General features: G+C 42.8%; 1 protein-coding gene across 4 annotated transcripts; it reads left to right on the plus strand.

The window, feature by feature from the left end:
- Nucleotides 1-12408: 12408 nt before the first annotated feature.
- On the plus strand, nucleotides 12409-59409 carry SPATA13 (spermatogenesis associated 13). Of its 4 annotated transcripts, XM_075714145.1 has the most exons (12): nucleotides 12409-13899; nucleotides 27860-28222; nucleotides 31380-31524; nucleotides 43530-43666; nucleotides 44077-44256; nucleotides 45336-45521; nucleotides 48262-48441; nucleotides 49137-49369; nucleotides 51721-51850; nucleotides 52419-52791; nucleotides 57796-57874; nucleotides 59235-59409. In XM_075714145.1, the coding sequence occupies exons 1-12, from the start codon at nucleotides 12502-12504 to the stop codon at nucleotides 59407-59409; spliced, it is 3579 nt and encodes a 1192-aa protein (XP_075570260.1). In that variant the 5' UTR covers nucleotides 12409-12501. The 4 variants fall into 4 exon arrangements, with proteins under 4 accessions (XP_075570260.1, XP_075570269.1, XP_075570277.1 ...); XM_075714154.1 differs by lacking the exons at nucleotides 12409-13899; nucleotides 27860-28222; nucleotides 31380-31524 and adding an exon at nucleotides 40277-40331; XM_075714162.1 differs by lacking the exons at nucleotides 12409-13899; nucleotides 27860-28222; nucleotides 31380-31524; nucleotides 45336-45521 and adding an exon at nucleotides 40277-40331.
- Nucleotides 59410-60948: the final 1539 nt, after the last annotated feature.

A 60948-nucleotide genomic window follows, 5' to 3' on the forward strand; every position in this document is an offset into this window, starting at 1 on the left:
CATTTAAATCTGGAATAATAAGCTCTCAAAAGCTTAGAGGTTCCAGTAAAATGAGATTTGGCTAAAAACTACATTTGGTTTCTACTAGTAACAGTGGTGAAGCTTTGGTGCCCTAAGCAATGAGAGAAGCAAGACTGGTGAGAGACTATGCTTCGTTAGGATATTGAATGATTTAGTAGAAGTTGCTATGTCTTATTGCAAACCTTAGGAAGGATTTCTTTCTCTGGAGAGCCTGAACTCCCTCCGTCCCCCTTTTCTCAGACTTCAGAACAATGAAAAATGCAATAGTAGATTTTGAAACATTTCCAAGTGTTTGTATGATGTATTTTGCTTAAGCGTTGGAAAATCAAGACGTAGGATATTGTGCATGGAGCAGGATGACTGTCGTTTCAGTGTTTCTCAGGCAGCAGTATCTGTGACTCTGAGGGCTGAACACTGAATGGGAGCTGTTTATCAGCTGAACGATAGCGGGATTTCTGATAAATCAAGCATCTTCTCTTGGCCTGGTACAGTGAAGTATAAAGCTGATACTACAGCCAGCTGAAATTGGCTTGTTATAAAGGTGCACCTCTGACTCCTTGGTTAAAACAAGTATTCTGGAATGTACTTGTCTGTGGCTCTTCAGGACTTTCAGAGTTAAAGCTTTCATGTAAATCTTGTCGCTGCTAGGAAAATTACCAGATGCTGACAGGGGGTGTCACCAGTGGCTCAGCTGAACATATGCTGCATATGGCTTGGCTGCAAGCGCCGGACCCTGCTGGTGCAGCGACTGGTGAAAACAAGTTTTAAACCAACTGATTTCAGCATAATACTAAAGGTTAGCCTCTACACAGTGTTTGTCCTGTCAAAGAGACTGAATAACTAATAGAGCATAGATTGGCCTGCCAAAATTTTTGCTGCATCAAAAAAGAGTTAGATGGTATCTTTACTGAGTTATTTTACAAATGGTATTTTCTGAGGTATAGAGCAATCCCAATGTCCTTGCACTGGGACTATATTGTGTTATTTTCGTGGTGAAGCCGGAATTGAAAATGAATCAGAGGTTGAATGTAAAGCAGACTAAAATCTCTGTTTACCTTAATGATTGATTTTAATCTCTGAATTTGACACAACAGCACTTCATAAGAAATTCAATTAACCGTTTTCTGAAGAAAGTACTTTTCTGCTTTTCCAGAGAACATACTTAAAAATTATTTCCTGTTTGGGACGTTGCCACAGAATTTGTGTTTCTTTGTGCCTCTTTTGCGAACCCGCTACAGACACCCACCCAGCACCACCACCCGCACACCCGCCTCACGCCCACACGTCCTGGCACCCTACGGCTTTGAAACACAACACATAGAGAATGAGCTGAGGGCAATTCCACGTTCCCCCAGCCCTTTCCAATTCACAGCACTCCTGGGCAGCTCCTAAGACAAATTTCAATTCTGGAGGTGTTTCAGGAGTCCCGTTGCTTGTGGAAGGAGGAGTTTCCACTCGCCTTCCTCCACTGTCCTCCCTGCCCTTGGATGCTTACTTCCACCTCCTGCCCTGCAAGAGCTCGGGTGCAGCCGGAGGAGCTGGTTCAACTCACAGTCTGGCAGCAAAAAGCAGAAGGGAGGTCCAGCATCTCTCCCTTTAGGTGGTGGCATGCTCTTAGGTTGGCTCAAGCCATCACTTCTGCCTTCAGCCGTAGAGACCAGGTAGATGAAGGAGAGGATGTGAAGAGCAGCAGGTGGTCTATGGGGAGTGGCAGCATCTCTGGGTCAGTGTGTGGTAACAGGAGAGAGCAAAGCAGCTGTTCCAGTCCTGGCACAGAAACAGAAAGTTTGTTGAATTACGTCATGAAAAGCGAGAGGTGGGAAGAGATCTGACTCAGGTATTTAGTATTGCTTAGACGAAAGACAGCCCTAGGACAGAATTGGTGCAAACTGCCTCCCTTTCATACTGGCACTGGAAACATGGCTCACATCTCCAGCTTAGTATTTTAATTACATACTCCAGTGTGTTGAGGGAATGGCTGCTAAGGTTTTTCTCGTTAAGATTTTCTTAACCTGAGATTTAACAAGGTCTTTTTAAAAAGGACAGTGTGACTGATGGAAACTGAAGTGTGCATTTTGCTGTCTGCAATGTTTAGGCAAAGACAGCTCACGAATGTAAATTAACTTTTGTAGTAAGGAAATGTGTAATCTTTCAGGTTCAAAGCTACCCTGTGCTCTTACAAGACATAAATTATTAGTCAGATCTGCAAACTCCAGTTTAGAAGATTAATGGACCATCATCAAAATAGGCAATTCAGTCTTGAAACAGGTACTTTAGTCTGAACTCTTTTAAAAAAAATGGAGTTTAGGGTTTGTCCTCTGCATGGGTAGATAATGGATTATTTTCTCGTGTGTACACTTTTTACAGCTCTCATCACCGTAAGCATCAAAGTGCCAGAGAGGCATTGATGGATTTGTCCTTGCAGGCCCATAGGTTATAAGGTACTACTCCTATCATCACTTATTTTACACATATGGCACTTACGCTGAGAAAAGTATGCTGAACTGCCAAGGTCAGAGAGAAACAAAATCCAGAATCCCTCTTCCCCAGCCTCAGTCATAAAGACATCTTTCCTGCCTTAGATAGGGGTTTCATTTTTTTTCAGATGATTTACCATTACTTTCAGGGCTGGTAAAATCCGGAGTTGTTTAACCTCTACTCATAGGAATATGGGTGTATGATCCATAAAGGTCTCTTGGGGCACTGGTTCCAGTCCCCCTTATTTCAGACAATTATGCCTAACTCCATCACAGGCTAATTAAGCCAGATTTTCTTCCACCCTGTTCTAATAGGAAGACAGTTGCACAATTCCAATGTTCTGATCTTAAACATTCTCCTGATTTCCCACCAAAATCTGACTACCTTGTGCAGCTGCAATATCTAATAGAGGCAGTCAATATGTATTATTTGTATTGCTTCCTAGAAACAATTACAATATTACAAATAACATCAGGCCGTAAGAGATTTCCTTGACTATCCTGCTGATAAAAGGTCTAATTTAGTATGTATGGCTGTTTCTAACAGGACCAGTAAGCTAGCCCAGAATGTATAAATTTGTATGTGTCTGATTCCATGTCCAGACAAATAAGTTTTCAAGGGAGCAGCATTGTATGTTTTCTGCATCTTTAAAATCAGGTAACTTCTCTTCCTGCCAAAATAGACAGTCGGTTTGCTTAAATTTGATCATCCATGTTTTAAAAAAATACTCTTGATTTTAGTGTTAAAGAAGAAGGTAGTTAGTTACTACAACACCAGAGAAAGAGAGGGATGACTATTAAAGGCTTATCATTGCTTTGAAGTTTTCAGGCAAGCTAAATTCAGAGCACATATTTTATTGAAAAGGCCCAGCACGTAAATGTTGTTGTAGCACTTCATTGCTATCCACTTTGTTCAAATCGATTTTTTCTAGCTTTTCCATTCCACAGGATTTTTGATAGAGTAAATTCAAACAAAAAGTACAAGTTATTGACAAACTAGAGGTAGAATTAGCAAGAAGATTTTTTTTTTTTTTCCTGAAAAAGAAACATGGTGGAGATGGTAATTCAACCTTCTGGCACGAGAAATGTGCCCATGAATGTTAATTTAGTTCAGACTGTAACAAAGAGAGCAAGTTTGTCATTGTAAAAAGAGACTAAACAAAGAAAAGTATTGATACTAATTGAAAAAAACCCTGTGTTGTTCTTGAAGCACATCAAGACTTCCTAGAAGCCTCAACTGATTAACAACAAAAACAACAAACCCTGATGCTTCCCCCCCAGATGCTACCTGTTTCTCCTTTTTTTAATCTTAGTGAGATATTCGCTGTTCTGACCTCATGAATGTATCAAAAGCTGTAATTGGTCAGGGCTTTTGCTGTGGCCAGCATGGAGTTAACTAAGGAGTGCAGCTGCACTATCACCAGTTGGGTATTTCTGTTGCATCACTCCGGGCCAATTATTCTACCGAGACCTGTTATTTTATTATAATAAGCATCAGAAGCAAGATTATCTTATATAACTAAGCATAATTTCTACTGATGTGGCATCATTCCTAATGAAGTCCACTACCTGCTTCACTTTTGAAGCATTTCCATCTTTTCTAATACCTAATGGACACGGTCCGTCTGCGGTGTCGATGCATCCCTGCTCACTTCAGCACAGCTGAATGATTTAAGCGAGGGTTGGGTGCTGCTCGTGCTTCCTCCTCGAGCCCAGGAAGAAATGCCATTGCTCAAAAATCATATAAACCCACGCACGGCCCCTCGCTATGGCTCACACACAAAACTGAATGAAGTATGCCAGCTCCTCGGCCCCTGGCCTGAGCGGTGCAAACACCCGCTGCAGGTGGTCCTCAGCCCTTGAACTCTTCAAGGCCCTTTTTCTATGTATTTTTTATTCCATTGACTTATTTTGGCCTCCTGGTTGCATAACAAGGCACCTTCATATCCTCAGGTAATTTTGGAAGGATGCAGTTTTGAATAGAGAGGACAAGATGGCAGGGTAATTAAGTGGGTGGGGAAGAAAGTTGATAAAGAGCTCTTAATAGTCACTTTTACATGCTATTATTTCGAGCCAAGAAAATAAATACAGAGTGGCTGTAGGGCCATCAGACGCTGCAGCGAGGGCTGTGACATAGGAAGGGATGGCAGACAGAGCAGAGAAGGAAGAGAAAGCAAATGGCTGCAAGGGGGACAATCCCAGCTCCTTTTCTGAGATCGCACCCTTTCCTCCCAACTAGTCCATATCACTTTAATGTACATCCATCTGACAGAAAATCTAATATAACTTTATTTCAAGAAAAAAAGAAAAAATATATATCTGGTATAGAAAAAATGACTTTTTGACTAATCTCTTTTTCTTATTATTTCTGTCTACTTTACATCTCCATGGTCCTTTTCCTTCCTACATCTTACACTTTGTGAGACACAAAATAAAGGTGGAATTCAGCCTTCCTAATTGGTAATGGGAAGTCTTCTTTATGTTTAAACACAATGATCTGTTTATTGGAAACTGCTCTTCTGTAGTACCAGCCATCTCTTCATGTCATGCTGTCTGAGTAATGCCTCTTGAGGATGGGGAGAAAAGAATGGCATCGCAGTTGGACCCTGTGGGGTTATAAATAGCATTCTAGCAGCCTGAAAGGCTGAAGCCATCATTAAGTTGCATGCAGCTGTAGTGGTGTAGGTGGGTGAGTAAGAGCAACTCGGAGATGGGATAATGGTAACCTGGTACACAAGGGTCATTTTTCATTGAAGGCGTCACTCCATCGGGCTATTGTGTTCTCCCTAAATTAGGTCTCAGTGTTTAACAGAGCTGAGCAAGCTCAGCAAAACAGCCTCGGCAAAGCACATTTGAAAGAAGATTAGAGGGAAAACCAGTTTGTTGTGTATTGTGATTTAGGCCAAATTGTGATAAACTTTTCTCACTTTGGTCAGTAATTTCCTTTATCAGCAGCAAAGTAAATGCAACAGCAACTAGCCTTTCGGAAGTAGCATACCAGCTTCCTACATAAAGGCAGTGATGACTTTCCCTGGGCAAATTAAACAGTTAATACAGCAATTTAACCCCAGCTGTCCTTTGAGTGTTTTCCTTAGCAGCAGGATTCATTTTCTGGAATAGATTTTTTTCAGTGCCAAGACAACAAAGGTCTTGAATTCGGAAAATCCCTTTCAATTTATTATTACTAATTTGGTTCCAGATACATTGGTACACAAATGGAAAATCCTACATTAATTTCACACAGTTTATATATAACACAGATGAAAACAATTAGCAGCCTATGTTAGTTTGAGCTTGCATACACAAACATACTACTCTTCCCTCATTTCTAAACTGAACAAACTTGAGATCTTGATCCTGCTCCCAGTGAAGTCCGTGACAGAGTTGCCTTTAGATTCAATAGAGATATGACTCAGCTTAATTCCCCCTGTGGGACCTGTCAATGTGTAAAGATTCCTTGGAGGTTAACTGCTTGCAGGAGAGTCTTTGCCTGGACTGTAAAAGGAAGGTGCAAATTGCAGAACTGGAGCATTAGCTATGTACTGCAGCCTGGAAAAGACACTGTCATTTAAAGCAAAGGGATCTCTTATTTCAGTAATCCTGCACCTTAATAATTCAATTTGGTCACTCATTAATTTAGAGTATGTCTTAGAGAGTCACTTCCTTTGCCATCTTGCCCAATAGCTGTTGAAGTAGGACAAAAGCTTTTATATTTTCCTGAAATTACTCATTTTCGCTCTTTTTTTTTGTACTCTCTTAGAAGAGGACCTTTTTTAAAAAAATCATTACTTTAAAATAGACTTTCAGAAAGTATTTATGAATACTTTAAACCATGAAAGAGATAATAGAGTTGTGGGAGTGGGAGAGAGGATTTCTAAACTAAGTAGAATCATTCTCATTTAGACTTTTCAGATTTAAATGAGTGCCTTTCTTATTGCATAAATGTGCCTTTTGCTATTCTGAGAAAGCTAAGAGATGAACCACTGCCTACTGAAGGCTGGGGGGGGGGGGGGAGGGGGCTGTTCCTTCATCATTAAGACTCAATATTATTTCTCCCATGTCACATTTTTTGTAATCCTTTCCCACCTGTATTACACTTGGAATAATCCTTCTCATTCCTTGTCACATGCGCATTAAACCTCTTTTAAATTACAGACTTAGAGCTTTTAAAACAAGCATTTCATTTTTGTTGCAGTAAGTGTGATGACCATTGTCAAATCACTATTAAAAATCTCATGCATATACCAATCTGGAATTTATTCTTGGAGTTCTTCTCTTCATAAATTACTGTACTTGGTCAACCGTAACATGTAATGCTGGCGCTGCCTCTCAGTTCACTGCAGCCTTTGTTACTCATCTGGAGTCAAAATACTAGCCTGTAAATAACACAGTATATACCTCGGTTTTTCAGAAATACCTATGCAAGTGCTATGAATTTGTTTTTATTTACATCTTCTCAAGCATCCTCAGTGGCAAATAGTATTAATCTACTCAAGAAACAAAAAAGCTGGAAAAACAGCCAGGAATGCCACTTCAAAAGCACCTTTTTTAAATCAGAAATTTGGATGACATTTTGCTTTTTTAGGATTGTAGAAAAACCTTTCTATATGAAGGACTAATTTGCTGAAACTTTGGTGCGTAACTTTGACAAAACACTATGGCTTGTTTCTCTTCAAATATTGTAAGAAACTGGAAAGCGTTCAAGTTTATAGTCAGAAGAGTGATTGGCCTTCTTTCTCATGGCAGTCCTGTTGATAAATTTTGCTTTTAGTAAACCTTGGCGTGAAGGCACCTGAATGCTATATACACTTCCCAGCCTTTAAAAAACTAATAATTCAGATTAAGAAAAGATTTGGGTAAGTATTGGTCTCCAGTACAGGAAGTTAATCCTGTTCTCAGACACACTCTTTAGTGTGCTGCATCCGTGCTTTGCTAAATAGTATGTGGATGTGGAAGGACAGACTCTGACTCTATGAAGCTGCAAGAGTTTGAAGAGAGTTTTAGCATACTACCAGTAGAAAAATCTACAACAAACACGTCTGGAAGATTAAAACTATAGTATTTACTTTTAGAAACTTGACAAATGTCTAATTGACTAAATACTGTTATCTCTGTAACTGCAATTTTCTAGGTATTTCCTTTATTAAATGTAATGACATTTAGCAAATACGACATACAATGATATTCTTACCTAAATTATCTAAAGTGAGCTTTACAGCATGACTTTCTAAGTAAATTCTTGCAAGCATGCTGTTATTCTGTCAATACCTTCTCATGTCATTTCTGTCTCCTCAAGCAGTTTTTAACCTGCTGATGAGCTTCAAATATATTTAAGAGAAGGGTTCAGATCTCAAAGTTACCAGAATTTCTTAAGTTTCAGAAACGCTGTTGGCTGGATAAAGGAGACACCCAAATTAGTGGCTCAGCTCAGCTCAGTTGTTCTTTCTGCTTTGTCTTTTTGTCCAGCTGGTAGATAGAGGACACAGGAGGAACTGGGGATTCCCTTCTCTGAGGGAGCTAGTGGATTAAAAAGGATATTAAAAATTAATGTGATGGATATAGCTGGTTTATTTATGGAAAGGAATGTGCAGGAACATAGGACCATATATCCATTGAAATTCAGGTTTGAATAGTGCTGTTAGAAGTTTTTAAGTGACCAGCACAGACCCCTAGAGATACCAGGGAGACTGTGAGATAAGTTTACAAGACCTGTGGAAGTCTTTTTAAAGGTAACTTCTGATACACTTCTTGTCTCATATAAATGAAATCATACTTCCTTTAATGGTGCTGCTAATGTCATTCTTTTGGCCATTTCAGCATCTTCACTGAGTCCCCCTTCAGAGACTTCCTTTTCCCATGGTCTGAAGCAGATAATTCTTGTCTGCACTGACTTTCCCCAGATAGTCCCAAGCTAACATAGAAGACAGCGATGGTCCATACGGATCCGCTCCATACTGTGTCAGCGTCTCCAGTCCTAATCTCCATTTCCTCTTTGCTTCCCATGCCCAACACTGTGAAGCAATCACTTTACCCTCTCATTTGAGTCATTCTTCAAAACTCCCTCCTTCCATGGGGCATACCATAAAGCTGAGGCCAGCAAGACCTGGGCTGGTGGCAGGCTGTGCCTGCTGCTGCTGACTGCCGGAGAACCCTGTGGTCATTCCCAGAGTTACTTGCTACCTCATTTGACCTACATCCCTTAAGCCCATTTGTTTGCCTCATCCCCTAACTACACTTTGCCTTTGACAGTACGTCTACACTGCTCTCCAGAGAAGTAATTACAGCGTGTAGAGTCACACCAGTCTCAGAGGAGAGGCAGTGGGGCTGATGGCCTTCGGTACTTCTTTAGTGTGTCTGTTCTGCCTTGCACTTTGTGTCGTCCCATTTTCATTTTGCCTCTTACCTGAGGTACATTAAACAGTTTTAGTTATGACTACAGCCCCAGTCCAAGTGTAGAAATATTTTCAGACAATAAACTATCTGAGCAAGGACTACCAGTTGTTATGGGTCTTTGTCAGGAGTCATGACATGGGGCCGTAAGCCATTGTCTCACAATATTTTCCTTGTGGCATATGAATACTGTTCAGATTGTGCATAAAATGTTGTTCTTGCTGTTAACTCTGAGAAACAGTGGCAAACCAAAAGGTTGTCCAGATTTGGGACTGAAAGACAGCCTGGGAACCAAGCACGAGTATCTGAGTTTGCCGATGGCAAGAACTTCTCTTCTAGCACTTATGTCTTTAAGCTTAAGAAAGCAAACCATGCTTAGGCAAATACGCTGATCTGCTCTCCAGTAAGAAATTTGTGTTCGGCACCACAAACACAATGGGGCCCCCATCCAATTTAAACACTCAATTAAAATGTAGTTCTACGTTGCAGATTGTTTGGTTATAAAATATACAACTAGATACTGAATATACTTTGCTGGAGTGAAAAAGAGTGACAGATGATCTGAGTCTTTTTTTTTCAGTTACTTTGGGCTTACTAAGAGGATCACTTATACGGTGTAAGGAAGTGGACTAGTTAATCCGCAGGTTATAGCTGGGAAAATAAACTCGTGTTTGAGAAGGGGGGGAGGACTGCTACACGCGTTGGCCACTCGCCCGTGCTACAGAGCAGCAGCCCGTGCAAGGCCTGTGCCCGGGACAAAACCCACGGGTGAGCAGAGCAGGCGTACCTCAAGGGCAGGGTGGGTGGTGAGGCTGGGACAGATGCACGGCATTTTGAAGGTACCGGACACGACCATCCTGCCGTGGCCGGCTGCCTGCCAGCGGGGCGTGGCCGCCGCGCACGGCAAGGGGCAGGGAGGCTCCTTCCAGCGGGAGGCAGCGCTGGAGACCCGCCGGCCCTCGCTTCGGGGGCCGCAGGCGCTTCCCGCCGCCAGGACCGACCCGAGGGCCGCGGGGGCGGCCGGAGGAGCCGGGGGTTCCCGGGCCGCCCCGCCCCGCCCCGCCCCGCCCCGCCGGGCCGCCGCCCCGGCCGGCGCTCCCCGCCCGCCCCCTCCGCGGCGGCCGCTGCCATAGCGATCCATGGCGATGCGGGAGCGGGCGGCGGCGGGGACGGGCGGCGGCGTCCCCCGGCTCCCCCCAGGTAAGGGCGCTGCTCCGCCAGCCGCCTCCCGGCAGCAGCGCGGGGAAGTTGGTGTGGCGTGGCCTCGGCGCTGTGAGGGGATTTTTGAATCTCACTTCATTGTATTTGTCCTCCTGCCTCTCCCCCCCCAGCTCACTTTCTGCCTGCTGAGGTGCAGTTGAGCCCAAAGCCGCTTTCTCTGGGAACTTCTCTGCAGAGAGCAGCGGCTTGTTCTCCTTGGGTTTTTTTGGGGTTTTTTTTTTTTTTTTTTTTTGACGCGTGGAAATTTGCGAGCGGTACAGAAGCACAAGGGCAGGCCGAGGTTTCGGTGCCCGGCGGGCTTTTGTCCGGCCCCGGGTGCCGTGGCGGCGGGGGCAGGCTCGGCTGGGCTCGGCTCGGCCCGGCTGGGATCGGCTCGGCCCGGCTCGGCTCGGCCCGGCTGGTCTCGGCTCGGCCCGGCTGGTCTCGGCTCGGCCCGGCTCGGCTCGGCCCGGCTGGGATCGGCTCGGCCCGGCTCGGCTCGGCCCGGCTGGGATCGGCTCGGCCCGGCTCGGCTCGGCTCGGCCTGGCAGCCCAGCCGGCTCCCGCCGTGACCCTGTGAATGAGGGGGATTAAAAACAGCGGCGAGGGAGATTCCAGGCGTCTCGCTGAAACACAAGGAAACCCTTTTATCTCCAGAGGGACAGAGGCTCGCAAAATTTCTGTCGAAGTGCCCCGAGGAGGGAGCAGCCTTAAACCCAGCGGGTACCGGCACCGCAACTCCCGCCTTCCGCGCCGTGGTCGGGGTTTGCCTGTGCGGATCTGCGGCAGCTCCCCGGGCCCGCTCGCTGCTCCTTGCTGCCATGGACAACCCCGGCGGGGTTTTGCATCTCCTGCAGCCTGCGGGGGCTCTGCCGCCGGCCCCCCGCATCGCCCGGGCCCCTCCGCTTGCCAGGGGCCACCCCCCCCCCCCCCCCACCAGCCCCGCTGGCCCTCGGAGCCCCCGCGGCCACTTGGGTGGGAAGGAGACAAAGCATGGGCCGGGGCTGCCTCTGTCCCTCTAGCACAGCCGTACGTTTGCTCTCTTCGTCTTGGGGGGAGGAATCCTGCCCCCCAGGCAGTGCGCAGGTTTATGAGGATCCCACTGGCCTTTGCAGGGAGAACCCGTGCAGCGAGAACCATCCCAGTGGTTTTTGGGCATCGTGTGGCATGGTGGTGCGAGCACCTGCCCGCCCGGCAAAGACCCCTGGCCAGCGCAGGGGACGCAGGGCTGGCGGTCCCCGCACGGCTTTCCCAAGGGCCGGAGTGTGGTTTGGGCTGCTGGATCTCCCACGCTCAGCGCAGGGGGAGATCCCTTATACATCATGTCTCAGTCACAGAGACTCCGGTCATTTCCAAATTCAAGTTTTCATTGCACTGTCACGACAGCATAGGCTGGCTTCTGGCTTTACGTACTTCTGAATCTTGTTTTCTTTGGCTAGGGAAAAATACTTTGCTGTGCACGTGATGTAACTCTTAGGTTTACCTGCTAGGGGACAGACAAGACAAGCGTCATGCAGCCTTCCAACAGCAGCAAGCGTAGGAAAAAATACGTATGTTTTCCTCTTCTTTGCCTACTATTTGAGGATTAGGTGGCACTTGATGGATGTGCTGAGTTTTTTGGATGAAAACTTCTCATGTCTCAGGGCTCAGTGCTGAGCACTGTGAGGAGAAGACTGGGTTGCTGTTGTGGGGGGTTTCTCTAAGTGTGTATGTGGATTATATTTGGGGTTGTAAGGTAGGTGTGGTAGTCATACTGAATTTATTAGCTTATTAAACATTAGAGAAACAAGTACATATTGAAATTATTCTGGTCTCTTAAATTGCTAATGTATGCAATTATACTTTGAGGGAGTTATGAATGTCTTCTCACCACCACTGCAACACACCTTTGTTCGGTGAAAAAGAACTTCATTTCGTGCATGCCTTTGTTTCCTACGCAGGGGCTCAAAGTTCTTTTAGTTGGGGACTTTGTAAGGAAATTTCTCTAACGGTTGCTTTTGTTTTCCTCATGCAGGCAGTGGAGACTGAGGAGCTCGGCTTGCCCAGGCGATGTGAAAGCCAGACAAACCAAGGTGCAGCAGGTGAAGGAGAGGCAGCGAGGTCAGCTGGTGGAGACAGCAGCGTTGCTTTGAGCTACCCCAGCCTCCACCTCCATGCGTACAGCATCGAGAGCATGACAACGTTTCCGAATGGCTGTGGAAATGGCACCACCGTTACTTGTATAGTTATGGATAATAAAGACCCCCAAAACCAGACTACCTGTGTCAGTCATAATGGGGGATACAGCACCAGCAACAGTCATGAGGAAGAAATTCAAGAGGATAAGCTCAGCCCTTCCAAATTCGTGCGCTTTTTCACCACCCCTCGGAAACGGGCTAACTCCAGCTCCGACAGGCCTCGTTCTCTGGTTTTGATGGGCAATTCGTCCACGTGGAATGCTTTGTCTTCCATCAGAAAAATGGGATCTTTCAAGAAGCTGAAATCTTCAGTTCTCCAAGGAATTCAGACAAGGGAATGCTCAGACATCTCAAATGAGAACGGCGTAGGCAAACATGGTTCAAATGGGGCGGTGGTGAGAGTTCAGACTAACAGGTATTCCTATTCGGGGCCTCTACATGATTTCCAGAATGCAGTGGATGGTTTAGCTTCTGACTGCTCTGATGCGGAGGAGAGCGATGAGTCTTTCCTGAGGAACACTCATCGCTCACGCAGCATCAGGCGGGCTTATGGTGCTGGCCGCATAAACTTGCTGGACACGGATAAAGTTCAGAGTCATCACAACTGTACTAGGCCAACATCACCTGTCATTGCAGAGCCAAAGATCTGTGAAATTTTGGTGAAAGACTCTGAAAACAACAGGATCATTTATCGGAGAAGCAAAAGTTCGGATAATTTGAACTTTCTGAAAAAAAGCTCATTCAAACGGAAGTCCACCTCCAACCTCACCGACCTCAAGGTTGCAAATGAAAAACAGATGCCAACAAGGACTGTGAGTGTTACTTCTGCTGACTCAGACAAAACCAGTGGGAACGCTGAGAGGAGATCCAAGCGATGGAAGAGCCCTATCAGGGCAAAGGATTTTGACCGAGTTTTGAAACTTGTCAGTAACGTTACAGATGTTGCATGGAAGAAGGATGGCCCTAAGAGCGCTGCTCCTTCTCCCAGTGAGCAGTCCCAGAGAACAAGGTCAAACAGCAGACTGCACGATGACTACTCCCGCAGGGTTTCCAGCAGCACGGATCATGACAGAAAGAGATGCACCTCCCCGGTATCTAGTCCAGACTCATCCTTGCCCGGAACACCTTGTCTGCAAAGCCCCATAGTTGCTCAGGATAAAGAGGCTGAAATGAATGTAGCTGCTGCTGAAGACAAAAGCCTCAGGACGTCGTCAGGTATCCCAGACTCTGATAGCTTATCGCCCACACTGAATGACATTAGTCCATTTCCCAATGAAGTGTTTTATTTGGACTCGGATGAACCAAAAGCTACCCAGCAGTTTACATATGAAGCTGAAAACCCTCACGTCCCGGTCAGGCCGACTACTCCAAAGCCTCAAAGTCCCACTGCAGAGAAGGTCAAGTGCAATATGAATGTCCAGTGCCCAAACCATCACAGCACGTTGTCGCTGAGCTCATCGGAGAGCGAGGAGAGAGTCGAGGTACCAGGGCTGAAGCTGGGCAGGAATCCTGTTTGCTTCCAGGACTCAGTGCAAACTGTGTACTATGATGATGGAAATGAAGACAGTGGCATAAGCAGCCACTCTCAGCTGAGCCTCAATTTAGCCTCTGGTGCTGAAGATAAAAAGGAAGAGGTAAGAAAGCAAGCAAAATCCTTTAGAAGCTGTATATATATCCATTAGGTTTTGTCTTTATTAATGCAAAACAATGCAAACAATGCAAAATAACCTGAATACTAATGGCTGTTGCAGCCTGTTATTGCTAAAATATGCTGACAGCAATTATTTCCTTTAATATATTCTCTTTGGATGCTAACATGAAATTATTTTTTTCTTTGTGCATTAATATCAAAGAAATTTTTGGCAGCAAAGCTATTCATGTACTTTTTCAAGGCAAGCTTATTGCACCCTGCAGATATACCACCTTGTCGTGTGGTCTTGTCAGATTTTACCAGCCTAAGCAGGGTCTGGCTGTGTTTCCTTGCAAGCTGAAAGGTCTCTAAAGAGTCGGTGTATTTTAAAGTAGTGTTGATTCAGTGTAAAACACTTTGCCTGTGGAAGCCTTGCAGAACATGGTAGCACTTGTAGAGCAGTGTGGCGTGAAAAATACAGTACAGAGGTTTAAGCATTCAGTTGTATCCGATGTCTTCGCTGTGCAATGATGGCCATGCTGAGGGTAAACTATCTGGGTATTTATTTGCCTGCAAATTTCAAACAGCAGTACTTTACACATTGGGCTGAGTGTGTCACTACTAACATTTTGGTGAAGATACCAGAGTTTCACTGCACCTAATGCATGATTTCGTATTCCCAGTAGATGGGTAGATGTGCGGCAGCACCTCTGAGGTAAGTTCACGTAATAACTCTGTGCCCTTTCCTAAAGTGCTGTATGAGTTGTCACTGGAGCAGTTGCAATGATTTGGCAGCAGTGGTGAATAGCTGCCGTACGTATTCTGTATTCTGCACCCGTTTGAGATGGTGTGGCTCACCTCAGCTCAGGCAATGTACAGTAATGTGGTTTTGAGCTACTCAGGGTGAGGCAGCAGAGAAGCGTTTGCTACTCATTGGGAAAAATACACCGGGCCAAAAATCCCTCTGGATCTCTATGAATATGGAAACAATTTACAAAATAAAGCTGACATATCTTTTAAGCTGCCTCAGTTTGACTAGAAGTATCTTATACCTTAGGTAGGAGATAGACAAAGGCAATTGTTGCAGCTGCACAAACTTCAGCCTTTCATGCTGTAAAGTCTTATAATGTCTATAAAGCTGTCTTACTTTTAAAAGCCTGGCATGGTTTTTGCAAACTAACTGTAAATGGTTACAGAGCTTATCAATGTTGTCCTTCTGCTGGAAAAAAGCGAGTTTGTTTACTGTAGTGCTTGCAGCTACCATAAGATTGGAAAAATAAACCCAATATGTATAAATGTTGGGGTTATGAGGTTATTCCTCTGCTAGAGTCCCAGAGTTGCCAAGCCATCCACCTTTTCCGAAACTCTCACTTAAGAGTCTATGCAAGAGATGCTTTCACACTGCCAGAAGAGGTGACAGCCCTAGTGTGGATGTGTGTCAGTTTTATTTCTCGGGAGTAAAAGGGAAGTAGAATTAATGCTACTCATCTACCATCTAGTGGTGATCTGTGATCACGACCCAAGAGAAATTCATGCTTGTCCCTCCCCTTGGCTCCTGACAAACCAGTACAGTCTTTAAATGAATGTGTTCATTGGGTGGATAAAAGTTCCTGCAGTTTTAGTTTTAACACCACATTCTGTTATTACCTAGCATGCAATTTAAACTTTATATTATAACATATTTTAGGTTAATTGTGAGTGCCTTTTAGCACTCGCTTCAGTTCTCTAAAAGACGGAGTGTGCACTGGTGGCGGCTGTGGGTTTGTGTGGTGGGCAGGCGGCTGGTGTGGGATGGAGCCCTGCAGGAGATGAAGGAAGCGGTGGCCAGGGCATGGGGACTCCCTGGCTGCTAGGGCAGCAGCGAGGGACTGTAGCCTCCTCCCTCTGCTGTAAGCACTGCCGGCAGCCCTCTGTGTATGGCAAAACAACGGCGGCCAGCCAAGTGGTGCAGCTGCATTCAGACCTCTCTTTGGATCCAAAAAAGCGAAGTTTTTGGAGGTGGTAGCTGTGGATTGGAAGCAGGAGCTGTGCAGGACAGGGTTTGCTTCTGTCTTGCTACACAAGGGGTGTAAACTCTGTCCTGTCTTTTTTCCACGCCTGCTCGTCATGCCATACACAACCCTAAAGCCGTGGCACTCGGAGTGACTACAGAACAGGGAAAGTGGTACGGTTTCTCCCTGCCATTTCTTTGGAGGGTTTCGTTGCTCATTTCCTTCTCCTTTACAGCATGCTTCCCTCAGCGTGGAGGTAGCTTGGTACCAAAGATACTTATGCCAGGTTATTTTTTAATTGGAGTTTATTTAGCCCGCAGGCACTTTTATGAATGCCACATACTCACACAATGAGGTCATTGGGGTTTGAACTTTCGACTTGCAATTCATTTTTTAACTCTACCTTACACCTCCGTGTTACAGAACTGTACCCACCCAGCAAGCTCCTGTGACAGTCAAGTGCTCGGTTCATTCTCAACAATCGTTTGAGATGTAATGCTGAGCCATGCAAATCACAATTTTTTAAGACTTTGTCTGAACCTTAAATAGGCTGCATTGACGGACAAATTTGCACTGTTTCCATGTTTCATGCATCTTCTTTTCTATATGGATTTCATGTAAAAGCCAGTATGTATTCCAGTACAGCCACTAAAATCTCTGTGGCTTGGAGACATATTTCAGTACAAAGCTTACAAGGTGCTAAGAGGTCAGGCTCAAATGTGTAGTTTATTCTGTTACCCACTCATCTAGTAGATTAGTTGGCACATAAAGTCTGTGGAACTTGATCCATCTCTATATTTTCTCAAATGTGGAAACTAAACGTTCCTACCTTGCGTTTTGCCGACGCTGTAAAGCTGATTTTGCAGTATTCACACAAGGGCATCTATCCATTTACCTGAATTGATGTTTTGTTTTGGTTTTTTTTTTCCTATGTGATTCAGTCTTGAGATCCTGTCACTTGTCACTTTGTTGTTTCACCAAAGTGCAAGATTTGGACTGGAGCAGGGGAGATGTTTGGCCTTCTTGGCTGTTGGTCCTGCCAGAGGTTGCTTCCCAGGGAAGAGCTAATTAAGTGCAGTCTGGATCCATGCCTCAGCACTTATTAAGCTACAGAGGCGTGAGTCACCAAAGCTCATCTGTGACAGCCCATGCTTTCCCAGTCTCTGCTTTTTGCCACTGTCACTTATATTCAATATGTTGCTTTTAAATAGTGAGATGATTAAGTACAAGTTTTAATTTGAACTGTTTTGCATAGTCTTTACTTTCCTGAAGAGCCCCATGTCACTGCAAATAGCAAAAATTTAAACCCTTTGCTTTGGACTGACATGTGTCGGCCACTAAGGCTGCCTAAACAGAACGCTGTTCTGAATTTGTTACAGAAAAGACAAATCAAGTTATTTGACATTTCACCTAGTCTTTCACCTAGTCACACCTGCTGTTTAAGTTCCTTTGCTGGCATCTGGCTTCACAGCACACCAGACTTTTTATTACTTAAATACCTTATCTGCATGATTATAAGTGGATGATAAATCATAGTGTCTTCACTATGTAGTGAAGGTAACTTTGCTGTAATTAGGGTTAAGTCACATTTTTTTTGCAGACTATATTTTAAGTGCTCTAAGACCTGTCTGTTTGTGCCATGCGAAGGTCAGTGGTCCCAGCTAATCCACATCGTGCAGTCCCCCAGCGCTCAGCTGTTGGCTGGTCTGTCCCATACAGGTCTCTGGGTTCTGAATGTTGAGCACAGATGGCTTAACTTGGGGGACAGCTTAGGAGGGAGAAGAGGAAGAAGAGCTGTGTGGGTGGGAATACAGAGAGGATTCAGCTCTGTCCTCACAGTTCATCCTCCTGATTTCTTGCTTCAAAACGTGTCCTCACAGTCAAGGACCAAAGGGTGGTAGCTGGATGTGGTCATGTTCAACACCCGCAAGGAGCACGCAGCAGCCAGGAGCTGAGGATGGGCATCCTTGGTACCTACCGCAAGCTCCCGAGTGCTGCGGGGCTGGTCATGAGCACACCTGCTGGGAGATAGCTGGTTTCAGCTCTCTGAACTCTTTTTGGATTTATTCACCTCTGGTTCATCCATATGCAATTTAGAGTGTGGCTTAGTCAGCTTAATCTGTATAACTGAAAATGTGCTAAACTGTGAAGGATGATTAGATAAAGTAAATAAAGGTGGGAACTTCTTAAAGTAGGTTTGCTCCTATGGGGCGTGTAATTTGGAGTGAAGACCCAGACTCCAGTGGCAGTCTGGTCTTGCTGGCCACAGGGCCTAGGGACAGAGCAGCAGAGCACTGTAATGGGCTCTCAGCAGCATCTCTGATGGAAAACTGAGGTTTCAGTTAGACCGAGTGAGGTTAGATTTGTGCTAAACTCTCTGAGCACAAGTCAGGGTATGTTCACACAATGTCTCCACCCTTCACAGCTGCTCAAAAAGCGACTTCCAAGAGCGCTTGCCGAGAGCTAAACCAGAAACCACTGTGCATTGCTACAAACCCAAACTGCAGAACCGGTCGCTGAAATGATGCAGAAAGGAGCCCTCAAAGGACACGTGTGTCTTCCTGTCGCAGCAAAACTCTTCCAACTCGCTGCAGCAGAGTGGTCTGCCATTCAGTACAGCCTGTAATCATTTGTTGCTGTGTCCTGTACTAGGAAGAAGAAAAACAAGAAGTGGTGACAGTAATCTGAATTCTGGATCAGGTTAAATTTTAGACCAAGTAACTGCAGTGCTGAATAAAACTGGCCATTCCTGAAAACTGGTAGAGTAATCCAGGAGTTATTGTCATTCCTGCAAAGGGGTCTGTGGGTGCTGAAAGGGGGAGTTAAACCGACTCCACTGCAGTTAGGCTGGGCCAAGCTGTTCCCTTTCCGTATTGCATACGTGCTCCTCTGCCTTTCCAGAGTGTCTGATATTTGAGTCTGCTGTAGCTCTCCTCTGACACCTCAGTAATACCCAGGCACTGCTCACCCTGGGATCAGGATAATAGTACCCCAGAGAGTGGAACGGCACTTCTGGCCGTGTAATTTGTTTTTTACATCGAGCATGGTGTTGAGTTGTCAGCATTGAAAATCCATCTTGAAGCCAGGAGGTTGCAGTGTCCGAATTGAGCACAGGCAGCTGCAGAGTTTCCTCTGAGCCACCTGCGTTTCCCCTTTCTGGCATCCGGAGGCTGCTGCGCTGCTCATGGTACCGGGATGCTGGGCGGGATGCTGGGCGGGATGCTGTTGGCAGGGTGGGAGACCAGCCGAGCGCTGAGGATACCGCGCGCAGCAGCCTTGACTCTTCCTACTCCGAGCTCAACCACAGCAGCCTCGCCCTTAACTCCACGCTCTAGGAAGTAATAGTTTGCAGACGTGGAGTTGTCCAAGGCGGCTCCACCCCACGCAAGCTGGAGGTTGTGACTGGTGCTGGGACCTGCCGGTGGCTGCGCTTGGGCTTGGGCAGGGACGATGAGGCTTTGCTCTGGAAGGGTGGAGAGAGGGGGGAACCAGAGGACCTCTGCCGGGAGAGACACTGAAGAGACTCAAAGGCCTATGGCTTTTTATGTTTTGCTTTGTTAGCATAAAGTTCCACTTTCAACCTGTAGTTATGATCTGGCTTTTGAGGTTCGCCAGCAGATGTTACAAAGGCAGCTTGGAAGAAGATGCTTCTTTTGCCAGATAAAAGGAAAATGGATTTTTTTAGTCCTGTTACTTGATCTGGCGTGTTCCGAGTTGATTTAGAAATTACTTAGAGATTTATTTAGGGATTATTAATGCCTATACCTCTTCTAAAAAGAGGCAGAGGATATGAATACAGCTTTCCTATACACTACGTGCTTGCTGTTGCAGTTCAGACACTGAAGTAAAGAAGGGACAGTGTTAGAGCATCACCTAGCCATCCCCAAGTATCAGTCACCAGAAAACTGGCAGAAACAGTTTTCTGGTTTTAGCACGCTTGCATTTTTATATGACTGATGAGATTATTTCTGCAAAGCAAATACATTTCCTTGCAAACTCCCCTATGCCAGTCGGAAATGTTAGCTGACCGGGTTTTGGAAATGAGTTAGAGGATGAAGGAAATCCTTGAGCCTGAAGAACAGATTTGAGAGTCATGAGATCCGCTTGTCATTTCCAGTTCAGCCCTATGCTTCCTCTGTGACCTGCATGATTTAACTGCTTTGTGTCTGCTCCTTATCTGTGAAATGTGGATATTACAAAGGTGAACTCACTAATCTTGGTATGGCATGTTGCTGAGAGGGAAAGCATTATGCTTGTTGATTACGATAAGCAGGCTTTCAAGGATCAGGTTAAACGAAGCAAACCTGCATTAAAAATGCCTTAGAAATACATGGCTGAATTTTGTTTGTGGTTGTATCTACATAGTCTGATCTTTTAATGTGGTTTTGTAGGTGTATTTGTTAGTTAAAAGACCACAATTGCTTTGGTGCCAACAAATCCCAAGAGTAGAATTATATAATTTTTTTTCCAATTTCTAAACCTTCCAAAATTAGCATTTTACCACAGTAGTTTGTGTTGCTAGTGGGGGTTGATTTTACCATACTACAAGGCACAGTAATGTAATTTTACTTTATGACAAGGCATAGTTTTTCCTGCATCCATTCTAGGAGCTCATGCTAGTATAGTGCAGTGGTATTCCCGTTAGGGGGTCTCCCTTTGAAGCAGTGTTCTTCCAATCTTTAAACTGTGGGTCCACCCATTTTGGAAGGGGAGGGGAAGGAAAGGCAGATTATCTTGCTATGTTTATAACTTCCAAGCAACTAAAACTTATGTTACATTTTTAATATGGTTGTATTACTTTGATTTCTTCTGCTTTGCTTGTTTATATAGGTGTAAATGCATATGTTCTTAAACATTTTTTTTGCAGTTGTTCCACAGATTGTATTATTCTGTCTTGCAGACTACAGGTCGAATAGCACTGTGTATTCTAGGGATAGATAATCACTGCATTTATTTGGGGTCTTCTCAAAGGCTAATAAAAAAGAAAAGGTGCTAGTGGCAGAGGAGGCACAGGCATGTAAAGAAAAAAGGATATAGTGCAATTTGTATTTAATTAGAAAGGAATAGATGAAAATTTTCTTCCTGTAAGTGAATTGGACTAGTTTAATAATTCTGGTTAGTTTGTGATAGAAGATGCAAACACAGGCTGAATGGGTGCTTTCTTCTACAGTAAAAGTAATCATTTCCATGGTAACTATTGCTGTGATGGTATCACTGTTGGAAATTGTCAGCCTGTTGGATCAACAGGGAATCACTGGGCTCTCATAACACTTCAGGATCTTTTTATAAAATCTGGAAAGAAAGCAATAAATGTATTTTCTCCGGGAGGCTGTATTGTATCTAGAGTCTCATAATCTCTGTGTCTTGTCACAACAGTTTACAAGTAAAAATATTGATCATGTCCCTGAAACATAAAACAAGCTTTTGACCTCAGCTAGTAGTGACGATAAATGAACTTCAACTAATTCTCCCCCACTGCTACTTAGCAACAAGAAAAAGTGCAAAGGTTGCCTTTTATCATGTACCTGGGTAGAGGCACATTGTCTGGACTTTTACTCTGTTAAGTGAAGGTGATAAAATAATTTATAACCACTAGGTCATGATCATTTGGTCCTTTATAGTCTTGCTAGCTTATATGAATTGACAAATCAATTCTAATATTACTGCTGAGTTCCTAGCATTTGGCAGTTCATGTGTTATACATAAATATCAGCTAATTAATAATAACCAATTATAATACTGGCATATAGCTGTCATTGCTAGCATAAGAAGTTTGTACATTTTTACACAGACTCCTAAACGCACATAGGAATGTGTATTCATGTGATCAAAACACAGATATATCTACATGAAATAGCACAAATGCTGTGATTTTTCCCTATAAATATTCCAGTTTCTGCTTTTAAGCCTTGTCATTTACAAAGAACATGACTGATTATCCATCACAAGTTTTCACTGAAAATAGTGTAGTAATTGTGTTCCGATACTTCTCAGCCTACTCAGGCTTTCTTTGTAATTTATTCTCAGCCAGAATTATTATCTGTTTCATTTATCACACCTTTTTATAAATTGAGTTTGGAAACGAATATGCAGTTCTTGCAAAGATGTGGTTAGATTTTGATTATCTCCTTTCTCTGGATTAGAAAAAGGCAGCTGTAGTTAGCAAGGTTGCGTTTCAGCCAGGTGGCTCAAAAATACAGAGATACCAAAACAAGAAGCAAAAAAAAAAAAAAAAAAAGCAGAAGGGGGCTAGCAGCATCAGCTGCCCTGGGGGTTCATGGGCAGCAGCAGCAGCAGCCTGTCTGTGTGGCCCTGTGGCACAGCGGCTGCTTTGGCAGAGGGAAGGGAGGGGGATGCTCTTTCCTCTGGAGACCAGCAAGGCTGGAGGTCCTTATCCAGGAGGCACCTACCTGTGACTTCCCGGCAGATTGCCAGGTAGAGAAAAAACTTTCAGGAGATTTAAGTGTCCCCTTATAATGCCATGCTCGTCTATATGTATACATTATGAAGCATTAATTGTGTCTGTACATTTAGAACATACAAATTTTTAAAAATCCAAATAGGTAATGGTAGGGGTAGAAATGCAGATTAGTGAGCCTCAGCAATTGTCGTGGTTTAGCCCCAGCCAGCAACTAAGCACCACGCAGCCCCTCGCTCACTCCCCCTGCCCCGGTGGGATGGGGGATGGGGGAGAGAATCGGAGGAGTAAGAGTGAGAAACACTGCTGGGTTGAGATAAGAACAGTTTAATAATTGAAAGTAAAATAGTAATGATAATAATAACAATATAATAATGATAATCACAAGAATAATACACAAAGCAAGTGATGCACAATGCAATTGCTCACCACCCGACGACCGATACCCAGACAGTTCCCGAGCAGCGATCGCTGCTCCCTGGCCAGCCCCACCAGTTTATATACTGAGCATGACGTCATATGGTATGGAATAGCCCTTTGGGCAGTTTGGATCAAGTATTCTGGCTGTGCCCCCTCCCAGTTTCTTGTGCACCTGGCACAGCATGGGAAGCTGAAAAGTCCTTGACTAGCATAAGCAGTACTTAGCAACAACTAAACCATCAGTGTGTTATTAGCATTATTCTCCTACTAAATCCAAAACACAGCACTATGCCTGCTACTAGGAAGAAAATTAACTCTCTCCCAGCCAAAACCAGGACAGCAATGTACACAGGCATCAACATGTTTATAGAGTAGTGATTTTATTTTCATTAGGGAGTTTATTGGCATAAGCTCATTAACAAAAAATCACCCAGGGTTAGACCAGCAGCAGGCTGTGTTGGGTCAGACTTACAGTTTGGGCTTTTTCTGCAGTGGAAAGTGTGGACAGATACAGGATGAAGGGTTATTCATGGTTGTTATAACTGTGCCAGCAAAAGTCCTGCCATGCAGTTTCAGGTACTGGCATTTTTTTGCTATTTCAGTAATAAAAGTTGCGTACATAATAAGCAACACTTTATCAGTACTGTACAGGTCAGATCTCATGCTCCGTGGGCAGCGCTCCCGCTGAAGACAATTCTGAGTGCTGAATTTATCAAGTATACACTGTAGTCTGAATAGAAGTTGCAGAACCTGGCTCTCATCTAAAAGGCTAAAAAGGCTAAGCTAAGATTTCAGTGGTTAAATACCTGATGCTGATACTGCTTACATTGGTATGAGTAACAGGGAATGCCAACAGCAGTCATGTGCCATTAAATGCAACAGGCTTGTATCAGTGCCAGGTCGAGTTGAGTGAGATCATGATCAAGTCCTTGAAGCTGCTGTGCCTGGATTGGGAAATCAGTCTGGGACCAGGCAAAAGAGAGATTTCGTCTGGCTGGGCTCAGAGTCCGTGGTGTAGTTGTCTACCTGGGAGCAGCCTGGGAAAGCTCCCGCTGTACCCTGGTTGGTGCGGTCAGGGGGCCCCGGGCAGTACACCCTAAACAGCACACCTGAAAGTGGCACCTAGAGCTGAGCCGAGTTACCTAAAAATAGCTGTCAAGTGCAGTGAGGGGCAGGTATCCAAGACAGCTGCACGCAGCTGGAAAGCACCTTGTGGGGAAGCTGCACCTTGCCGGAGCAAGAGATGGGGACCAAGCAGGGTTCCCCACAGTGTTGGGGAACATGGTTGTAGTGCCATCTGCGTCTACCTGCACTCAGGTTTGGCACCTGATTCCTGCCCGTAGCGCTGTGTAGGCTTGGCTGACACTCTTCTTTGGGGGCTCAATTCAATTGCCTGAACATAAGCACCCAGGGCTGCTGGAAGTGCTCTGACTGGTTCCCCCTCGTTGCCAGGGGCTGCTTCTGGATGGCCCACACCTCCCGTAGGTCCTATGTCATACTTGTGTGATGCATTGTATGTGGAGATGTTTTAGAACCCTTAGGACATTTGAGATGGCCCTGGGTGCCTATGTTCAGGCAACAGAATCTCACCCCACATTTCAACAGGCTACAATGACAGCTTTAACATGTAGCTAACATACAGACACCTCCATTGCAGACGTCAAAATTTAGATGTGGGAGTCGGGAGCTGAATCCCACCCTAAGAGTGACATATTACATGGCAACAACAGCAAATAAAAGTGTAGCCTGGATCAAAGTAAATGTTTATTTTAAATGGTTGTATTTGTAGATATACTGCTGTCCGGAAAAAGGAAAATTATTGAAATACAACAATTTCACTAATATGCTGTTGTAGGAATTTAGCTGTGCAGATAAAATTAATTCATTTGCATCAGTATAAATAAGTAGAGCTGTTTGTGTTTGCAATCTCAGAAGAAACCTAACTTAGGATGCAGCCTAAAAGACAAGATGAATAATCTTGATTGCTAGCATTGGTGATCCTGTCCTGTTGCTAGACTAGCAGGTGTGAATTTCAGCAAATCCAATGTGGATTCAGCTTAGACCTTTACTTCTCAGAAATCTTGAAATTCCATGAATTTTTTTGACCAACACTTATAATGCATGAATCAGTGCATGACATTTTGATTTTCATCCTATATGAAGTGCCGTGTATATCTCTACTCATATCTATTGATGTTACCGATAATAATTGTAGAACATAAACCTGATTTCACTTATAAGGGATTAATCAAGAGAAGGTAATTTGCGGTCAGTGGTGCTGCCAGTATAAAGCCAATGAGAAGCGGAACAAACATGTTTCCTCAGAGTTTTTTAATTGATGTCAAGAATTACACTTAAGTGACTGCAATACTGGAGCCTGAGAGTTTTGTGCTGGATATTTTATTCCTACTAGTAAGTGGTCACTTGATCAGGTCCTGCTTGAGTAGGTCACTTAGAGGAATGTGAGGTTGTCTGTCTGGTTTCCTCTGATTTTTGCTATGAGCAGATTATGTTTTCTGTTTTATTAGTATTCTTCAATGCAGTTTATAGAACTAAGCCTAAAAATACACGTCCTTCAGCATTGTTTATTGCGCAGCAGAGATTAATCTTGCTGTCATTTGGATCACTACTGTAGGCGGAGTGCTGCAGGAGAGCAGTCCTCTCTTTGCAAATATTATTGCTCAAGATAAGGGTGTAAAAAGCAGATTAGGAGATGACATGTGACGTGTCTTTCCCTCAGTCTAAAAGTACAGGATCATGGGATGAACTTCGCCTGACTGGTTACACAGAGTGTGTGCTCACATTTGTAGCTCTTACAGACAAGGCTGCAAAACAAAGACATAAAATGAATCTCATGAGCTCCTTTCTCAGTCACTGCATATGTGGAGACCCTTTACCTCTGTCCGATTCTGAGGTAAGAACCTTATTTAACCTGTGATTTTGCTGCTCTGACCTCAGAGGGGCTGGTTTAAGGGACAGCTTTGCTGAAGCCAGGGAGTCACTCTCTACTGAATTGCTTGTACTATTAAAACTGGTCCTGAGTTAAAATCTGCAGAGAAGCTGAAGCATGCTTGAATGACAGGTGTGATGCCATAGAAATCAGAATTTACGCAAGTGCTCTATTTAGAATAATTTCATGCTGTAAGTGAAATAATTGAATGTAGAGCAGTGTATGACTGATAATTTTTCGTACCTTAATTGCAGTAATCGTGTTAAAATGCTGACTGTTTAATAACTCTGCCTACTAGCTGAAGTGGTTTCATACAGTGAAATCTGTCTTGAGCTGTCTTTCAAATAAAATCTGCCCACTGTATCAGGTGGCCTTCTAAAAAAGCCTCATTGCAGTTGTACTGGCCTGGTTGAAAATGGTAGCTGGAGAAGAAAGTGACAGAAGATAAGTCCTCTTTCACAGGCATCATTGTAAAAGGCTGATTCTAGGCTGCATGTTTGCTTTGAATATGCAATACCTGAAATGCCTTCATCTGGTCTGAAACAGATGAACAAAATGTAGCCAGAGACAGACAAAATGATGCCTCTCTTTTTTGGAATACTCACTAGCTTTGAACATCATCAAAAATGCACTTTGGTAGTCTAAAGATATCCTAGTAAAGAAGTAAGCTGATTTTTTTTCCAAAAAAAGTCAGAATTAGTTCATAATTTGTATGAGAACTTGGGGCAAGGTTCACTTGTTCAGCAGTGCTTTGGAGTTCACATTCACTCCATCAGGCGTTCATGCAAACTGCCACCCAGCCCAGGAACACCCATCTTCCTCTCTGTTTCTTTTCTGTTCTTTATAGAGGAGCCAGGAAAAGCCAAGGAAACACTGACAATTTTGAAATTTGAGGGAAAAGTTAATATAAATTTTTATGTGCAGTATTTTTTAAATAAAAATAAAAGCTGCAGGGGTTTTGCTAGAAAAGTTTACAGCAGTATTACACCACATGCACTGAAATCCTTAAAAGTGTTCCCTCTAACAAGTATTTCAGTTGAGGTTATTTTATTTCCAAACTTGCAGTACCAGTGCAATTATGATACCTGTAGGCATTAACCTCCGAGAGCCAGATGTGCTGTTAAATAGGAAGAACGTGCTGATTTTCCAAGCTTCCTCTCTCAAAACATCAGTTTTTTCCTGTATTTGTCTTACAATGTGTCTGGTCCTACTCCGTATGACTGTAACCTCCTTGAACATAGAGAAAAATAGCTTCTCCCTTCCAAACTGGATGAGCTCACTCACCCAATTAGCACATGACTGCAGGCTCTCTAGATCTGACCCAAGTGAGAGTGTGGGAGTGAGTGGTAGGAAGGGGTGCGACTGCCAGTTTTGGTATCTGCTTACAGTTACATGGGATTGGCAAGTAGTTGAACTGCAGCCTTAGTGTTTACTTTCATCACTGAATAGAGGTAAAGCAGAGGAGTATCATGGAATAACAGAATGGTTGGCTTTGGAAGGGGGACCTTCAAAGATCATCTAGTCCAACCACCCTGCCATGGGCAGGGACATCTTTCACTAGATCAGGTTGCTCAAAACCCTGTCCAGCCTGATCTTGAACACTTCCAGGGATGGGGCATCCACAACTTCTCCAGGCAACCTGTTGCAGTGTCTCACCACCACGCTCATTGTAAAGAATTTGTTCCTTATATCTGATCTAAATCTACCCGTTTACAGTTTGAAACCATTGCCCTTTGTGCTGTCACTACAGGCCTTGGTAGAAAGTCCAGAAACACAGTGTGCTGGTTGAATTATTTTTACTGGTGTTAATGTAGTATCCTATTTGTGCACAGGAACAAATCTTGTGAGTGTCAGAGCTGTCTTTCTAAGACATTATTCAGTGAATTCAGTGTTTATGATAGGGCCTGTCTCTACTGCTGAGGTAATAGGTGAGTTTTTAGTGTTACTAGTCATGTTTGCCTAAGAGGTGCTGATTGTTGGGTGTTAACCTTACTCAGCATAAGCATCATGATGTCTTTCCTTTGCAAAGTTACTCTCTTCCTGAATTGTTAGTTGTATTTATTGTATTTATTATGGTAACACTTTCCTTTTAGCAATGTTAAGTTGATCTGCCATATGAAAATCTCACAAATGATTAAGTGTCAGAAAATTCTGTGGCTTATTTAACTTATTCACATTTAAAAAGGTTGTTTCTGATGACCACTGGAAGAGGTCCCCATCCCAGGATGAAGAAAAGACAGACACACAAAAAGTCACACCCAGGAGATGGGGCTCTGGAAAAAGATCTCGTCCCAGACCTCTCTCAGACTATGGCCAAATGTCGATCAGAAGTTTCTCTATACCAGAAGATGCAGTTGCGGTGGAGTCTCAGAAGACAGACTGCACGGATGGAGAAAATCAACCAGGACTGACTTCTGTCGGATCTGTGGTCCAAAGCAATACAGTAGGCTACCACAGAGGGCGAAAAAGAAGACCCATCTCTGTAATAGGTGGGGTCAATTTCTATGGAAGTGGTCCCACAGAAGAAATAGAAGGTCTGCTGACACAAGTAAGATAAGAGATGTGCTCTCTGCAAACTGCAAAAGACCCTTTCACTTCCTTGTCTCTATCTTCAGCCTAGAAAATAGAATGGATGCTTCCTTCTCTTCCTTCCCTTTTGTCAAGCTGACATCGTGTACTTACAATTCTGCTTTCCTGGTCACTAATTACTTTGTCTTGTTGTTAAAAAACAAACCAGCATGGAATAAAACTGATACTGACTTTGGGATAATCTTTTATGTATTGTAAATTAACCTTATTTCTTTCTTGGAATGGTTGTTATGTCTCATATTGGTGTATAAAAGCTGATTTGTGTGTAATACAGCTGTGTGTTTAGTCACCTTACAGGGTGTAGGGCCTGAGGCACAGTGGGGTGCAAACAGTATGATAGTAACACATTATTTATTGATCATTTCAAATTCTCCAAAAGCAGGCCTATTCAAAACCTGTGGCATTAGCTGTGGTGTTCAAAATCTTGGTATTGGCATAGCAACGATATTTAAAACTAATAAGGAAGTAGCTTTAGAAACTTGGTAATAAGTTAAGGAATTAATGAAATAGAGAAGGAATCTAAGAAAACTGTGAATATGAAAAAAATCCCACCCTGCTTATGTATTACTAAACTGACCTGATGGAATGTAGGAAGCCTGTAGGAAAACAGCGAGTGGTTGAGTTAGTACTCAAGCAGTACCTATATACTTATTTGCCATATTTGTTGGCTTAGGTAAGAGACTGAGAAATAAAAAACTTCTGAAAGATAAAAATAGCTCCTTTTTCCTGGAGGTAGTCCTGAGCGGGTACGATGTGTAGAGAAACTTACTGTTCTGATGGTAGTGGTGGCCCCATCTTGTAGTTGGTTACAGAGCTTCAGGCTCATGGGCTTTTGTAATACTGCACTGATCAGGTGTGTGCCACTTTCCAGAAAAGCTGGAGGACTCCTACCTAAAGCAGTTGTCAAGCTGATAAAGCAACAGAAAAAAGGAATAGTATTTACAGCCTCAAAAAATGTGATTTCAGTGGTTCTTAATGGAATTTGAATCTTCTTAATCTTTCTCACGCTACTTGATCTCCTGCTGGCAGGTTCAATGCAGTATCATTGATGAGTACCGTACTCCCCCGACTGAAATCAAATGCTGAAACAATGGCAGGATTTTCAGTCTCCTGTGAAAAGCAATTTTTAACATGAACATTGTTATTCTATATTGTACATTTTTTCTTTATAAATCCTTGATGAAAAAATGCATCTTGAAGCAAAACTCCAACGGAAACCGATGAACCTTTTACCCAGGCAAAGGCTATAGTTTCAAACCCTACATAATTAGGATATTTTAAAATTCATTTTATCACTACTTAGCTTGGAGGAAAAAAAAAAGAGGAAAATTACTGTTATAAATTCTAGGCTATCTTAGTCAAGAATAATAGATGGATTTCAAGGGATAATAAGTATTGGCAATCCTTGCTGTACCATGGAAGTGATTTAACACTCTCCAAACCCTTCATTTACTGCTGAAACCAAATTGATCTCTCTTCAAACCTTGCTCACATCAGTTTATTAATGGAGGAACATGCATCAAGGCAGCTATTTGAGTTGACTCCTTCCATGCTCCGATGCTGCCATGAGGGCTGGCTGGGGTTAAACAAGCACATTGCTGGATCGCTGTGGTCGAGACCAAAACTATGGAGCATTCCCAACGGGGACACATTTTTAACCCAAATGGTGGCCTTCCCAGGCCTGCCACTGAGTAACAGCACATCCTTGTCTGTCTGGGGAAGGGATCTGGGCTGAAGCCTTAGAAGAAAATTTTAGTTGCCCGGAAATAAATAGCTTTGTTGCTTAATCAGCCAGTTATTTGCATATAGTAATTACCATCACTTCTATTAGCTATTTGATGCAATATATTGGACTTACTCTTTGTGGTGTTACTCAGTGACAGGATCCTGGTATATTGCTAAAGCACTGAAGCTTTAGGTTTAAAGATCAAGTTGTAGTTAAATCATATTCAATACACACAGTGGTTTTTGGCAGTCATATTAGAAAGTAAATTTGTAGCTGGAATGTAAAAAAGGATTAATGAAGCAGGAATACATGTGCTAGAAGTATTTTATGTGGGGCTTTCAAAGACTGATCTTCACCTTGCTGGTTTTTTTTTTTTTTTTGTAAAAGCTTTGAAAACCTATGGGAATATTTGCAAAGTGTAATGCTAATTCCTTCTTTGTTGTGTTTTGTTTTGGTCTGAGAGCTTAGGTGTGAGAAAATGTTTTCAAACAATACTAAATCATTGGCTGCATAACAGAGTGTCAAGAGATCATAAAAAACCAACCCTGATCTTTCAGATTACTTGACAGAAGGGCCTATGACCAGTAAGAGCTGAGAGATAAGAGCAGATGTAAAGACGAGTTTCTCTGAAGTTCAGATGCTGAGGTCTGGCCGTTTAATGTTGAATGTTTGTGCAAGGCCATTCAGCCTGGCTAATGTGGCGTTGTTCAGGGACGACATAAAATTAGAATCAATTTGCAAATAAAACAGGGGTAGGTTCTCTAATCATAATTAAGCAAATGAATGATTTAACTAAAGAAAATGTCTTCTAGATAAAGTTACGAGTAAAATCAATCTTACGTCTTTTTTTACCTCATTAAAATGAGACTCTTGGGATCTTCAGAGCAGAGGATTATTTATACAATTGTTTTTGTCTTGTAAACTATGTTTATTTTACTTAAAAGCAATACATTTATTTGAAGAAAGCAAGCGTCCCAGGAAATGAACACAACTTCCGACTGTAGCATTTCTGGTCATTGCGCTTTGAGTTTCCCTGCTGATGTGTGTTTACAATGCCAGCTGGCATTGCACAGGCTGTTCTCAAAGCAGTTAGGTCCCAGAGCGTTTGGGCATGGAGTATTACAAGATGAAAATTACAGAGCATGTCTGATCATAACAGAAGGCTAAGGAGTTTTTAATGTAACAGAGAACTGCAACATAATGAAATACTTTCTGTGATGCTGGTGGATATGGTATGCAGTGTTTAAGCAATGTCACTTCAAAGTAGGGAATTTTACTGCCCCTGTAATTAGCTGGACTATCTGAAGAAACCTTACTTCATACCTGAGTTTTGCTCAGTTGGACTTGCTGGTAGCTTTACTAATACTGGATTTTCCTGTTTTCTCTGTAGCCTGTAACACGGCCACCTATTCCAGCACACCAGGTACCCCCTTACAAAGCTGTTTCAGCCAGGTTCCGGCCACTCACCTTTTCACAAAGTACCCCCATCGGCTTGGACCGGGTTGGACGAAGGCAGCAGATGAGAACATCTAATGGTAAGACAGACAAGTCTTTTTAACTTTCTAGATCTCAACTTCATACCCCAGCTTGGTCAGGAGGCAGATTACAGTGTGATACACAAAAGAGTGCAAACCAACTCAGTGACAAAGTAGTAGTACCCAGCTAAGTTGCTTTGTTTTATGACTTTCTCATTAGTAGCTTCTCCTGCTGTGTACATGTAAAACTTGTTTTTTGCATTTACTATGGTTTATTCTTCTGTACTGGTTACACTCCTGTATTTTTCACTCTCTATTCACATACTTGCCTGAAGATAATAATAGAATATGAAGTAAGGTCTAATATGCTTGAGTTCATACCCAAACCATAGTTACACCACACATATATTTTCAATTTTCTGTTTGCCATGCATTCACCTTAATTACCTAGATAGTCAAGACTTAAATTATTAAGCAGCTTTGTTTCAGAGAACTGTATGCAGTTGCAGTTGCTTCCTCAGTGGTGAGTGTAGCCCAACCAGGTTTCTAGGACATGATGGGCAGATTCTTGGAAAAGATGGCCTTTTCGGAAGCAGTACCCTTTATCAGACTCTCTGATATACCCTGTGTATTTTTTCTGTAATTGTTTACTATTAGCATGCAATGCTATCTTGAGTTAATAGAAAGTCGTATCTAGTAGTAGTGGAACATTTCTTGGTAGGTGGGACCAGAAGAACCTGGATTTATACCATTTGTGTTCTTTCAGACCACTTTATATTCTCCAGTGTTAATAGTGAACAAAACACTGGGAACCTTCACTCTGCCTCTCTGTGGAGAGAATAAGTAAAGGTGTCTGGATCAGGGCTTGCCATGACTGAAGTAGGAAAGTTACCAAATAGCATTTTCAATGTTTCTTTATTAAAATGACATATGTTTATTAGTCAGTACTTGGTTTTTATGGTTCTAAGCTAGGTTTTATCTGCAATGAAATCCAAATTCTGCTCAAAAAATCCCTCAACTACAAATTAATTTATATAAGAACATTTTAAAACTGCATTTTCCAGTCTTCAATAAAACATGACAGTTTTCTTCAGAAGGTGCTCTCCAAGGAACAGAGTTGAGAATTTCTAACTATAGCAATGAGGTACATTTTATATTCTATATTAGTATTCTTCTTTTAATTTATATTGTAGTAAAATATTGGGAACTATTTTAAAACCCATGTCTGGCGTGTGTCTTTGCTGTTATGTACCTCAGTATACTTAATCATCCAGATTAGACATTGAAGTAAATTCGACATCTAATGCTGCAGCCCTTGCTGAGATTACATGATATCTCAGTCCCTGATTCCAGAAGGACCACTCACAGAATAACAGGTTTGCCATGAGCTAATTTTGAAAAAAGAGACTCTTCGCACATCACAGAGTAGGGATTCCTTTTTTATTTTTAGTTATCCTATCCATTTCATATTTGTAAACCACATGAAATAATATTAGTTACCTAGACAACTGCCTGAGAGTAGTATCTTTCCAGGTGTTTAGCTTCCAAATAACTGGTCTCCTAAATATAAGCAACAGGATGACACATACACAAAGCAAGGTTTCTGCCACTTTTAAGACAATGAAGCCAAAGCAGTATTGGTTATGCTAGATGTGACTTTTATGACTCATTACAATAAACATAGCAGTTGAGCAGGAAAAGCTTCTGAAATCAAAGCCTTTAAGGCAAGTGTGGAAATATCATGGACTTCACAGCTTGAGAGCAGTTGCAGAGATCTGTTAAGTAGCTCCAGCAGAAAATAATGAAGTGACAAGTGTCACACGTTCCGATATCTTTCCTTTTTCTCTTACATTCACAAGGCATTTCCTTGTCTTTGAACATGTGAGAGTTTTTTGTTTGCTTATGTACAGTGAAATTCGATAGCACAAAAAGCCCTTTATTATGGCAAGAAATTCTAAACCCAAGCACTGAAAACCAGTGGTATCTTATTTTAGTTACTTGCTAAAGCCTAATACATTGCATGTCCGCTTTTTATAACAATGGGAGATAGAATTGGAGATGTAAATTTTTAGAAAAACAGCTGTTACAAGACAGTAAATCATTATACTGTAGGAGACAGAATACCAACCAGCCAACATGTAAGGGAAACTTCCCTTGAGACCTATATTGCTACTCTTGTGCTTAAAGGGTTACCAAGTTTTAAGTTATATTTAAGCAGTCACCTGTTTATCACAATAGAGCGATTTTTATAAGTATCTTAAAAACTAACCCATCTTTTTTGCATATTGTGGTGTGGGACTTGAATTTGTCTAAATTAATTGGTGAACTCCTTTAGATAGGCTCAGCTCTGAGTAGGTGGGGTGGGATTCAGCTCAAGTTTTAGTCACCTAAATTTAGTCTAAATGTAGGTACCTACATAAGAGTTAAACATTTGAACATTTGTTACGGGCAGTGGAGGTCTAGGGCTTGGTTCAGTTACCCACCCCAGGGTCCAGGCATGTGTGGGATGCCCGAGTACGTGCGTGCAGCTGGCAGATATGACAGAGGACCTATGGGAGACCTGTTCCTTTCTTCAGTGGCAGCTGGAGGCCAGCAGGATATCCAAAATACTTAAATGACACTAAGTATCTACATTTAAACAACTGGTTTGTGGCGGTAGCCATTGCAGTCAATGAAGGTTAGAGCAGGAACTGGCTTTGGGTGAGGTGGATTGCTCTCAGCTGTTTTAATTGTGACCAGTACCTGCTGATTTAAATGGTTTGTTCAAATGTGGATTCCAGCATTTAGATTAATAAATTTAATTGCCTTTAATTCAAGTAGTATCCTGTCCTGGATGTTTGCCTACAGTGTTAAACTACCGTCAAGCTTTTCCCAGTTCATCAAGGTTGGGTAACCGAGTAGGTTTCAGCCTGTGTGGAGCACAGCTCAGGAACTGAGGTGCAAACAAACTGGCTGCTGAGGAGTGGAGATTTTCAGGTTCTCCGCCCCTCTCACCGATCAAATAAACAAACCCCACCCCAAATAGGTTATTGGCCATGGAAGTGAACAAGCAGAAGTTATTAATCACTCCTTGAGAGAAAACAGTTTCTTGCTTGCTGCCATCTCCTGGCTGCCCTCTCCTTGCTCCTCCACCCCAAAAGAGTGAGGATCTAAGTAGGACAATATGCAGGAAACACAAATTCCCGGGTTACTACACTGAGTGCTGTATTTGTGATTACCAGGAGGTGGGTGGAATATGTTTGATGTTGCAAGCAGCTCCATGGCGATTGCTGTATTCTGTGGCCAAAGTGCCTGAAAAGCTCAGGGAGGGAGAAAGAATCATGGACAGGACCTGGAGGGGTATCATGAAATCCACTACTGCAGGCTAAGCAGTCCCAGCATTGCTGGGAACAGAAAAGCCCCTGGACCGGAGGATGATGGCTATGTGGTATTTTGAAGGATGGGACTCCTAACTGATGGGAAAAGCTATAAACTATGCTGGTGGGTAATGGGATTGTTAGTCGCGTAGATAGCTGGGCTTGGTGATGCAAACAGGACCTAGCAGTGTGCTGGGAGCAGCTGGTGTATCAGGTGAAGCACCTCGGCAGTCCTAGGGACTTGGGAGAGGAGGTGATAGCTGTGGGGCGGGGGGGTGCCAGGGAGGGTGTGATGGAGAGGAGGCAAGCACTGGAGGCAAAATGGAAGCTGTCAGGTAGAAGCTAAAAGACCAGGAGTCCAATGGTAAAATTGTCCAAAGTGCTGTCGATACCACACTCAGTATCAGACAGAGAGGCCTTTTTACCTCCAGGCACCTTCATGTAGAAAGTTGTATTAAAAAGAGAGAGATGTCTATTATTTATGAGCCGAGGAACGTTTGAAATAAAAAGATCCTTTGTTTTCTAAACCAAAACAAAAGCAGGCTGCTGACATGCAAATCAAGAGATTATGGAGTAGTTTCTAAACAAAGAATTAGGGGAAAACTGGCAAGGTGAAATAATACACAGTATAGGACAGCACAGCCTTTACAGGTGACATCAGTGATCACTGCATCCTCAAATGAAAGAGATGGCATATGTCAGAAACTTGATCGAAGGAAGATAACCAGTGGAGCATAACCAGTGTATCACCATTGTGCAAGCTGCACAGGAGTAACAGAAAAGATTGTACCAGTGAAAGAAGTTCTCTAACGTATTAAAGAAGAACTAAGAGCCAAATCGGATAAACAAATTGACTGTGTCATCAAATGTCACAGGATCCGTGGACTAGAATGCCATGTCTAAACAGGAACAAATATAGTGACAGGATTAAATTATGAACCATCTGAGATCACCAGGATGGTGATAGTAAATGTGACAAACCAAGGAAACCAGAGAAGTTTCAAGGGCAGCAAGCGCAGTCATAAAAGGAGACTTAAATTGCTGTCCTGTGGGTTAAGCGTTGTAATTGGGGCACAGTGCTACGTTTTTAGGTGTACCATAAATAACTCCTCGGTGCCACTGATCAGGAGACCTACAGGAGGGAAACAGTTCTTCAACCGTTCCTGAGGTGTGTGCAGGATCACAGATAAGAGCTACTCTGTAAGAGTGGGATGTGTCTCATCTGACTCTGTAGACTTCTAAGCTAAGCTAGGTGACCTTGTGTGGAAGAAACAGATAACTTAGGGTGCTGTTCATTGATCAAATACAGACAGGTAATGAATCTTGCCCTCTGTGTCCATAATGTACTCCGAGCCAATGTCCTTGCAGGGGTGAAAAGAGTAAAAAAATCCAAGACAGTATGTGTTTTAATTTAAAAGAGGGAAAGTAAATAAAAGTGAGAAGTCATTTATGTAACAAAGGAATTTAAAGGAGCAGAGAAAGGTGTTGAATGCTTGCAGGCAGGATGGAGAGTGTTCAAGGACAGCATATTAGATGCTTAGAGCAAATTCATGTCATCTGTCAAAACAGAATCTGGAAACACCAGAAATGGGTTCTGTCATTAAACACAGGGGAAAAGAATCTATCAGAAGGGAAAAAAAAAGGCATCCTTCGGATTGTTGAATTGTATCCAAATAGAAAAAAAAAAACCCTCTAGCAATTTTAATGTCAAGCTACAGGAACGTAGAAACAATTTGCTAAAGATACAAAAACTATGTTCTTTTTAAAAAGTATGAGAACCCAGTAGACTACCAGACAGTTTGTAGGCTTCGTAGTGACTGAGAAATAAAACCTGAGCTCAAATTAGATAAGGATCTGTCTCAAAATGTCAGTAGAAGTTTTAGAGTAACTAAATGAATAGTAACAATAGTTACTCAGTAGTTCTTGCCAGAAGCAAGACTTCTAAAGGGATTTAAGAATGAAATTGCTGAGCTACTGCCTCAGCATGGAGTGCGTTCCTCAGAAATTGCCTCAGTACGAGGAAGAAGGCAGCGATGGAATAACTGTTTATAAAGAAGTATCAGGAGGGATCCAGTGAGCAGTAGACCAGAGAGTCTGACATAATAGATGTAGAATAGTATAGTCGAATATGTAAAGAATGTATTCAGGACTTAGAAACTACAACAGAGAGTAACATCAACAGACTGGTGGACCCTTATGATGAAGAGTCCATGTGCCCTATGTAGAGGAAAGCTGTGCCTTGGATTAGGTTTTCTGAAAAAAATCACTGAGGATGTGACCAAGAGGATTCAGTAGGTGTAGGCTACTTGGATCTCCAGAAGGCCTCTGACAACATCTCTTACAAATGTCTCTTAATAGAGGCCTGGGATAAGAGGAGAGATCCTCCCATGCTTTAACGAGTAAGCACTAAGTAATGGAGAGGAGGAAGGTGGCTGGTTTTCTTAAGGAGAGAGCTCACAAGTGGAGTCAGATGTTCAGTGTCTCCACAAGTAATGTGGGAAGGGAGGTACAGAATGAAATTATAGTTCGTGCTTGTGTGCTAAATTATTCATGGTACTAAAAGCACAAGCTGCTTGAACAGAGTTGCAGAAGGATTTCGCAATACCGAGACACAATGCACTGCCCTGGCGGCAGGTGAATTCGGCGGTGGTGTTGATACAGGCAAGGTAGTGCACATGGAGGAAGACAAGCCTGGTATGTTTGCAGAAGAATGGACTTTGAGCTGAATATTGCCATTGAGGAAGACATCTTGCAATCCTAGCAGATGATTAAAGTGTCAGTTCAGTGCATAGTAACAGTCAAAACAGTAAATAAAAGGGCAGGAATTTGTAGGAAGGGAATAGCGAACAAAACAGAAAGCCCAATTGTGCCACTGGTGTGGCATGTGGGGGCCATCTCCCCGTTCCTTTCCACCTCAAAAGGCACTTTTTACAGGGGACAATACAGAGAAAGGCAAAAGGACAAGAAAACCTACTCAGTGTCTCTGTGTGAGGAATGATTAACGCAGCTAGGGCTCTGCAGCTTGGAAAAAGAGAGTAGGGGAATAAAAGTCTGATTGGCATAGGAAAAATGAACAGATAATAGTTACTGTTTCCAAGAATGTAAGAACTAAAGGGCATCGACTGAAATCACCAGATAGCAAGTTCAAAATAAAAGAGTTTTCACACTCTATAAAATTAAACTATGAAACTAATTGCTACACATGGTATTTCACATCCCAGAAGTTTACAGAAATTCAGACAGTGGTTTGAAAAATTCAGTTCATTGAACACAAAGATATCACTTCCGCCCCAGGAGAGATCTGACTCTGATCTGCAGATAGCTGGAATTTAGGAAAGTACATCCGAAAAATGCCATTACATGCCTCATCTATTTTTATGTTCTTCCCTGGGCATCTGCTACTGGCTGCTGTCAGAGCAGTGGTTGGGGGGGACCTTTGGTCTGCCCCAGGGTGGAGGGCCCTATGATACCACAGGGGTATCTAGAACTCGATTTTCTTGAGGCAGGCAAACTAGCTTTTAGTTTTAGTATTTTAGTACGTGCTGCCCGCAGCCTTTTCAGCGTGCCCTGCACAGTGGGTAAGCCAGCTCGGCATACATTTGGACAGGGTCGCTGTGGACTGCCACTACAAAGGACAGCCTGTGCCTCCTCCTGTCCCTGGCTGGTCCTGTGAGGAAACGAACGCGCCACCAGCTCACCCCAAACGAGTACTTGTGTGGTGGTTCACTTTGTGGCTGCACAGTTGCTAGATGTGCCCATGCAGAGGAGGGAGAACAGACCCCCCGCCGCTGCAGCAGCATCCCGTGGTGGCACTGGGTTAGTCAGCAGGCAAAAGCACACAGTCCGTTCCATTCTGCAAAAATCAAACCAAATGACTGTTTTTCAGAGATCGTTTTTAATGTGTCTTCTAGAAGAGCTGTGTGGGGTTTGATCTCATTTTCCTTTGGCAGTTCAGCTGTTTTTCCCCTGCGGGTAGGGGTTTGACATGGCAGAGAGCTTGTGCTCTGGCTGATTAAAACTGTGAAGCCTTCACTTGCAGGTCCCAGGGTCATCAGCTTCTGTTTGCTATTTTGTTTTGGTTTTTTTTTTTAATGATTTGTGCTGAAAAAAATGTGTGGGGCTGTGTATAAATATACTATGTAATAGCTTGTTTTTACTGTGCTATCCAACAAGTGGCCCTGCAGCAAGAAATAATAGGGGAGTTTGGGGATTCAGAAGAGAATTCCTATCAGTCCCCTGTGCAGGGCAGCACAGTCTGTATTTTTGTAGGAAGATGGCATTAATATTACAGGGTGATGTTTGGCCTTTCCTTCTCAGTCTGAGGCAGCTCTAGGGGGAACCATGTGATTTCAGTGGGTGTTAGGTCGTTGCATGCAGAAATGCCTCCAGGGTTCTGTGAATGCGTCCTTGGTGGAGGCAGCCCCTGGTTAAAGCACAGGCTCAGCTGAGCAATGCAGTTTGCAGGTAAAGAATGAGCCACAGAGATGATGGAGCTTTCCAAACCGTGAATGTAGTGCTGTGTACAAGCGCAGGTTGCAGCAGGCTTTGCACTCTGCTGATGGGAGCAGCTCCTGCCTTTGCTTCCAGTTGCCTGAACTGATGCAGCTTTGCTGCAGAACGGCGCAGATGTAAGGGTGGTAAATGCTGGCCCATGGTGAATGAATGAGGTTGTGCTCTGGCTGGGTCGGTCCCAGTGAAAGCCAGACTGCGTGGATGCTCTCCTGCTTCATTCCCTGTTTTCTGGAGCAGCTGAATTAAGTTTGTAGTTTGAGTGAGAAAATGTCTCCGTCCTCCCCTCTTTTCCTGGGAGTGGTCTGCTGCAGCCTTAACACTTTGGCTGCTTGTGCCCTAAATAATGATACAGCATTTGCCTGTGAAGCAAGAGAAGTTTTACTAGCCATGCAAAAAAAACCTTTATTGTTTACTTCTGCTGGAATTTTAACTGGTATAACATAACAAAGACAGACCGATACTCCGAACAGTGTTGTAATAGAAGGAACTCCCAGCTCCCATCCAAATAGTCTTTCCCTTTGAATTGCAGTCACTTGAATATAGATTGAAATCACATTAAGCTGCTTTAATGAAAAACAAATGTACTCCTTGGCTTGCTGCATTCAAGACGTTCAGGCACTTTGGGAGCAGTCTGGGTGGCGCAGGCGGCTGCAGGCACAGTGCAGGCAGTCAGGTTTTTGTTTCTTTTCTGGAACTTCCTCCCTAAGGGCACCCCATGATGTCAGCGAGCCGTGAGCTCGCCGCGGCCACACTGAGCGTGCCGCTGGCAGTTCCCAGCCGGGCTCGGCCTCGGAGGCACAGCTGGGAGCTGAAGGCAGCGAACGGGCTGTTTCTCTGCGCTGTGGGTAGCTCAGAGCCTTTTGTGATCCTCTGCCAGCCCTGTAGCACCGAGCATCACCTGTTAGAGGTCAAACCCTTCCCCTGGGGTCGAGTCTGACGGCAGCATGGTAGCCAGGGGGGGAATGGCACGATTTTGGAGTCTGGAGAGCCTTCAGATGGGTACGTGTGAGTAGAACATGCTCTCTCTCTCTCTCTCTCGCTGTTTTCTGCAGTGTTTTTAGATTGAACTGATAAACTGTGGCAGTCAGGGTGCCTGATTCTGAAAACGCTTATACTGTGTCATCCACGGGAGCCTGCAGCCTTGCACTGGTGACAAAGCTGCTAGGAGATCAGAATCAGTCCCAGGCTGTCTTTTAAGTTTTTGCATCCCGTTGGAAAGCCCACCCCTACCTCTGATATTTCTGTCTGTAGACAATAGAGGAATAGATGCAGAATGCAAGCCAGTGATTTTCGCTTGAGTCTAAGTACAAAGACAATGTAAGCTTGTTGATTTGGTACAGAATAATGAACAGTTATTGGTCCCAAAATTGCAGTCATTTTTCATCTGGAGTCAAATGAATTAGGTTATTTTGATGTGCCGTTGTTACTGGAACAAACCAACAGGCAATACTGATAGTACAGTGGAGATGTATAAAGGATCACTGGGATTAATTTTTTTTGGTGTTGCTTTGAAAGCTAAAAATTGATTTAATGAATTATTTATTTGCAGATTTTTTTAATAAAGCAGTTTCAGTAAGTTTCACAAGATGTATTTTAGAAGTTTATCAGCACTCAGATTTATGAGTCTGTAGGGAAAAAAATCTATTCTTTTTAAATAGGGATTCTGCACCCTTCCTGGTTAGGCAGATTATACCATTAATGTGAGTGTATACTTAAAATGCTGGGGAGTTGAAGAGAACGGTTGAATAGCCATGTTCTGTTACATCAAGACTATGCCATATTTTTCCACTTTGAAAGGAAAGAAAAATCTTCCACATTTTTTAGTGAATCTGTGCAGTAATCAGCTTTGATCTCTCTTGCAAATTAATACCCAAATGACCAAAGATGCTTGTGATGGTATGAGTGCCCGTAAGGAGGGGCTTGAAGTGTTTCTCCCTATAAGGTAAATAATGGATAGGCAACGGCGTGCCTGTTAGTTGTGTAGGTGTGTGGAGTAAAGCCAGGAGTCATCTCTTTGCGACTCACCCATCTGGAGCCCAGAGCTCGGCAGGCTTGAAGCAGGGCGGAGAAGAGGCAGGGACAGGGCTCTGCTGCTCGGCCTTGCTGCTAGGTGGAAGTGGCAGGTTCAATAACTCCGCTTAAAGGTCCTTTCCCAGGCACTCGGGAGTGAGAGGGATGCTCTGCAGGCTGCCTGGCAACTTACCTGGGACACAGTAACCATTAGAAAAGGAGTTCAGTGCTAGCGGCCCATTCTGAATTGTATTTTTTTAATTTACTATTTTTTATTATTTTTTACTTTTTTTTTAATTGGATTTTTGAGACTGTATGATCTTCAGACTCTCTGGTTATTCACAGCTTGGGCCTGCCATAGGAATAAACCTTTAGGGGTAAATTAACAAGGACCCGAGAGTGCACTCAAGCACCGGGCCACTGGTCATGAACGCTTGTTGATTACTAGCTCATCCCCTGATCTGTTTGAACATTGCAGCTGGCTTTCAAAGGTAAACCTACTCTGAAAGGGTCTACCACTGAGCAGACTGGACGTGAGTCAGTATTACTTGGTGCCGAGATCAGTCATAGAATCATGGAATCATAGAATTGTTTAGGTTGGAAAAGACCTTTAAGATCATCCAGTCCAACCATTAACCTACACTACCAAGTCCACACTAAACCAATCAAGGGTAGACTAGACTAAACCATGTCCCAAAGTGCCACATCTACCCGTTTTTTGAACACTTCCAGGGATGGTGACTCCACCACCTCTCTGGGCAGCCTGTTCCAATTCTTGACCACCCTTTCCGTCAAGAAATTTTTCCTAATTTCCAACCTAAACCTCCCCTGGCGCAGCTTAAGCCCATTTCCTCTTGTCCTATCACTAGTTACTTGGGAGAAGAGACCAACACCCACCTCACTACAACCTCCTTTCAGGTAGTTGTAGAGAACGATAAGGCCTCCCCTCAGCCTCCTCTTCTCTAAACTAAACAACCCCAGATCCCTCAGCCGCTCCTCATAAGGCCTGTGCTCCAGACCCTTCACCAGCTTCATTGCCCTTCTCTGGACACGCTCCAGCACCTCAATGTCTTTCTTGTAGTGAGGGGCCCAAAACTGGACACAGTATTCCAGGTGCGGCCTCACCAGCGCCGAGTACAGGGGGACAATCACCTCCCTGCTCCTGCTGGCCACAGCATTCCTGATACAAGCCAGGATGCTGTTGGCCTTCTTGGCCACCTGGGCACACTGCTGGCTCATGTTCAGCCGGCTGTCAACCAGCACCCCCAGGTCCTTTTCAGCCAGGCAGCTTTCCAGCCACTCTTCCCCAAGCCTGTAGCGTTCCCAGTCCTCTTCGTCTGCTAGCATGGAGATGATCGCCAAAAGGATCTACCACCCAGTGATGTACCCCAAATGGGTTTTACAGTTGTATACAGTAACTGCAGATTTACATGTGCATAGTGACAGTCATTTCCATGATGTTTCTCTTGGTTTATGTGTCTGTGTAACAAGATGAAGCCCATGTTAGTGCTGGCCTCTATTTCTTTACAGAGCTGACACTTTGGTCAGAAAATGTACAATTGCCAAACCAGGAATTTTTTGTGATTTGGGGCAATTAGGACAAGTTTTTTTCTCAGGCAGTCCAGGCTCCCCATCCCCTTGGGCCTCCCCGTAGGTATCTCAGTGCTGCCGGAGCCTCCCCCGGCACGTGGGAGAAGGAGCAGGGGCTGCGGCGTGGGCTGCCCACCCCTCCCACGGGTGGGTGGGCGCGGAGGTGTTGGGTCCTACATCCCTGCAGGAGATGTGACGATGTGGCGGCACCCAGCCTGGGACTGCCGGCGGCCCGCTGGAGCTCTCTCGTCTGCCACGTGGGAAACGGCATTGAGACCGCCCTTCTGATTCAGGTCATTTGAGATTTCCTCTGGGTAAAAAAATAAATAAATAATGGTTGTAGTTCTATTTTTCACGCACAAAAAGGAGAATTGCTCGGTTTCATCACCTGCTAAATAAGAAAATTCTGAAGAGGAGTAAAAAGTACTTAATGGCTGAAAAGCAGTTTTCCTGAGAGCTCTGCTGCCCTCCGCTTCTGCTGTTGTTGTTACATTGGTGACAACAAAGGCAACTTCTCGGCGATTCCTCTTGCATTGTTTTTTTTCGGGAGGAATCATAAAAGTGATGAAGCAAACAGCTGTCGCACCTTTGTTTTAGTTGCTGCAGATGGTGGGACTGAATCTTCGGCCTTAGTGGACGACAATGGCAGTGAGGAAGATTACAGTTACGAGGAGCTCTGCCAAGCCACTCCCAGGTACCTGCAGCCCGGAGGAGAACAGCTAGCAATTAATGAGGTAACGTCATGGGCTTTGCATTGCTGTAACGGCGGGGGGGTTGTTTTCCACAGGTCTGAGGTTTCATATTAATAAAAAGTGCAACGGCAGTAGCCAGCATAGCGAAGAATCCAGCAGCCATGTTGTCCTGTCTCTGGCAGGGACCACGAGCAGATGCCAAGGGAAGAGTAACTAGTACTTCACTGGGAGTGTAACTCATTAGCCTATGTAGCTGCTCGGGAGTAGGACTCTAGTTGTTCTCACTAATAAATATATACGCATCTATTTCTGAAAATCCAGAATTTTAGTTTTATCCTGTACTAGGAGTAATCATGGGCGTTCTAGTAAGGTATTTTGATCTTTTAAATAGTTTACAAATAGTTTATTGTTTACCTTTCGTCCTTCACAACTTCATTTTCTTCCCATCTCAGCTGATAAGCGATGGCAGCGTTGTCTATGCAGAAGCTCTCTGGGACCATGTAACTATGGATGATCAAGAGCTGGGCTTCAAAGCTGGAGATGTCATTAGAGTTCTAGAGGCTTCCAACAAAGACTGGTGGTGGGGAAGAAACGAGGACAAGGAAGCCTGGTTTCCAGCTAGCTTTGTCAGGGTGAGTAACTCTCTTGCTTTTGTACCATTGTCACACAAGATTCCTAGCAGAGTGCAATAGTAATGGTCATGGCATTACATTTAAGTGAAGGGCCTGGTCCTCAGCATCTTTGTGTCTGAACATCAGTAGTGTAACTCCTAATGACTTCACACAGAAAAAAGCAATGGAGAATCACACCCCAAGATACCTTAGCTCCTCTGACACCATTTGCTCTGGCTTCTTCCTTTGTGTGGTCCTTTTGTAACCGAAGGAATTTCTCAGGCAGAAATGAGGGCAGCAGAAAGTTGAACCAGGAGCAATCAGTGTATACGGAGAGGACGGAGCAGTTTTCATGAGGGAGTGCGGAAAGCTATGCTGCAGGGATTTCTTGGTAAATTAGGGCTTAATTTATTATCACAACATTGTGTAGGAATCTGGTTCACAGTCTGAACTCCCCAGTCAGAACTCAGCCAGATTAATGACAGTATAACTCTTGAATGATATAAAATTGAACTATGTTTTAGAAATTAATTTGAAGTACTTTTTGAGAGCCTGTAATGAAGCTTGGGTCGCACTGTATGAAGTACTACACAAAGTGCAAGAGATGGTTCCTGCCTTTGCCCTTCATAGATCTCCAGCCAACGTGGGCAATCAAACAAAAGTCAAAAAATGAGGTGCTGTTACCCATATTGTACAGATGGGGAACTGGGGCAGAGGGAAACTTTGTTTTAAGTGTTTGAGTTGTCTGCTTTTGTAATTTTTAGTCATATGCTGGCTTGGCCAAAATAACACATAAATGATTAGTAAGGGTCAGAAGTAAGCTTACATCTGAAAAATACACAGGTAACACAACACGGTATCTCTCAGATACTGTGAGTAGAAAGCCATGTATTTAACCAAACAGAAATCTCAACACTTTATTTGAATATGCAGTGGGTACAATGAGCTAAGTCCTGTTGTGGAATCCTCTCTATAAGGTAAGAATGGGAACACTTCTGTAGCAAGTCCTCTCTTAATTGTAAGAAGCTTCTAACAGTTTTATCACATTTTGTAAAAGTTTGCTGCTTTACTCTAGTTTGCTTTGTTTGTTCTGGCTGCAGCTGCGAGTTAATCAGGAAGAAGTGCCAGAAAATTGTAGTAGTATCCAGGATGAAGAACAAGATGCAAATATTAGCAAGCATCGTCAGAAAATAGCTGAAAACAAGGATCAGATGAGAACCAACGTTATACAGGAAATTATGAACACAGAACGAGTCTATATCAAGCATCTCAAGGACATCTGTGAGGTACATGCTTTAACCTGAGGCCATTCTGCTGACCTAATATGAACAAAACATCCCATATAAGTTGAGAACCAGAGTGGTTTCTCATATCAAAATATTCCCAGTTGCACTTCTGAGGCTGTCAGTCAGACCCTTCTTGTGTCCTCTTAAAGCTTTCCTCTCTGCCAACTGCGACAAGGCACCGCATCCTTTTTTTAAAAAAAAAGTTCCACTTTTGACATGGGAAAAGTGCTTTGCTTATCTGACCGCTATTTCCATAATAATGCGAGAAGGAAGTCCAGTTTATTTAGAACTTCTTACCACTTGGTTTAGATAAAAAACTTACAGTAACTTTAATAAAATCCATTACAGTTCAGGGACAAAACTGTTCGAAAGTAACTTGCAAAGAGAATGTTTGCTGGGTGAGATTTTTTTTTTCTCCAACAAAGAGATTTTTCCTGGATGCTGAGAAACTATGAAGAAGTCTTTAAAGGTGTTTTAGAACTACCTTGCTCATTTGAACCGTAAAATGTGGGGGGCTTTCTGCTTTTTGTTCAAATTTTGTTCGAGGCCCACACTTGGACAAGAAGCTTCTTAATGCATTTGACTGAAGTTTGCCTCTTCTGACGTGGACTGTGATGCATGTCCATTGTATTTGTGGTTAGCATCTGGAAGGGTGCTAAGCAACCTACCAAAATATTCTTTGTACCCTTAGTTTGCTAGGTCTCTCTCTGTATTTGTCATGTTATCATCCTTTAGTCCACCACTCATCGTTAGATTCTTTCATGGACAACAAAGTAGACAAGACAGCAGTGTTTTTTTATTTTTTTTTTTTTTTAGATTAGGCCTTTTTTATGCATTTAGAAGAAAGAAAAAAGGGAAAACAAAAAGACAAAAATTGGTTGCTAATTGGCTAATTTTAAAACATTAAATATACGTTTTGTAATTTAGATTCACTATTTACTTAAGCTAGTAAGCTTGACTGTGTGCCTAAAAGATCAGGGAGCGATTTATACACACAGCTGTGTTGCTGCCATAGTTAGCTGAGTTTGAGGACATGACTTCCATATTTCATTGACCTATTCTTAGACTGATACTAATAATTAATTTTCTCTAATACATATATTCTGTACCTCTTTTTTTAAATCTGACATGCCTCTGAGTCTAGTACAAGAGAGCAAACACACGTTTTCCAAGTAGAGAAGTGATACTCCATGTTCAACATGTGGGATAGGGATGGTCTGCTTTCCTCAGAGTGAATCTGTAGGAAGTGCAAGTAGGACATAAGGCTGAAAATATACACAAGTAAGACTAAGCCAGGAAAGGTACTGCAGATAGTAATCCAAATTTGCAAGCTCTGCACTAGAATGAATCACTAGGGCTGGTGCAGTCAGGATCATGAAGTTGGAGTATACCCAGGGAAACAGTTTACACTCAAGAAGCGTCTGCAGTCCACATTACAAGAGCTGCACAGGAATTAGTTTTCTGTGTCGGAGTTATCCTCCTAATAATAATAAATATGGTAGCTGGCTTGCAGCGTAGCCACTGCACAGCTGTCAGAGCAGATGGCTGTGGAGGAGACAGGAATATGCACAACAGCGCCAGCAGTATTCAGGGTTGCTTCCTGGTAAACCTCACCGGAGCAATTGCAAGGCTTTTTACAGCTGTCTGCTCCCAAAGCAATTTGGGGGAAACCTGCCTGAAAGCAGCCAAACGGAGGAACCTGGCGGATAACCTCTATCGTAGCGGTTAACCTTTGCACTCATCTGTACCCTGGTGCCGTAACTGATAGAGGAGTATGAGCAGAGCAGCTGTTCCTGGCTGTTCAGCGCCTGCACTGTATCCTCCTCGCCACGCTCAGCTGTGTGGAACGGGTACCTGAGGATGTGCTGGCTGTGCGTGGTGGCTGCTGCTGCTGCGTGTTTCAACCCTAAGAGGCCCCTGATCGTACCTTTGCTTCTTAGCTATGCGAATGGTGATGCAATCTAATGTCCATTACTGATGGCAGAGCAGAATTTGCTCCAAAGGCGTTTTACAGCTGGGGAACTCAGTTGTGTATCTACTTAAAACTGGATATGAATAAAGTGAACTGGACCCCTGTGATGTTCTTAGTAAGTACTTCTTCTCAAGTAAGAGAAAAAAACTGGAAAAGTGATTTTTATGTGTGGTCTTGCCAATACTCTTACCTCCTGCCAATACCGCATGGATTTTACCAAACGGCAGCATTCTGAATGTGCTGAAACATATAAATATATTCTTCATTTTGCTTCTCTGGCTTAGACTGTGCCCTACTTACCTACTGGTTAAGGAACCAGTACTTTAGCCCTGGTAGAAATTGTCTTTATATTAATTGTTTTAGGGTTTGTTCTTATCTGCATAGAGAAGAACTGTTATGTCACAGAGAAATTTCTGCAAAAAAGTGTGGCAGCTAAATTAGTAGCATGCATGAGACCTTACCCTGGGCTTGCCTCCAGCTTGGCGGGTAGTCGTAACAAGGAGATGTGAATGGGCTTTACACACTGCAGGTTTCTGGTTCCCTGATTGATTTACGGTGCTGTGAGACAGAAGTTGGACTGCAAGAATTAATGTGTAAACATTACAGATGCAAATCTGAAATTGCATGTGTGTGTGTGTGTGTGTATGGCTGGGAAGCCACTCTCCTGCCTATAGATCACAGGGGTTTTGCCAGCTCAGATGGGCTTGTTCAGGGTAGAACCTGTTCTCACACCTTCCAACTGAAGAGGTTTTTTTATTTCATTTCCAGGGTTATATTCGGCAGTGTCGCAAGCATACGGGAATGTTCACCGCAGCTCAGTTAAGCACCATTTTTGGAAATATTGAAGATATTTACAAATTCCAAAGGAAGTTTCTGAAGGATCTTGAGAAACAATACAACAAAGAGGAACCTCATCTAAGTGAAATAGGGTCATGTTTTCTTCAACATGTACGTTGCAAAAGTCCATTTTATTTATGAAATTAACAAAATACGATACGAAAATGCTAAGTTACCATGTTAGGAGGGGATTTTAGTGATGTGCTTATGAAATACTAAACTATGTATAGATAGCATTTTAGAATGTAAAATAATTTATAATTAAAGAATTATTTAAATGTTTCAGATTTCTCTTCATCTTTAGCAAGCATGTAACTTTGTACACAATTTTAAGTTTTCTTTTCAAAACTGTAATGATCACAGATGACCCAGACTATTTGCAGTGATCTCATATTGGGCATGCAAAAACTTCCTAAAGAAAATAAGGAAAGAAGGTGGTGGGGAACGAGGCTGTGAGTTCGTGACAGACACTTGCTAAGCCTATAGCTGTCTTCTCCAAAGAGAAGTACTTTTAAAGTGGGTTTGATTATCCTGACTCGATGGAGGCCTCTGTTTCTGTGTTCTTACAAAGAAGGTACATGGTTTTGACAGTTACAAAGTAAATTTCTGTGTAGTTTCAAGGCTGATCAGCCTGGAAACAATATAGGAAATGGATTAATTAATCTAATTAGATACAAAAGATGTTAGAAAAAATATTCATAATATATATTAATTATTAATTAATTATATATTAAAGTATATGTATAATTCCCCTTTTATAGACAAATACTTTAGTCAAAGCTTTGACTTTTTTTTTTTTTTAATAGCAAGAAGGCTTTGCTATTTATTCAGAGTATTGTAACAATCATCCCAGTGCCTGCATTGAACTTGCCAAACTAATGAAACAGAGCAAATACCGTCACTTCTTTGAGGCCTGCCGCTTGCTTCAGCAGATGATTGACATTGCCATTGATGGTTTTCTTCTCACGCCCGTTCAGAAAATCTGCAAATACCCTCTGCAGCTTGCAGAATTGCTCAAATACACCACTCAGGAGCACAGGTGAGAGAATGAAAAAAACAAATCTTATAACAGTAATAACACCGAATTACTCAAACTTTCTGGGTGACACAACACTGAGGCTTTTAAGATCAGGAACAAAACTCCCATTGACCAGTATAGACAGGAGCTCCTTGCTAGATGGGCATCTTGGAACCATCACAAATATTAACAAAAACAGTGTCTGGAAATGCAGCACAGGGGACTGACAGGATGCAAGACAGAATGAGGAATAAGTGAAAGAGGGAGAAGGAAAGGAAGAAGGTGCTGAAATAGAATGCAGGGAGGGATGTGTAAGTCTGAGTGAAAAAAAGCCAGTGTGTCAAAAAAAAGGAAGGAGAAGGAAATCCACAGAAGAAAGAGGGAAGCTGCATAAATGTTGTGGACACAAGAAAAGGTAAAGAGGGCCTTAGAAAAAAACACAATCGGAGCAAGTTCAGAGGTAATGTTTTTTAGAAACTTATTAGTAATAAATATTGCCTTTGTTTGCAGTAATGTCCAGATATTAGATTTTCAGGTGGGATAAATAAGAATTGAAGTTGCAGGTTATTAGCTTTTACTAGTATACCCCTGAGATGATTAAATCTTTCACTAAATTAAGATTTTATCTTTAAATGTCTGCCTTTTTACCTTGTACAACTGCAAGAAAAATGTTCCATTGTGACCCCTGTGCTCAAAGTCCAAATGCAGCCTGAGGCAATGCTTCCTTGGCCAAAGTCTGCACTATAACCTTGAGAAAACTCCACTTGGAAATCACGGGATTTTTTCCAGGAGGGGATGTGAAATACTGACATTCAGGTGTGAAATGGCTCCATTCAGTTCTGTGGCTACCTGGGAAGTCCTGCAATAACAATTACTAACATGGGTATCTCTTTCACTGCTACTAATTTTAGAGAGATTATTCTGTGAGCTATGAAACCTGCAGATGAAGTGACAGGAATGTCTCGCCACCTTCCACCCACAGAGCTTGTTTTCCTTTTCTGTGGCACAGCATCCAGAGATGCCTACAAGCACAGGCAGGCCTACACCCACACGGAGCCCTGGTAAAGCTCCAGCCAACTGGGTTTTTTGGTAGCTTTTTGTTTTGTTTTCATAAAAAGTTTGAAGATCCGATGTGCACAGCCAGCTGTGAAGGCCACAGGTTATGCAGCAAGTGTGGAATAACACACACACCAAGAGATAAAGAAGGAACTGAGATAAGGAAGGGCAAGTAGCAGCGTGGATATCATGCGGTCACCCTGTGGGGCATGTCCCTGACGTTAGTAGGATCCTGTTAATCTTACTTTTTGCATACAGTGTGGCATAAAAGAGTTTCCATAGATACAAATAGAGTAACACGCAGATTTAGAAGGGAAGCGCATCCATCAGCAGCAGCCGATGAAAAAAGGAACTGAGACAAAAGCAGATAAAAAGGACAGCGAGGCTGACCCCTTTGCAGGATTTATTTCTGGCTTGTGCTGTTTTCTACCTCTGGCTCCCTTTTCTGCAAGAGGCGTTCTGATAAAGGAGGGAAGGCAGCTGCTCTGCTGGGACTCTAAGGCAAGAAATAAGTCTCGTCTCTTCTCTCCGAGACTCCATTTGAGGAAGGTGAAGGAGTGATGGATGCTATTCAAAGGGGAATGAAAACGTAACTACAGGTTGAGGAAATTCATAAGCATGTGGGGAGCTCAGGGAAAGAAGGAGGGGAGCAGAGTAATGGGAGGACGGGAGGCTTGCATTTGACCTGGAGGAGGCAAGGGAAGGTGACCGTCTTGGCTCTCACACACTTGTTGCATGAAAACAGGCCACTTCGTCAGCATTATCGCCTTAATTCCTCTCTTTGGTGCCCATGTTCTTGGGTCCCTCGCTCTCCCTGTTTGAGGTTGCTTTTGGTATTTTTTCTGCTCACGTAGTGTTTGCCATTTGTGTTCATTGACCCAGCCACTGGGAACAAGAAGGAGAAAATACAGTTGTTAAACACTATTAAAGGAATGCCCTTCCCAATACAATCCCACTAAAGTCTTGCTTAAAAACAAATTCCTTTGGTGAAGTGTAGGTATCACTGAGGTCAATGGGAGTTCTGCCATTGTTTTCAGTAGACAGAGTTTTTCAGTTCATTAATCTACCTCCTCTGCCTCCTTCCACCAGTTTAATAACTTGCTCCTGGACAAAGCCTAGCAGTACAGTAGCACCGAATTGTACAGACTACTATGTGAGGTTCAGGATAGCTGAGAATCAGGGTTCTTTTATTTAAGTACCCTGAGTAGAGGGATAAATGGGTAATGTGGGCTAATACTTAAAGCACTGTGTCACAGTTTGTGATTGCATCATATCCACCTCGTAAGTGATCTTTGAAACGTGCCTACATTTCACAGTGATTATAACAACATAAAAGCTGCATATGAGGCTATGAAGAACGTAGCGTGCCTGATCAATGAGCGAAAACGAAGACTAGAAAGCATAGACAAGATTGCACGTTGGCAGGTCTCTATTGTAGACTGGGAGGTAAGTGTCAGCCTGTCCCTTTCCTGAGCAAAAGTACCGTGTACAGTACTTCATGTCCTCTACAGGATATGTCTTTCTGCATAGTAGGTAGTTTATGGTGTCTACTTTTCAACTGGTCACTGCTCAGTTAAAAGTCCAGCTGCTTCATTTGCAGTGATTCTGTTACTGATTACTTTGTTTATAAATCAGGAAGAGCAGCATGTATTAACATGGATACTTGTCTTTGAGATGACACTGGATTGAGATGACAAAATGGATTTCTTTTAAATGCTAGACCTATAGAATCTCCTTTGGATTTTTGGTAGTTCTTTCAGAACTTGAACCTGCTTCACTGACTTTAATGAGTTTCCTCCTCATCTATGCAGAAATAAAGTAGAGCAGAACCACATTCATTGAGTTTTCCTGTATGACATTATCTACATTCTATGACATTTTCAAATCTAATAATAAAAATACAGGAAAAATTAATTAACTTAAGACTTGATTATAAAATGAGACTGGTTAGGCTCAGTAAGATCTTAAAATATTACTTACTTACCACATATATTTTTTTTTTTTTTTTTCTTAGGGACCGGATGTGTTAGCCAGAAGCTCAGAACTGATCCACTCAGGAGAACTGACCAAAATATCAAAGCAAGGCAAAAGCCAGCAGAGGACTTTCTTCCTTTTTGACCATCAGCTTGTGTTCTGTAAGAAGGACTTACTGAGAAGGGACATCTTGTATTATAAGGATCGTATTGACATGGATGAGATGGAAATTGTGGACACTGAAGATGGCAGAGACAAAGACTTTAACGTTAATGTCAAGAATGCTTTTAAGATAATAAACAGAGCAACAGAAGAGATTCATTTGTTCTGTGCAAAAAAACAGGGGGATAAAAAGAGATGGATGGAGGCATGCAAAAGTGAGAGGAAAAGGGTCCAGGAAGACAAGGAAATGGGTGAGTGGAAGGATTTCCTCTCTAAAAGGTGGTAAAAACAAAGGGGAATGTTCTTGCTTTTACAGTTCTTTAAGCTTTGTGCAGATGTGCACTCTGCCTTCTGGGACTGGTGTCTCTTTTTACCTGACATGACCTATAGCTGTGTAAGTGAAGCCTGTTCAGGTGTGTTTGCCCTGTTATTGTGGGCCAAAGGTCCAGGGCAGTTAGCTATGACATCCGTGTCACAGCGTAACCCATATGATTCTGGTGCATTATGGAGCAGAATGAGAGGTAAGATATGACAAGATGCAATTCACAAAGACCAATCAATAATAAAAATCCATCCAAAATCCTAGCACTTTCGTATGAATCATTGGCCCAAAACATCTGTTCATAAAGGACACTTTATTATAAAGCCAAGCAGCAATAATTGCAGGTTTATACTGTCCATGTCATATAATGGCACCTCCTGTGTCCAGGAGACCTGTGCAGTTGCATGGTATCATTAGTTACAGATCCAACAATAACACCACTGGGCAGTTTACAGAGGGATGAAGCCTAACCTTGAGTGAGCAGGGAAAAAGGTAGCAAATCCTAGGATCAGCTTTAGATCCACAGCCGCTGGGACACTCTAAGGACAGTGTCTTCTTTATGAATGTACATTTAGGATTGGTTATTTAATTTTTTTTTTTTTGCATAGTCTCATGCTTCCTTTAAGATCAGTGACAAAAGCTCTAGCAAAATTTCATTGGCAAAACACACACAAAAAGACAGCAACACTAATAAGAAAAGTAAAACTCTTTTTAATATTCCTAAAGAAGTAATGAAAATATTAGTGCATCTGTGTGTGCTGACTGCATGAGAACTTCCCTGTTCTATAACACTCTTCAGGCTTAAGCTTTGGATGACAGCAGATTAAAATTGGAAGTGCAGTGAAGTGGATGATATAACTCAGAAATTATTAAAATTTCATAAAAACTGATATTCCATGTTCACTTAAAACACCTGGTCAGAAGAATAGGAAGAGAGGAATAACCCTTAGATTCCAAATATAAACCTTTTGATCTTAGTGGCTTGCTTTTGTTTGATACTGCTGTAAATATGACAAAAATAAGGCCTCTGCCATATGTATTGTAGATAGCCCATAAGCTGAAGAGAATACTTTCAAGTTTACCAATTCATACTCTAAAACCCGTTTTAACTCTTCCCCATTGCACCATTGCAATTACCAAGTCATCTCAAGTCTAGAGTAAACAATGAAGCAGCCACAGCTAAACTTCCCTCAAACTTTCCAAATTTTTCAAAAGCAACTCTTCTGTGCTGAACATCGTGGTGTGACATTATGAGCCTGTTGGGCACAATACTGATGGCTTTCATGAGTTGCTCTGTGTAGAGCTTGTTCAGTCGCCTTGTGCTCACGGGGATGGGTGGTGGCTGCCTTTCCTAATTCACCTAAACAGAACTCTAAAATAAAGTGGATATTGCAAAAGGGTGAAAGTGCTCAGATGGTAATAAAGCAATGCAGAGGATCTGATGATGAGTGTCCAAACAATCCCTCTTACAACAAAGTTACAGAAAAGCCTCCACTCCAGCATACGATGAGAACAGTAGTACAGTCAGTCATATGGAAAGATGATATGGAATAAATCACAGCTCCTGCACTTTTGTGAGCAGGACTGACCAAAGAGGATAAAATGTGAACATTTTCCATTCCCATCCTTTCTGAGGAGCATTCTTGAGCTCTTCAAATCTGTACCTACACCTCCTCCTGCAGTGGTTGCTTTATGGAGCACCGGGAGAGTATGTTGAGCGGGCTAAATGCTGTATGTCAGAATGCTTCTGGGGCTCACACTAGTGCTTGCCCTGGGCAGCAGCAGGTCTGTCTTGTGCAGGCAGTGGCATGTTACCGTTCCGTCTAAGTGACACTGCTGCAGAAATCCCCAAGCATGAGGAAACCGCAAAGGTGTAGCAGCTACAGCCCTAAATGTCCTTACTTATTCTACTGGGACCTCATGCAAATCAACGTAGGATATTCAAAAGGCTAACCATTCAACAGTGGTGGCAGTGATAACGATAAGATTTGTCATAATAGCCCTTATTTAGGGCTGGGTCACAAATTCCCATGGTGCTCAGTGCAAGGATTGCAAGGGAGGGGGCCCATCGTGCTTGCTGCTCTTCAGGCACTGTGAAGAAAATTCAGTATAACAAGAAACTGTATTTTTGGTAATGGCACCTAGGCACATGGAGTCTTTTCTGCCCGCATAAAATCCAGCCTTCTGGAAATTTGCTTTTCAAATGGTGCAAATCACTATTCCGATGTGTACCTGTTTTGGCACAGGTATCATGAACCAGAGGAAAGATAGCTGAGTTGTAATAGCTAATGTCCCTCTGGTCTTGCAAGTCAGAGTAGCTTGGATGTTTTCTCCATTACCCAGAAGACTGCTTCTTTTCTAAAATTTCTTTTTTTTGGCATAATTGAGCATTTCCTTTAGCCAAAACCAGTGGAAAGGCGCCAGTATTCTCAACCTCAGGTTTAAATTTATCTTGTTGATTTTGTAAGCTATCTTGCTGGACTTCACACAAAGCCTCTAATCTAACCACTCAGAGAACAAATACATACTCTTCCAGTTCAGAACTGCAAACGGCATTTTACTTCTATTTTTCAAAGGCACTTTGGTGTGAGTCACTGTCTCCCAAACCATATCTAGCTTTTCTTAGCTTTTATGAATATATGGGAAGAAAAGGCTACAGCCAGAAAATCCTTCTCCAAACCACTAACAGTAACCCTAAGAAAGTGGTCTGATCTCTGTTGATGAAATTGCTTTCTTTTTTTTTATCTGTTTCCTTGTTTCTGTAAAGGGAAAAAGCCCCGCAGAATAAAATAAACTTCTGCTACCCCAAAATTATCGCTAACTGCTGTTGTATTGTAAGTTAATAGGCTGATTTGTAATAACTTCTTAGAATCATAGAATCATAGAATCATCTAGGGTGGAAAAGACCTTTAAGATCATCCAGTCCAACCATTAACCTACACTACCAAGCCCACTCTAGACTAATCAAGGGTAGACCAGACTAAACCATATCCCGAAGTGCCACATCTACCCGTTTTTTAAACGCCTCCAGGGATGGTGACTCCACCACCTCTCTGGGCAGCCTGTTCCAATGCCTGACCACCCTTTCCGTAAAGAAATTTTTCCTAATTTCCAGTCTAAACCTCCCCTGGCGCAGCTTAAGCCCATTTCCTCTTGTCCTATCGCTAGCTACTTGGGAGAAGAGACCAACACCCACCTCACTACAACCTCCTTTCAGGTAGTTGTAGAGAGCGATAAGGTCTCCCCTCAGCCTCCTCTTTTCCAGGCTAAACAACCCCAGTTCCCTCAGCCGCTCCTCATAAGACTTGTTCTCCAGACCCTTCACCAGCTTCGTTGCCCGCCTCTGAACACGCTCCAGCACCTCAATGTCTTTCTTGTAGTGAGGGGCCCAAAACTGGACACAGTATTCCAGGTGCGGCCTCACCAGCGCCGAGTACAGGGGGACAATCACCTCCCTGCTCCTGCTGGCCACAGCATTCCTGATACAAGCCAGGATGCTGTTGGCCTTCTTGGCCACCTGGGCACACTGCTGGCTCATGTTCAGCCGGCTATCTACTAACACCCCCAGGTCCTTTTCGGCCAGGCAGCTTTCCAGCCACTCCTCCCCAAGCCTGTAGCGTTGCATGGGGTTGTTGTGACCGAAGTGCAGGACCCGGCACTTGGCCTTGTTGAACCTCATACAGTTGGCCACGGCCCATCGATCCAGCCTGTCCAGGTCCCTCTGCAGGGCCATCCTACCCTCGAGCAGATCGACACTCCCACCCAATTTGGTGTCGTCTGCAAACTTACTGAGGGTGCACTCGATCCCCTCATCCAGATCATTGATAAAGATATTGAACAAGACTGGCCCTAAAACAGAGCCCTGGGGAACACCGATCGTGACCGGCCGCCAACTGGACTTAACACCATTTATCACTACTCTCTGGGCTCGGCCACCCAACCAGTTCTTTACCCAGTTCTTCATATGCTCAGGCTAAAAAAGTAAAGGAAATTATAAAAGTATAGTGTGGGAAGATGCAAAATGGAACCAAACCAGACGCTTCATTTCGACTTTGAATCATAACTTCTGTACTTTTTATGTGCATATGAGTGAAATGAGTGACAGTATGTGCACCCTGTTGTCTCCTTGTGCAAACGTAACATACCCATGTATCTCATCTTGTACACAGGGAGAAGAAACTGGAGTGCCTGTACGTGGGCCCCAGACGACACCAAGTCACTGGTTGTCACCTTTCATAGCAGATGTCTGGCATCTCTGTACTCAGCACAGATCAGTCATACACCTAGCACATGATAGTAAATAGCACAGGGTTGACCACATACTATAGCATCATGTAAGTCATACAAGTATGCAAACAAGTACATGAGAAACCGGAATGAGGGATCCAGTCCCAGCCTGATGCAGCTACAACCACATCACAGCCTGCTTCGGTGTCTGGCAGATTATGTGATACTGTCTCCTCCGAGTGGAGGGAAAGACACCCAAATTTGTGCTACTGCAATACCAGTGACTTCAATTTGTTACCCCAACTTAGCTCAGAGTGAATGAAAAAAGAAAGAGATTCTGCATTTGTGACCTATTAGTTGGTGGCTTGTAGCTTTCAGAAATGTCAATTTACACTTTTTCTTATCTGGATTTATCTATAAAAATAACTTTTTGTGTGGTTGGTTCCCCAGTGATTGCCATTTGCAGGAACTGGAAAGCAGCTTTTCCCAGTAATCTACAGGCAAATTAATGTTCCTATTGTTATCCCAGTGAAAAACCATCTTTAAATTTATATGACAAAGTAAAACATACTTCTAAAAACTTCAGGTATATTACTAATAAAGAAAATTGTTTAAAATATAGTTTACTTATTTGTTTTAATTTAATGTAATCAAGTATTAGATACAGTATTTTTATACCAGTGTCCTAATTTACACTTTGACATAGGAATGGAAATCTCAGAAAACCAGAAGAAACAAGCCATGCAGAATGCCCGTAAGTCAAGGCATGGAAAAATTAAAGGTGGGTGTTCAGAATTGCTTTATGTTCTTATTGTATCCCAGTGTTCTTTATGCTAGGAAATAGCACAGTCTGGCTATGGTTGATTTCTTCATTCTTTTAAAAAATTTTAATGGTTTACATGGAGTTCAAATAATTTCCATTAACCTATATTTCAATATCAAATTCCAGTGCCTTTGTAAACTGTCTACTAAATCAGTTCCCCAGTCTCCTTCAGACAGGCAAGTCAGTATTCTCTTTATTAGAGAAGAAACTGGTAAGAGATAAGGCAAGTGGTTTATTTAAGGATATAAGAAAGTGTGTGCAGAGATTAAATTAGAAGTGAGGGTTACCGATTCCTTGCTTTGCTTTTACTCAAACAGCTTGTTCTTCTTTAGCAATTCTGTGCTTTTTTTAAAATATCTGAAATCTCTTTTTGCAAGCCACATGTTGCTGTATTTATGATAACACACTCAAAATGGCTTCCTTCTGTCCTAGACTAGAAGGAAGGATGGACTAGAAATGTGTTGCTCTGGAAACAGCTTTTTTATTCCTTTTGTCTCTCAGATAATGCATTGTGATTTTGTCCTTTTCCATCTTAAAGTGAAATTTGGGTAAATCTCTAGTGTGCTGAGAGAATAAATTAAGCAAGTGGGACCAGATTAAGTCTGAATTTAGGAGTGAAGGAGTTGATGTTAGGTAGTGTTCTGCTCCCTGGGATTAATATTATTAAAGCATTTTCTTTTTATCAATCACCTGACACCTATAAAACCTGTCTGGATTTTCAGGGGAGTGGCTGAAAATTGTGATCAGGAGAGTCTGTTCAGAATGCACAAAGGTCAAAGTCTGAGAACATTAGCCTGGAAAAATATTTTCCCAATTGAAGAAATAACATTTTTATTGGTAGGAATATTTTACCCAGCCTTATTCTGAGAGTTGACTAAAATACGAGTACCTACTGTGTTAAGTCATTCCTTTGAAATACCAGAATTTACTTGTGCAAACAGTATAGCCAGGCTATGTGAAATTGCTGCTTATTTTTGGTAATTCTGTAATGTTATTTTTACTGGTATTATTCTCTTCTTACAATGTTACACATTGTAACATTTCATTTTTCTTAACCTTATATTGATAGCCAAATTTAGGATAGGGAGGGATTTTTCCTTAGGAGTATATCATTCTCTTGTTACACCAAATCAATGCAGCAATTAAAAAGTCTAACCTCAGAAAAGGTTAACTGTTACTAGTAATTCCGTTCAAGATCATGGCAAAATTCGTACTGCCTTTATTGACCACTGAAATGGTCCTGTGCTTAGATTTTCTCAGTGTTGGTTGCTCTGCTAGCTGACTCATATGCTTTCTTACACTGTTCCTTTTGCAGGTGTAAGCTATAACGGGTGTCCTGTGCCTCCTCCACACCAAAGCCTGCATCCTATTCATCAGCGCCACATCACTGTGCCTACCAGCATCCCGCAGCAGCAGGTTTTTGCCCTGGCAGAACCCAAGCGGAAGCCGTCCCTCTTCTGGCATACCTTCAACAAACTCACCCCCTTTAAAAAGTGAGAGGCCAAGGACCTGGGAAGGGCATCGGCACGGAGGGAGGCTTACTCCAGAGAAGGACCTTGGAGACACGGTTAAGCTTATTTGAGCGCAGTGAATCTCCAGTTTTGGAGGGAAAATCTTGGGCTCCCTTGAGCCAGAAATACCACCTTTGTCTAGAAGAATGAAGTTCCTTAAGACTGCTCTGAAGTCAATGTTGCCAAGTGTCAGCATTGCTGATGAAGAGCAGCCTCCCTTCTGACAAAGACAACTTGCTGTTACTCTGAAGCAGGAGTATTTAATGTCTGTTTCTTAGTTATGTCGAAGTAGTGATGGAATCACGCAGGTCATTGTAACATTTCATTTTTCTTAACCTTATATTGATGGCCAAATTTAGGATAGGGAGGAATTTTTTCCTTAGGGGTATATCAGCAAGGAATTTTAGGAGAGTTTTCTCCTTCCTTTTGGAGCACTGAGCAGAGACCACCCATTAAAATTAGGTGGAGACATCTCATGTGATTAACCAGCTGTTGCAGAACTTAGCGGACCCTAATCCTTCCTGACTTTTTCTATTAAATTGCCAAATGGCAAGGGAATGTCCCGCAAGGCCTTACCACATTCCAGATTGGAACAGGGAAATTTTAGTCTGTCATATAGAAACACGAGCAGAGTGTGAAATGGACTATAACGATACGTGCATGTATTGCACACAAGTGGAAGTGAGGAGCCCAGGGCATCTCAGATCAATTACTTTCAGTCACAGCAATATACTGCATGCATTTATGCTCTTCAGCGTAGGGCTTTTATATCACTTTTTGCGCACTTCGTTGCCTGAGAGATGCTTCTTTATATTTCCAATATGCTTATTTCTCTGTGTAAAAAGTATTTTTTTATTTTCTAACAGAGATAATGTGAATGTACAAGTCAGAGTTGAGACAGTATGTGCTGACTGCTGGCTATGTTACATAGTTCTCACACTTTATAATAGCTTGACTTAGAAAATGGATGAATGGTAATGTAAATATATTGAAGCGGTCTGGATCCATGCTTCTTGTAGACAGTCAATTGACAATGGGTTTTGACCAATTACGTCTTCACAAAGAAAGAGAAATCCTTACTGGAAGGGACAGAGAAATTGTGTGGACAGGAGATGGATTTTTGTCTCCGAATTGTCAGTCTGTATTGGAAGGGGAAGAACCTGACTCCATTAAGGTCAGCTCTGGCCAGCATATGCAATACATGATTTGCATTGCTACAATTTGCCTATGACATGAAGTTGATTTGGGACAATAACTTTTAAAAAGCCACCAGGAAGAAACAGGATCTTGATATTTGCAGCACTGATCATTTCTGCTTGATAGCTCTCATTAAGGATGACAAGACTGCTGGTAATATGGAAGGAAAGAAAGACTCCATATGTTTCAGAACTTATTTGCTATGAATGTCTTTACAATACTTTATCCTATGCTGCTGACTAGGGGCATTATCTGATGATAAGGATGGATCCAAGAGTATTCTTCAACAATGGACACAATCAGCTTTGTCATGAATCTGTAATATATG

The sequence above is a fragment of the Pelecanus crispus genome, chromosome 1 (assembly GCF_030463565.1).
Source record: "Pelecanus crispus isolate bPelCri1 chromosome 1, bPelCri1.pri, whole genome shotgun sequence".
In the NCBI taxonomy this organism is placed as follows: domain Eukaryota; kingdom Metazoa; phylum Chordata; class Aves; order Pelecaniformes; family Pelecanidae; genus Pelecanus; species Pelecanus crispus.

What these genes read in the sequence shown, in the direction of transcription:
- SPATA13 (XM_075714145.1), top strand. Translation starts at nt 12,502, where the DNA reads ATGGGCAATTCGTCCACGTGGAATGCTTTGTCTTCCATCAGAAAAATG. An exon ending in TTCCAGCTAGCTTTGTCAGG is followed by an intron (nt 44,257 to 45,335) that starts GTGAGTAACTCT and finishes TTCTGGCTGCAG; the next exon opens with CTGCGAGTTAATCAGGAAGA. An exon ending in CCAGGAAGACAAGGAAATGG is followed by an intron (nt 52,792 to 57,795) that starts GTGAGTGGAAGG and finishes ACTTTGACATAG; the next exon opens with GAATGGAAATCTCAGAAAAC.